Here is a 72,089-nt window from a genome sequence, read left to right on the forward strand (position 1 = left end):
TTTATATGCTTATATAATTTCAAAAATATGTTAGAAAGTAATAATTTTTCTAATAATCCCAAAAGGATTTTTAATTATTTTTTTTTTAAAAAAAGTTCTTACTTGTTTATAAAATTTAAGAAATTTGAAAATCACAAAAATTTGATGCGATAATATTTGATAAAAATAAAATAATATTCGGAAGATTTCAAGTTATTGGTGAAATTATTAATTATAGTAGGTTTGATAACTGAATCAAGGTATATACCTAGTCATATAAAAATTTAATAAAATTCTAGTAACTTGTAAAATAACTTTCAATAAAAAATAATATTTATTAATATTATTAAAAGGTCTATAATTTGCTATATTTTAGCAATCATTATGGTTTTCAAAGTTATTTCTGGTCCTTTTTTTTAAATTTCAAAAATTATTTTTAATTGATTTTTTTTTTAATTTTTTGAAAAATTCTATACCCGCATGCGCAAATATTATGTAGAAGCGATTGGCTATTGAACATTATAGTATCTGGAATATTTTTTTTTCAACTTGGATCTTAATAATAAAATTTAAATCAAATAGCTAGAAAATTAGCTTCTGAAATTAAAAATCAAAATTTTGTTATTTTGGTTAAAATTTTAAAAGTAAAGTATAGAAAAAAGAGTAGTAAGTAGACACCCAATAAGAAATATCTATAAGTTTTTTTGGTTAAATTTATTTTAACAAAGCACATAAACTTGTAATTAACATATAAATAAATGTAGATGTATGTACTTTATTCTTAATTTATAGTACAATTAACGATTGCATATGAGTCATTTAAATGAATTTCGTTAAATTATAAAACTAATTAATAGATTTTTATAAGAGAAATCAGGTCTAGCCGCATTATATATTGTGAAACTTGTCAAAACACATGCATAATTGTGCACATATATATTTATTTTAATTTAATTTAAAAACATTTTCTCCAATATTAATTTTACTATTTTTATCATATATGTGTTAATTTGATACCTATTGGGTTGTATCTATTTCTTATAGTGAAAATATATAAAAATAATATCATGTAAATTAGCTATAAAATGTCACATTATCATATATTTGTGATAAAAAAAAATACAGTAAAATAAAATATCACCTTTTTTTTATTTTTCATTGTTGTTAAATTTTAGTAGTTCTTTCGCACATAACATTTTCAAATTGAAATCATATATCATGAATGAATGAATTATAATGTACATGCATCTTATCTTTATAAACCGCAAGCATATAATAATACAATCAAACAAACTAAATAAAGAGAAAGAAAATTGTAGATTAACCACCACCACTACAACCAACCCTATTACCTACCACAATTACAAAGCATTTGTAGATTATCATATGTCCTAAACTCATTCTATGTGCTTAATGTATATCATTTTGTTTTCTATATTTCTTATAGTTATAATCGGAGTTAATTAAAATTCAAGTGGTTATCCATATTTTTAACATGGGGACTTTAACCTAAAGCAATTTTTTTAAGACAGCGTAGTTACACATATGTATACATACATATTATTCTATTATATTAGAAGCGTATAATAGATACTTACACATAAACTTAAATAAAATGTGCATGGTACGGGCAGAATTAAACCGAGCATTAGAGCATTAAGAGAAAAGAAGGAAGATTTATGAATGTTGTGAAATTAGCAAAAAAGTGTTTCCTTTTTAAAAAGGTAACGTTTAATGTAAAATTATCATATTTACAATTTATATAAAAGATGGAACTATGGGTAGGTTTTTGTAATTTTGCTTACATTTATGACAGTTATAATAAACACACATACATATATGTAAAGAAACATGTGTAATCTGTATGGAAGTTGAACCGGAAAAGCTTTCTTTAAAAATATGTTTAAGCTTCGCTCAATTTGAATAGTAACCGAAATTTAAGTATCCAATAAGGGATTTTTTCTTGCTATTTGTTTCTTTTGTTTTTATGTTATATTGATGTGTTACATTTAGATTATGTTGCAAAGAAAAGAAAGTAACCTATGGTTATGTTTTATATATCTATATTGGTTATGTCTGATATGTTTGTGTATGTATGAAGAGAACGAATTAGTATCTATGTAAGTACCTACCTTTATATGTATGTATATAATATGAATGTTCAGTTCAGGCATAGATGTAGGTATTTTAAATTTAAAAGTAATTTGAATCTTATTTCTTCTGTAATATGAGAAGGTAAAATGTGTAATTAACATATTAAGTTAAGGAACATTTACAATATTTTTTTCGTGTATTTGAAAGAAAAGTGTTAGTGTAATGTTTCACAATTTCGTATAGCCATATTTTTATTTTTATGAATTAACTTAACAAAATATTTGTTATGGGTGTTATTGATACGAGTATGATGTCTTAAAATATTCTCTGAATAAAACATGTTTGGAATGCATTAAACATGGTTTATATATTTTTAGTTTTTGATTTCTTATAAATAATTATAGTCAAATAATTATAAGTTATTATAAGCTTTGTTTGATAAATCAAATTCCAATTACATATGTATTCTGTTTTAAAAAGAAATTGAAACAACTACGTTTTAATTTGACTTCATAAAATTGTTTTTTACTTTCAAATTTACTTTAAATTTATTAAAATAAGACATATTGTTTTTTGCACTTTTCCAAAAACGTTGTGATAAACTAAGTGCTTATTAGTTTCTCTCTGTCCGTCCGTTCGTTCGTCCGTTTCTGGACTTCTACACCGTTGAAGGTAAAAGAATGAAATTCCATACGTACATAGATCTTTACTAGAAGTTTATTTTCGTAGAAGAAAATTTTTACCTATATCCCCCTCTAAAACTTGTAGCCCCTCGAATTCCTAAAAATGCCATTTTTAAGTAATTATTGTAGCAAAACGACAAACATCTTTTAAATTTTGCAAATGCGAAAAAGTGGTGGCTTGCTTCTTCTACCACTGCATACCATACTTGAACTTTACGAAAATAAAATGATCGTTGAAATTTACCGTTATCTGAAATCGGTTTTTTGCAAGTTTTCGATATCGCTTTTTTTCTAGACCTCAGGCTGTGGGAATTTGAAATTTTAGTAGTTCTTAGATATTTATGAGCTTTTCCAAATTTGAATAAATGCAGAAAGCTAACGGTAAATGCCATGCCATTAAAAAATATAATTATACTTCATAATTCACACAAATAACCCTTAAATTCGAGTATTATGTTAACATCTGTTTCAGTTTTTTTTCGTTTTATTTCAAAGATTACATGCAGAGTACAGCTTAAAGGTATATAATCTTTGAAATATATTCGAATGGAAGTAATTTTAATAATGTAGTATATAGCTAAGCTAGATTGTTTTTAAAAGCAGTATTTTCACTTCTTGAAAGGAAATAGCGTCGAAAAGTTCTGCACATTTAACCATTGTTTTATCATATTTGTCAATTTAATAGCGATAATGTAAATGCATCTTTAAATTATCTTATTTTACAAGTAATATATATGTACGTTTTGAATAGAAACTCATTACAATCTTAGTACTACACTTAAGTGTACCATTTCCACATTTTATTTTTTTTTTATTTTTATTTCGTCGTATAGTTTGTGTTGTTTCCTTACATTTCATACTTCTCGGGTGAAAATTTTATCAATTCCCTATTTCGACCAAATAAGTTTATTTTGTAGTATTAATAAAATTGGTACGAACAATGACATACAATAATTTTCGTTATTATTTTGAATTTATCTTTTTTTGTGTTGGTTTAATTTGTATTTTAAATTTACAAAAACCTTTCTCCACTTGGACTAAAGTTTTCGGATCATTTAAAAATCTTTGAAAGCATGAAATTCAAAAGAAAAAAGAAGTTAAAATGAAAGATGAATTTTAAAAAAAAGCACTCAAACAACAACAAAATCAAAATTACCTTTTTTTTAAACATTTTCCTATTGCTTCGTGGTTACGTTACTAACGTGCTAGGTTATTTTAGTTTGCGTTGTTGTTTCTTTTACCGTTTTTTCCCTAAAAAATTTGTTTTATGAAATAAAAATTAAAGTTGCCAGTCATGCTTACAAAACATGTTAAGAAAAAAAAATCATTCAATTCATGCGTTTATTTCGTGGTGTAGTCGTGATCTGGATTTTCTCGTCAATAACACACTATGGGCTTGTTCTCTATGTGACTATGCGGTATATAAAATTCAAGAAAGCGTGTTGCTTTAAAATATATTTCTTATTTTATCTAACCAAAAATTATGGGCATATTAAGTGGAATTTTTTTAAAGAATTATTTTTTCCAGATCGATTGATTGATTTGTAATTAAAAAAATTAAATAAAAAATGAAATAAAATAATATTAAGAATAATATACGTTATTACAGTAGTATTCTATTATATTGCAGGAAATTAGAGAAAGCTATATTAATTAATTTCACATAATTGCACATTCATATTTTCATTTGGTTAATTTTTAAGCTAAAGTGTTTTAATTGTATTTTAATTTGCGATTTTAATATAAACCGGTAGGGAAATTGTAAAAATTTAATGATTTTTATCTTAATTTTATTTGTAATTAAGGCTACTTAAGTTTTGAAAATTAATTTTACAATTTTATGCTGAATACCGTTCGTTGAGTTTTTTTGATTTTGAAAAATTTACATTATAACATTTTATAATCAAGCTAAAATTTTTACTTTAAGTTATTTTGGGAATTAAAGTTTAATTGTAAAAGCCATATTAGGCGGCTTTGTATTTTTATCCAAAGTTATAATTAGGGAGCGCTAAGTTCATTGCTGTTTTTACTGCAATTTTTTGCAATGATATATGATTTATGTGAAAATTACATTTAGTTCAATAAACAACGTAATCGTCGGGAGGATCCTACGTGCATAAGTCCATATTTTTGTCAAATTTTGTAATTACTATTTAAATATGTAAGAAAAGTTTTAATTGTAAGTTATTTCAAATATAAATTAAATAAAAAAGCTTGGAAGGGCTTAAGTTCCTTCGAGTTCTTGTACTTTGGGTGACCAAAGTATTGTTTTAGAGTATCAAGAGAAAGATTTTAATGTGCATGAGAAGTTTGTTTAATTATTGGCATAGATAAATAAAAAAAATTTGCAAAATTAATAAAAATTGATAATTTTAAATACATACGCTATTGTAGAATCCTAAATGACATGTTCAAAATTTTCTAGCATTGGGCGTAAATTTATCTTTAATTTGATCAATAGTACAAAACTGAAAAACTTTTTGCAAAGCTTTTTTTTTTAATAACTGAAAATTATTTATTTTTACATACATTTAAAACTATAAGTATAATTTTTTTTTCAATAAAAATATACAAATAATAATCCGTTGCTTTTAATATCTCAATTACAGCAATTAAGAATTAAAGCAAAAATATATGTTAAAATTAAAAGGAAAAATATTATTATGCAAAACAAGAATAATAAAGTAAAGAAATAAAAACGATTACGGAACATTCTGATAAATATGTAGAAATACAAACTTATTACTTGTTATTTATATCACATCTTAAAAATATCTGCAGCTAAAAATCACATATAAACATAGTACATGTGTATGATTGTGTTGTATATAATCAACTCAAATAATGTGTATGTGTGTATAAATGTACACTAAATCTAACAATACGTATATGAAAAATTATGGGAAACACGAAACAATCTCCATAACCTCCTAAAAAAGAAATACTTACATATCCCTATCTACTACTTCTTCCAAATGTCGTAATAGAGTAAAATTTTTTTACAAATTTTGTTATAAAAGAAAAGTTTTTTTCTTGCTTTTTACTTATTTATTTATTTTTTGTATAAATAGCAGAGTCATTTTGTTTTACTTTACTTATAATTTTCTTTCTGCTGATTTTGGTGTGTTCTTTTAAGAAAATGTTTGGAGTAAAAATCTTACGAGATTTGTCCTTTTTTAGGTTCCATGTAAAATACGACATATGTAAGTATATTTGAATAGAGATACATCTAAAGCAGGGTGAGCACAATTAAATATAATATAATAAGGTGTCCTTAATGGAACTGCTGTAAAAATCAGATTTCAGTCGAAATATGAATGAACAGCAAAAATTTGCCTAAAATTAATTTTTAAAAAATTAATTATTGTTTTATTAAAAATTAATTAAATTATTACATGCTTAAAATTGCGATATATGTTACATTCAAAATTTTATGAAGAGACTTTTAAGAACTATATGTGTACGATAATAAGCTAGATTTTCTTAAATTTTTTTCTTAAAGATAGGGGACAACTTTTTCTGTAACATTTTATTTTTTTTACACTTTATAAGGATTTGTGTGAAACAATATTTTATTTATACATTTGTACGTTTCTGGATAATGTAAAAAATTTTTATATAGCAGAGAAAAGAAACAGAACAAAAAAACGGCAACGACAATTCAAAATATGAAGTATATTAGGGCGGCGGATGGTCTGTTCGTATAAGCATATTTCTTTATGTTTCTATTCTATAAGTTTTCATATACACAATTTAAACTGTATATAAAGCAAGTATTATTATTTTTATGTATATTATTATCTTGAAAGCATGGTGTAAGTCTCGTATTGTATTTGTGAATGGATGTTTTTTTTGCAAAGTTACAAAAATATTATTACTGATCTGTTTTACACAAAAAAAGCAAGAAAAGGAAGAAAGAAATAAGCTGAAAAAAATCTGCTTTTCTTTACACTCAACGCATTTCCTGGAATTATTATCGTATGTATATGTCGGTATGTAGGGCGTCTAACATATATCGTTGTGTGTGTCTGATGATGAATTTCTATTTTGTTCTTATATACAGTTTTTTTCTATCAAAATTTAGTTCAATATAATAACTATCTAACTCATTTTTTTTTCATTTTTTCAAAAAAATAATAAAACAATTAGAACAAGGAATCATGAAAAGAAAAAAATTTATTACATACGAGTATAAGTAGTAGACGATGAATATTTGCAGTTAATAGAAGATGTTTAAAACGTTAGAAGTAAAACTCAATTTTATATTATAGTTTCGTAAAATTGCCTATAATTAGTATAAAGTGCTTGAGAAAAATAGCTTATTAGTTTCACTCTGTCCGTCCGTCCGAGGATATCTTTACAAAACTTCTACACCGTTGAGGATAGAAAGCTGAAATTTTATATGTACATATATCTATGTTAGAAACTTATTTCCGTACCCTCCTTAGAAATGGAATTTTTTAACTTTTGATGTCGTTTTTCTTTTCTGGAACACAAGTTGTAAAAGTCTGAAATTTTAACAGCTGTTAGACACTAATAAATAGTTCATTTCTCAAATTGTTGCCTTTCGGAAGTTGTAAAATTTGAATTTTTGAATATTTCCGCAAGTTTTTCCAAATTTCTATAAACGTAGAAAGCTAACGGTAAATTCCATGCCATTAAAAAATATATTTTTTTTTCTTAACTCACGAAATTAACCCTTTAAATGGAGTATTATGTTAACACCTGTTTAAATCTGTTTTTGCTTTATTTCAAAGCCTGCATAAATCGTTCATCCTGAATGTATGCAATTCTTGAAATATTTTCGTATATGAATGAATGTAATTTCAATAGTGTAGTAGGTGTAAGCAGAAATAAAATAAAATAGTTTTTTTCGTATACGTCCATAGATTGTTTTTAAAAGCAATTTTTTGTTTTACCTAACTTTATTCTTTTTCAAATAAATGAATTCATTAACTCTTCTTGATTTTATCAGAAATTTTTTCAGTATATAAACTTAAAAATTGATTTTTAAATTGTTTTATTGTTTAATGTAAAATGTTTAATGTAAAAATATGGCTTAGTAGTCGGTAATTAGAAACTAATGATTACAAAATATTTAAAATAACGTAAAATCAGTTTCAAAATTAAATCAATATGAAATCAATATGGAATTCGATACACTCGAATAAAAATTTCGTGCATTTTTCAAATTAAAGTTATTTTAATGTGCCAAATTCAAAAATGCTTCAATGATTTTCTTTGGGCTTAGGTAAGTTTTTAAAAAAATTATCACTTATTATTAAATCAATTATATTTCTTAATATACACTATTTTTAAAAATTATTTTGCAAAAATTTATAATTTTATTATAAATCTCTTTATTTTTATATTTGAAGGAATTATAATTGAATAGTCTATTTTAAGAAAGAAGTATCCTCTAAGGGTAGAAAAGAAACAAAAAATTTAAATGTTTTCATATTAAACAAAACAGACAGTGTTTTTAAGTTTTAGATTATATAAAATTTTATTAGTATTTATTAATACTATATTACATATTAGTATTTATTTTGTTCTTTGCATTATTTCTAAAATGCCCCACAAAATATTATTTTAAAATTCTCATAACAAAAAGATTCACAATACCTACACATTATTACTTTGCTCTTTAAAATATATCCTCTCTTTAATATATGTATATATGTGTATACTAAAAAAAAATTTTCTTAGGTAGGCAACGAATAATAAAAGATGGGACATAGAAGTGTTGGAATTCGAATCATGAAATTTTTCGTTTTTTTCCTTTCTTCATTTCTTCCTTTCTTAAAATTTATTTGAGATTCCTTTATACATATATTCAATTTATTCAAATATACACATCTATATGTGAACACATAAATTTTGTACCTAAATATTTGAAAAATTTGACATTACCATCAAGAGAGAAGAAAAATCAAAAGAAAACAAACAAAAAGAAAGAAAATCTTTCTTTTCTTAAAGATTTGCTTCTTTTGTCAGTTCTTTTACTCTTCCGTTTCTTATTTTTCTTTACGTGCAGTCGTACTGATCCTTGAATTTTTTTAGTTGTTTTTGTTTCTGTTTTTTTGTATTTTTTTCTGTGTACGTCCTCAAATTCCGAGTGTTATGCTGAATTATTTAATATAAATTTGTTATACAAACGTTATGATGAACTTTTTTTCCTTACTTATAGAAAGTTTAAAAGGTATAAAAGGGATAAGTAAAGGGAAGAAAGGTTCAATTATTTGGTATTGGTGCAAGGATAAAATTTTCATTTTTTTTGTTCTTTAGATCTTGGAATATGAATTTTTTTTCGTTATAAAAAATATTGCATATGTTGATGTACCTTTCTTTTAAAAAATAAAATAATTTGCTTTTGGGTATTCCGTACGAACGTGTGTTCGAAGTGTATATTAAATTTGCCTTAACGTCCGTCCGTCCCGGCAAAAACTCAAAAACTAATTGAGCTAAGTTAACAAAGTTTTCCCAAATGATTTATTATACTAAATGCCAAAACTCTATTTAAATTGGATATGATCGGCGTACTGGTTGGGATAGCTGCCACATAACTTCAAAATTTATTTGGGTATATATCAGAAACTATAAAAGCTGCGATATTGAAATTTTAAACAAATGAATATATTAGTAGGGCAAATGTATTTGTAAAAGTAGTTGAAATTGCTTGTCTCTTTCTGGCAGCATCCATTCAACTTCAATAGTAGTTTGGACATTTCTTAGACAGTATTAAAAATACAGTACTGAAATTTTGTATACATTAATAAGGTAATACGACAACTTAAAGTCATAGTCTATGCCGTAGTCAGCTAAGGAATATTTATTCGCACATGGGATAACAAATTCGTACGGGTACCACAGAGTTGACAAAGTCAACTCTATTTTTTTCGTTTTTTATACAATTCGTTTTTTCTGTTTGGTTTTCATTTTTTTTATATATTTGATGAGTTTATTACCTTAAAATATTTTAGAGTGTAAGAAAATATTGTTCCTTACGATTATCCTCAAAATATATTATGTATACATGTATATATTTTAATATAATGTTTTCATAAGTGTGAAATTATTTATATATGTACATACTGCAGTGTTTATTTTGTATTTATAAAGTTGGATCCAACCGATGGCTTGTAAAGTAACACTTTTCCGTTAGACATGTAAAAATACATATTTTAAAATCTACTACATTACTTAAATTACTTTCATTCGAATACCGAAGTACAATTGAAATAATTGCATTCATTTGGAATGCAAAAAAAACTTAAACAAGTGTTAACATTGAATTACCGAATGAGATGTTTAAATAAGTGAGTAAGATAAAAAATTATATTTTCTGATCGCATGGCATTTAGCTTCACCTTTTTTACTTTTATAGAAATTTGGAAAAGTTTGTAGTATAGGGAAGGTGTGACGTTGTTCAAGATACAAATTTTACAAAATTTGGAGAAAAAGTAATTCGAGAGAGGAATGAGTAGAAAACATTTTTCTTCTAATAAAATAAACTATTTATTAGTTTTTTTAGCTTTTAGCAGCTTTACTGCTTAAAGCTAAAAAAAGTCTATAAGAATCCGCTATAAGAATCTGTTCAAATTTTCAAAAAAATTTTATGAACTCAATCACATATAATATCACATAGGTACATAAAATTCTATACAAATTTATTATTTGTCAAAACAAAACAATCCAACAAAAAAATGGCATGTTTATAATAAGTAGACAAAAATGGCACATGGACGGACGTAGTGAAACTAAGAACCCCTTTTTAGCAAATACTTTTGGGAAAGTGCTAAAAATACGTCATTTCTGAGTAATTTTTAACTTTTTGTGTTATTTATACCAGTTTTTTTTCGCATTATTTATTTATGTACATATGTATTCTATTATTTTTTTATTTACACACACACATACATAAGCACTCATATTAATATATACTCATACAGTGTTGTAATTATAGATACTGCATTTAATACAAAAATGTGTATCATGATATGTGCCTTTAAGGATGATGTTCTTCTACATTACGCGTATTATGCCTATAACAGGAGAAATTGTGCACCAGTATATTTATACTTGTATATTTTTCTTCGTTTTGGTACACATATGTGTATTTATATATATGTATTACATATTTAATTTCTTATGGCTTAATATTTCTCATACTTTATTTTTGTGTATAGTAATTTCTTACCAAATACCATAGTTAGAGGCTTTGTATATATAATTTTTTTGTACCTATAGTAGAGTAGATGGATGTTAAGAAAGAAGTAAATAAGGTGAAGAAAAAAAATGAATATAGTTTTTTATAGCTGTATATGCATATGATATATTTGTAGATATTATTTTAAATACAGTACATAATAATGAATAAAACAACAAAAATAAGAATATAAAATAACAAGAATTCACAAAATTTAAATAATTTTCATCTTCCTTTATGATATTTCAAGTGTATTTTAAATGATTATGTTATTGTTTTATTATTCATTTTAATTTGTTCTTAACATTCATCCTTTTCTCTATTCTTTCTGGTTCTCCCTAATTTTAAAAAGGGGCCACCGACGAAAGTGCAAAAAGGGATTAAAGAGAGGAAAAGTTAATGACCTAAATTTAAAAAACAGTATAAAGAAATGCTTTTTTCTTTTTATGAAAGAGTGAACTTGAAAATAATATGCTAAAAATATGTGAGAAAAAATATTAATAACAAGCACTGTAAAAAGGACGATATAAGGAAAGTGTATGAGAAAAGGGATGAGTCGAATAGAAGGAAATTAATGTTTATTATATTGTTAAATGAAAATATTTTTCAATGTATATGAATAATATATTTTTCATACATATATTCGTGTTTCTTTATTATGCACATACCTACATACGTATAATAGCATTCATGTAATTTATTTTAATATGTTAAATGTGTTTTTAAAAAGTTTTAATTTCATAATTGTTTTTTAAATTGTTCTTAAGTTATGACATACTTTTTCTTCTTAATTTAGTTGGAAACCTTATTGATAATTCAAAGAAAATTATATTGTTAATTCACTAAAGAATTTTTATTTTCATTGAAAACATTTCAAATAAGTTGTTGAAATTAAAAGGTTAATTCTAAAACATATAGTATAAAAATAAAAAAGATTTTTTATGTTAAACTATTTATTAAATTAATAAAGTTCTAAATTTTAATTATCATTTTATGATTACCTAAAGGATTTAGGTAATACATCATAGAATTAAGTTGGGTCAAACCAATGGTTTGTAATGTAGCACTTTCCCTTTCAAAAGTGCTTTTAATAAAACAGTCTAGCTATATACAACATTGTTAAAATTATTTCATTCATATGCGCTTATATTACAAAGATTGCACAAATTTAGGATGAGCAATGTATCAAATTTATTTCAAAGATTGGAACAAAACAAAGAAAATTGAAAGAGGGCTTGAAAGATTGTTGAATTTAAGGGTTGATTGCGTGAGTTAAGAAAAATAATTATATTTTTAGCACTTTTCCAAAAATTTTTTGAAAAAAGTGCTTATTAGTTTCACTCCGTCCGTCCGTGGACACCTTTTTTGTTTACAAAACTTCTACACCCTTGAAGATAGAAAGCTGAAAATTAATACGGACATAGATCTTTACTAGAAACTTATTTCCGTAGAACACAATTTTTCCCTATCTCCCCCCCCCCCCCCCTCTAGAAGATGTTCTCCCACATCCCAAACCCCCCCCCCCCCACACACTCAAACAACAAACTCTAATAATGCAATTTTTTAACTATTTATATAAATTTGGAAAAGCTTGTAGGTTTGAAAATGTAAGGTTTTGGTAAAAATTTTGAGAGGCGGTGGAGGTGGAAAAAAATTTTCTTCTAAGGAAATTAACAATTTATTAGTTTTAGAAAGCTGATTTCAAAAGCTAAGCGTCTAAAAGCTAAAGTTTTGCACTACTACAGTTGACCTAGCAGAAAAACGATATAAAAAATGTGGAAACAATGGATTTCAGATTTTAGAGTTTAAATATAGTATGCTATGGTAGAAGAAGCAAGCCACTTCTTTTTTGACTTCTGAAATTTGAAAAATGCTTATGGTTTACCTGCAATAAATAGTTAAGAAATGGAATTTTTAGGGTTTTAACAGGCAATAACTTTTAGAGAGGGGAATTGAGTTAAAATTTCCTTCTACGAAGTTGAATTTTTAGTAAAAATCTATGTATATATAAAATTTCAGCATTCTATCTTTAAGGTTGTGGAAATTTTGTCAAAAATGTTGGAATTATTTAAATAATGAAGGCATTAGAATCTTACAGTATTGTAATTTAAAGATTTAGAGTAATTTTTTCGAGTTTAGAAAGATTCTAATGAAAGCGAATACTTTGAATTTAGTTCAGTATTCTTGTTCAACCAATTAATTTTTGAAAGTCTGTTTCAGAACTTACAAAAATTTAAAAACCTTAATCAGTTTTTATGAACATGTTTTATTTTCTAATTAATCAAAGTTATATTTTTAAACTATGCCAGAGTGTTTTTTAAAAAAACTCTATTCTAGTAGTTGTACCGTACACAAATTGAAATTGAACCACTAATTGAAAGTGCATATGTCAGAATTATCACGTGCTCTCTTTCTATAAAACTTTTCATACGACGCGATAGTCACTCTTACGCACTTCCATATTTCAGGCTTTTTAGTTTAAATGTATAAATAAAATGGAAAAATCGATAAAGTTAGTAACTACAAAAATTATTTAATTAATTATATACTACAAATTTTACTCTTAATTGATTATTTTTGATAGAAGTTTTGAAAATGTAACTGTAGAACTATATTGCATTATATGAATAAAATTTCATAACTTAAACACTCTAACGTTCAATTAAAAATCCTATTAAGAATACAATAAAATTTGTTAAATTTCATAAATCTTTCATAGGTATATTTCATAAAAAAGCTTATGAAGTTTCACTTGCAAATTTTTATTTATTACTTACATATACGAAAATTTTCTTAATAACTTTATTGATTTCACAATAACTAATAACTCTTATATAATATCATTAACTTTTTTGAGGCAGTTTTTTCTAAAAAATATCTTAAATTTAACTTATTTAAAATTGCTAAGTTTTGACAATTTATTTATCATAACTAAATTTAATTGTAATAAATTATTTTTGCTTTCACATTTCCCCTTATTCAAATACATACATATATAAAAAAACAACATGGCGTCCAGTTTATCTGATGGTTAATTAAGCATGAGTTTTATTAATTATTTTTGTAGAAAATTTAAGCGAAAAAAAAGAATTTTCTTAATGATATTCCAAAATTAATCTTTTTCAATTTAATTCTTGTTTGATGGAAGTTTAAATGGAATTTTAAAACTTAACATAATTATAATTATATTTAATAATATTAATTGCCTAGAAAGAAAATTATTTTTGTTTTAAAAATTTTTTTGTAGAGGTAACATTTTTTTTTGTTTACGTATTATACATATTTTTTTTTCAAGCAATCATTATTAAAGAGTGTAGTTTATAAACCAGACATAACTAGAGACGGCGCCTCTCTTAACCAACCTTTGAGTTTGTAATCTACAATAAAGAGTTTTCTTTTATAATTTCTCTTTTTTTTTGCTGTTATATATTTCTATGTTCTTCGTCCTCAACCTCATCTCATTCTTCCTAATACATTTCAATCATTAAAGTCAGTTTGCCAACCTAATTTCTCCATTCAATTGAGAAAAAAAATTAAGCTTTTTTATTTTATTTTGGTTGGGTATTTATAATGTTTTTTTTTCTAACATCAACAATGAGAAAAAGCCAAAAGAGAGGAGAAAGAGAGAAAAAAGAATTCGACTTTAAGGGGGAAAAAATGATAATTCTATACAATTTCAAGAATAGTCAAGGAGTTTAGAACACTAGTTTTGTTTATTTTGAGTGTCTAATCTAAATAGAATAACGATATTATTTAGGACATACATATGTTTTATTTTTATGCAAAGGTAAATAAATATATACATATATGCATACATATATGCATAGTTTACGCAAGCCTTTATATATACGTTACGTGTTTTTCAATTGAAAATTATTTAATTTTATTAATCTTTCAATTTAGTTTTTGGGCAGATGTTAAATTTAGATTTTAATTATTAATAAATTTCGTTAAAATTATGTGATTTTAGGTCATAATAATACGTTTTTATTTGTGTACTACAGTAAAACCGTAAGAGTTGTACTACACTAAAACCGTAAGAGTTTTGATTTTATTTACTATAAGTATTGCCATATATAAATCTCAGACTACCAAGCTCAGAGAATAAATCAAAAATAAATTCCAAATTTATATAAAGTTTAAATGGAAGAGTTGTCGGAAATTATTTGTGTGAAGAAATTGAGTAAAATTTTAAAGTGTACTGATTCTAAATTTGTTTTTTAAATTAAAATTAAAATTTCAATAAAATGGGTAAATTCTGTCTGGAAAATATACTTAAAGTAAAAAAAAATAACAATTTTTAACGCAGTCAACCCTTTCCGTCATCCGAATGGAAGGGTACTGAATAACAAAGTTAAATTTTTGAATAAGAAATTGAATTAAAAAAAAATGACAAAAGAAAAGCCAAAAACAAATGATCATAATCTAGATTGCTTTTAAAACCATATGAAATAAAAGTGAGGACAAAAAATTCTCAAACTTTTCACAAAAAAAAAAATACAAAAAAAAATTTCAATCGGAATACTTCGAAAACATAAAACATTAAGAACTATTTCTGCAAAATTCTCCGATTGTAACATTTCGGAAAATAGCTGTAGTTTGATTGCCTGATAGATATATATGGCATTAATATAAGCTTAGATTAGTTTGCATATAATTAATACAGAATACGTGTTAAATTTCAATTATAACTGCCATATATTTACTACATATACTACACATACTGATAGCATGGTGTTGTGATATATTTACGATTTCCTTTAGCGCATTTTAAAATGACCCCCCTCTATTCATAATTACAAACATAAATATAAGCAAATCCTTTTGTTTTTTTATTGTAAAGCAATTAAAAGTTTTTACAACGAAAAACTCCAGTTACTAAAGAAAACTTCGTTTATATTTCATTGTTCCTGGTAAGAACCCGTTTATTAATATTATTACATGAATTCTTATTTGTATTGATTACTTACAATTTAATGTATAAAGTATAAAGATGTCATATAAATAATTTTTAATATTTTACAAAGAGAACTTGGAGAAAATTTTGTTTAAGTTTTAATTTTTGCATTTTAAAATTTGGTTTTAGTGGTGCATTGCACTCCCCTGTCTTTTTCTATCTTTTTTTTGTTTTTTTTTTTTAAATTATTTCAAGTAATAAATTTTTTTCTCTGAATACATATGTACATAGATAAATCAGAAATTCTTTGCAAATTTTCACGTAAATCTTGAACTAATAAAATAAATATAAAAAAAATAAGTACAAGAAATTATCATCCGTGAAAAGAATGAAAAAAGAAAAAAATATATATATTTAAATTAAATGTATGTATATATTAATACGTGTTATATACACTGAAATATAGAAAAAAAGGACTGAAAACTGGGCAAGTTCCTTTCTTTTAAAATATGGTTTGATATACTTATAGGAAAAAAGAAGTAATGATAAGAAAGAAGGATTTTTTTTCGAGCTTTACTGTAAATATACAATCTAACGTACATAAATAATATGTGCACATTGTAAAAAAAAATAAAAAAAAAAATGGAAGAAAAAAAAGGACCTTAGCAGATTTTTTTTATTGCTTCTACTCTTATTCTCTCTTTCTCTCTTTATTACTTTTAACTCTCTGATGAGGGTTGTGGTAATTATTGATTTTGTGTCGTTGGCTTTTGTTTGTTGTTGCTTTGTTATTATTTTCATCTGCATTTAATTTTATTTTTTTTTATGTTTCCATATATTGTTAATTTTACTGGATACAATATTGATTGTGAGTTGAGTTGAAATATAACTTAAGTATGCAATTTATTTTGCATTTGTAAATTTACGGTTAATTTTACTATTTAAATTTAAATTTTGTTAGAGTTCTTAAAAAATTTTTATAATTTTACGATCTTGAGCAATCTTAATTTTTTCATTATATTCGGGTAAATCAAAAAGCTTTTTAAATTGAACTTAAATTTGATCTTGCAGGGTTAACTTTGAAAGAAAGTACAATGTGCCATATAAAGTGTACGATTTCATAACATCAATGCGTGTAAATAAAATTTTAAGTATAAGTTGAACCGAAATTTGCAGTAAAGTAAATTTTTGTTTTAGTTTTTTGTTATAAACAAAACACGTTATACTTACGTGTTATACTATATGCAAAGTAAGCTCGTGTAAATATTATCATAAATGTCAAATTATAAGTCAATGATTTAAGATGTGTGTTTTTTCAGATTTGTAATTATTAAAACATTGGCCAATAAAACTCAATTGTTTTCCTTTATTACAAATATTTTGTAGAATAACTGTAAGATTAAAATAACCATCGAATTTTTATCCAAAGTTTTTAAATGTAAACGTATTTTGATTTTAATTCTACCAATCATATTATATAAAATTCCCTTAAAATGAATTGAAAATTAAGCAAAAATAAAAAAAAGAAAAATTTAGATTTTTTTCACACTACAAGAATATGATATACATACATATATACGAACATTTATATATATATATATGTCCGTATATATTTACATGTGTACAAATTTAAGTGTGGATTTATGTATATTGTTTTTTTTTCACATGTATATGTAAAGCAAAAAAATCTTAATTTTGGATTTTTTTTTAATTCAAGCACTGGACGTTGATACTTTGAGTGTGTAAGTGCATATATAAGAGGAATACTAAGTAAATATAAATAAATCTATTCACATTCATACATATTAATTCAACTACACCTATATATATAATTGTAGGGAATTGGGTCCCTACCATTTCTTTGGATATAGAATTTCAAACTAACACCCTCATATTTTTTTCCTTAGAAGCAATTTTGTTTTTTTGTTCAAACATCCTTTCGTATCCTTATGGAGCGGCAGAAAAAAAAAAATACACGGAATATTTTATATTAGTTTTTTTTTCTTTAAATGAATAAAAGTTGGTCGTGATGTGTCCACTTGAAATTTTTTCCTTTTGCTTTTTTTTTGAATTTGTTTTTTTACTTTATAGAATTTTCTTGTTGTAATTTGCTTTAATGAAGAAGGAAAAAGATTATCAGAAGAAAAGTTTAATATAGGAAGTCGTTGTTATTGTTTTTATTTTTTTAATTTTGTTTTGATTATTTTTGTTTTCATTTAAAGTATAGAAGGGTTGGGGATGTGGATTAGTTAGAGATGATACGACAATGTCTTGTTTTATTTTTGGTGCCTTACAACAAATGAAATTCAATTCCCATCGTCTCTCATCTTTAGAGGAGTATTAAAACAAAAAATAACAACAATAAAATAAAATTAAAAAGCTAAACTATGTATGTATATATTATACAAGATTTTTTATTTATTTTTTTAACTTGCTGTTGTTTTGTATTAAAAACTAATACTATGATAATAATGGAGGTAAATGTAAACGTTGAAAAAATCGGTTATATTAAAAAAAAAAAAACTTTTGCATGAACACTCTCTTGCATGAATTTCTAAAATCTGGCTATATTTTTGTTAAATACTTGAATGTTAGTGTAAAAGAAATTATTCCAAGTGAAATTTTAATAATTACGTGTTTAGTACTTAAAAAAACTGAAATTAATAATTTTGAATCACACTAGGCAAACCATTTAAAAAATATACAAAATTTATTCTTTTTTGTTCCAACTGATTTTAAAAATTTACTTTAACTAAAAATAATCAAATTTAAAAGTTCTTATCAGTTTGATTTAATTTGCCAATAAATACATATTAACGTTTTGATAGAACTGTTTAAGTAAAGTTAACAAAAATTTTTAGATGCAAACTTTGTTTGTTTTATTCTTGATCAAGTTTGATCTTGATCATATGGTGAATAATTCTCGGTTGCAGTTTGGATCACATGAGGTTGTAAAGTTTGCGTTTTACTTGCAATTAAGATGTCAGAGAAATTAATTTTTTTAGAAGATAACAGATTTATTTGTTATTTAAGGATTTCCAACTGATGAAAGAAACTGATTACTTTTGTGTAATCCAATTAAATTATTCGATTTTTATTCAACACCTCTTTTTAGCAAGATTCCAACAAAATTGTAAGAGCTTGTTAGTAAAAGTGCTTATTAGTTTTATTCTGTCCATATACCTTTAAGATATAATGCTGAATTTTTATATACAGATAGATATTTACTAGCAATTTCTTTCTCTTCTAGCAGATTCTAGAAGATTTTTAACTTTGAAATTTATATAAAGCAAAAGTTAATGTCAAAATATCAATGCAAAAATTTATGAATACTTCTTTAAATTTTTTCTCATTTTAAATTTATGCAATGATTTGATATTTTTTGTTGTATTACTTTTTTAATTTATTTTATTTATTAATTTACATTAAAAAATGTTTATTTTTTAAAGCAATTTCATTTCTTCATGGGAAACGTGTACATTACAAACCTGTGGTTTGATTCGAATTTATTTAAAAATGCGAATGCCATGTTATTATTGGAATAATTATGTCATTACACCATTAAATTATAGGTCTTAATATTCATTTACGACTTAGTAACAGTTTTTTCTTAAATATATGCAGCGTATAATGAAACGAAAATTTGTTAGGTTAAAACGTAATCATTGCTTTTTGTACGAATAAAAAAAATTGAAAATCCATTTTGTAAGTTTTGTTGAAAGCGTCAAGATTCTATGGCGTGGACCCCATGTATAAAATCATAACTTCCTTAGGGTGTTATTTAGGTTCCCTTATAGGGTGTTATATATATAATCATTTCTACCCTTGGTTAGAAAAGAAGAAAATGTTTTTCAACCTGTTTTTCAATAGAATTTTGTTAAAAAAGTATTACTGCGAGCTCTAGTGTACTCGTAATACTTTGGACTTGTCATTAAAACAAGAAGCAAGGCATCTACATAAATGAATGCGTGGTGCCTTGTTCTTGTTTCAAAGAGTTCTTATACTCGTATATTGTCAATTTGCATGAGTTAAGCACAAAATTAAAGTTTAACTAAATAAAATTTTTTTTTGCAGACAAATTTTAAATTTTTTTGTAATTTTACGGAATTATATTCAAAACAATTTTCAATAAACATAAATCTTTAATGTACCCGTTTTCAAAACTTCGCTCTTATACCTCATATTAAAAATGACAATCGCGAGTTTTCAGTAATTTTGATATCTCAGTAAGGTTTTAATAACTAGCCCTAAATTTAATAAGTTAATAATAAGACCTTTAATTTAATTTTTTGTCTTACTAGTGGTTTTTGTAGTTACAATCCAAATGACATTTTCATAACAATACAAATGACATTTACATAAAAAAATTAGAATACTAATGACATTTTTCAAAATTAATGCAAAAAATAGTGTAGTATAGAATATAAAAATGTAGTAAAAAAGTACAATTATAGTAAAAATAACAACACTGAAGAAAATAAGATAATCAATTCTCTATTAAAAATAAGTTCTCTCTTAAAAGTAGTTTTTTAAGATTTCTCTCAAAAATAATTTTTTAAGTTCTCTCTCAAAAATTATTTTTTAAAATCTCTAATTCATTAATCTCTCAAGTAGGGCTGCCATGCCACAAACACTAACTTTTAATAATATTTGGTTTCTTAAACGTATTGCAGTACATACTCTATATTAAGCTTTGAAGAAAAAATAAATGAGGAAATTTAACCGAATAAATGAAAATTTAAATCAATGTATTTTACTTCAAGATTCAAATTTTGTAAATAAAATTAGAATTTTTTTATACACGACATTTTCTATTTTGTGTAATGTGTATGGTTAATTCAAATTAAACTTTAATTATTTGGTAGAAGTAAATTTCCTGTAAATTTCAAATTTTGTTAAATAGCACGTTGTTACTATTGGGAAGTCCAAAATATACGGGAGTGGTAAAAAAAAAAAATTCTTCAACTTTGATTTTATATTTATTTTTTTATTTTTTCTTGTTTTTGCGCACTTTAAAAAAAATTTTTTTTCTTATTATTTTGTATTTTTTTTAATGCAGAGTTTTTTCCCTTATATTCCTCCTTGAAATTTCTTATTGTTTGTTTTTTTTTTTTTGTTTTTTTTTAGAAACGGATTTTAAGATTTAGATTAAAAGAATTTTAATATTTGGAAGGGTTCATAAATCATGTTGTAATATACCGAACGAATATACATACAAATATTAGATATGTATGTGTAAATGTATTATGGACATTACGTTTAGTTTTGTTTACGACGGCAAGAAGCGAAACGAAGGGAAAATTCTACACAAACAAATAAATTAAGTTATATTATAGCCATCCAGCTTTCAAATTTACTTCAAATATTCTTAGCTTTATAATTTTACATACATACACAGGTTTGTATATATCGTGCGTATCTTAAAAAATATTTAGATAAATAATGTTATATGAATTTTTATGTGTGTGTAGGGATACAATAAGTTTTATTCTGCTGACGACAAAATGAGAAAAAAAGCTTCGAAGTTTGTGTGTAATTTTTTTACGAAAGAAAAGTTGACAATTTTTTCCCTTAGTTTTTAATAAATTTTTTTTTTCGCGTTCATAGGTCAATATACCGTTATAATATATTTTTTGGATATACATAATTTGATATTTTGGTTGTTTGTTTCTTCTACTTGTTTCGTTTTTTTTTTTTTTTAATTTTTTATACTTTTTCTGATTCATATGTGTGTAGCCATTTCTGGTTCTTGTTATGTAAGTACATACTCGTAACATCGTTCAATAACTATACGGCTCTATTATTGGGTTTCTTGGCAAACTTTTGTGCATGAAATAATTCAACATTCAATTTTGCACATGATTTTAAAGCTATTTTAGATCTATGTCACTTTTTTCAAAATTCTTTCGGAAATAAAAATTTATTTACTTTTTGTACGAATGTATAATTTAGCAAATTTACAGAAACTATTTTTAGTTTCATTCTATAACTTGCCTTTTCTTGAAAGTGAAATTTGATGTTTAATACATAAATTATCTACACTCATTTTACAAATATTGTCGAAAAATACTTAACTAACGAATTCTGCCATTATGTAAACGCTTTGTTAAGCGTTTCGTCGGCTAATCCTTAATGTATGCAGTAATGTTGTTTGTTGAACGTTGAATATATGTATGTATGTGTACAAATTTTCTTAGTAGTGTCAATTTTGTGATAGGGTAGTAGGCACTAATATATATAATATTTTGACGGACTGATCTTTAGTGAAACTCTCAGCAAGATCTTTACAGAAATGTTACGAGTATTACATTCATGATTGATATTTAATTCTTCGATTTGAAAAAAAAATCAAGTTACTCGTATCATATGACAATCATTGTGTTAAATGACTATTAAATAAAATTTATTTTGATTCAATTACTAAAATTACTAAACAACAAATATTGTATTCAACTAAAATACTTTTCCTTTCAACAAGTCAAAATACTGCTTCGAAAATCAATCTCCTACATAATTGAAATTAGTTTCATTCATATATCTACACACTATATAAAACTATTGTTTACATTTAGGATTAGCAAAAAAAAATTGAAAGAAGCATTAGTACTTGAATTAGGCAGTTAAGCAAGTGAGTTAAAGAAAATTATTATATTTTTTAATGACACGACATTTACTTCGTAATTTTTGGGTGTCGAAAATTTGGAAAAATCGATTTTAGATAACGGTAAAATTTGCTGGCCTTTTTTTTTTTTAAGTTTAAATATGGTGTGCCGCGAGAAAAGAAGACCATCATTACTTTTCTGCGTTCGCAAAATTTAAAAAATGTCACAATAAATAATCAAAAAACGAGAAAATAGAGTTGACTTTGTCAACTCTGTGATACCTGTTAGAATTTGTTATCCTATGTGCGAATAAATATGCCATAACTGACTATGGAATAAAATAGACTATGTCTTTAAGTTGCTGTATTACCATATTAATTTATGCAAAATTTCAATACTGTGGCAGCTACCAGAACGAGCCAAGAAATTTTAACGAATTTTAGCAAGCACTTAGGCCCTACTAATGTATCCGCTTGTATTTCATTGCCATAGCTTTTATAATTTCTGAGATATAGCCAAATAACTTTTGAAGTTGTATCGCAGATACCAGAAGGAGCTAAGTAATTTCAACGACTTTTATGAGACACATTGGCCCTACTAATATATTCGTTTGTGTGGAATTGCAATACCACAGCTTTTATAGTTTCTGAGATATAACCAACTAAATTTTGAAGTTGTATGGCACCTACACGAATCAGTACCCCGATCATGTCCAATTTAAAAATGGTTCTGGCACTTGCTACAATAAATCATTTGTGAAAATTTGGTGAACTGAACTCAATTAGTTTTTGAGTTATCGCTGGGATGGACGGACGGACGGACAAAGTTAAATCAACTCAGAATTCGACGCTGATCAAAAACACACATTTGAGTCTATATCTAAGACCGTTATTTCTTAGCGTTACAAACGATAAGGCAAATTTAGTATACCCTTCGAACATACGTTCGTACGGGTATAAAGACATTTTTAGGTCTTTGAGGGGCTATAACTTTTAGAGGAGGGAAGATGTGTTTTAATATTTTAATAATTTATTTATTTTTTTTTATTTTTTGGGAAAAGTGATAATAAGGAGAAAAAATTATTTTCAAACTCAATAGTTTTTAAATCATAACAAGCAAAATGTTTTTATTTTATTTATATATCGAATAATTTTTCATTTCTGTGTAATTGAATTTATTTTTAATAACTAAATATCAACTCTGCTTAAGAAAATAATGTTATAATTAATATAAATATGGTGTTAACTATTAATTGTAATTTGAGAGTAGGATTTAAAAAGCGTTGATAGTTCATTACTTGAGAGTTATATTTAAAAACAAAATAAAAAGTATTTTAAATAAAATCTAAAATTAAATTATTATGGAAAATTTTGATAAAAATCTAATTGTTTCTCTAAATTCTTTATGAACGGAACTGGATTAAATAAAATTTTGAAATGCAACAAAATATTGTAATTAAAATTAATTTAAGAAGTCTAAAAATGTTTTGATTTTCTTTTACTTGTAAGAATAATGTTTCTTAAAAACGAAGTAGCGGAAAAAAAATAATCATTTCATGTCGTCTTCATACAGGTTCAATTAATTTTTTTTTTACAATATTCCTCATAACCAAAATTTCACTGTATTTTTAAGAATTCACATAAAAAAAAGTATGATTTAATTTCATTAGAATCCAATGAAATGAAATTGATCCGGAAATCAAATTTAGTCTGTTTGATTATATACCGTATCAGCAATTTTCACTTCTGCGTCTTTTTGATATACAAAATAAATTTGTTTAATGATTAGAGTTTTCGTATTTATATCATTCAATTTCAAATATTGTACTTACATTTTGAAAAATCGTAAATTCTAGCCAAAAAAAAATAATCAAATAGCAGTATATAGAAAGCAAAAACTGATAAAATGAACAGGAAACTCATTATAAGGATTCAAATGAACGAATTTTTGTACATTAAAAATTGCGTTTTATTAATATTTTTTCGTTTTTTATACCCGTACGAACGTATTTTTGGAGTGTATACTAAATTTTCCTTCCCGTTTGTAACGCTAAGAAATAATGGTCTGAGATATAGACTCAAGCATATGTTTTTGATCAGCGTTGAATTCTGAGTCGAATTAGTTTTGTCTGCTCGTCTGTACGTTTGTCCGTCCGTCCGTCCGCCCATCCGTCCGTTATAACGATAACTCAAACATTAAGTGAGTTAAGTGCACCAAATTTTGACAAATGATTTATTATAGTAAATGCCAGCAGTCTTTTTTAATTGGTTATTATCGAGGTACTGTGATATTGAAATTTCGCACAGGCGAATATATTAGTAAGCCCTATCTGGTAGCAGTCACACAACTTAAATAATAGTTTGGATAGTTTAGTTTAGTTTCACAATGCTAAAATTCTTTATAAATTAATATGATAATACGGCTACTTAAAACCATAGTCTGTCCCATAGTCAGCTACGGGATATTTACTCGCAGACAGGATAATAAATTCGTACGGGTATCACAGAGTTGACATGGTGAAATCTTTTTTTTCGTTTTATTTTAAGTTCCTCTTTTTTTTACGTATGTATGTAATGTGTTCAATGTACATAACACATGTAAGTATGTACATTGTACAAATTTTAAACAAAGTAACAATAAAAAATACTTATTTTTTGTTTTTAAACAAAGTCAGTAAAGAGAGTAATCAGGAAAAAAAGAAAAGGCATAGCAATAATGACAGCATAAAATCGAAAGAAAAAAGAAAATGAAAAATAAGGAAGGACCATCAAGGAGATTTCGCCACTTGACTTTCTACTTCATTTGAATGGTTATTGTCGAAATTATTTGAAACATTTTTCGACTCAACTTCTTGTTTTACTGTTTTATTCGCTTTCTGTTTTTGGATTTTTATATTTCACATTTTTTTTTGACAAATATTCAATTTATTCAGCAAGGATAAGGTGTTGTTCCTTTATTATTATTTCATTTTCATTTCATATAATTTTGTTTTTGTTTTTTTAATTTTTATTCTGTTCTATTTTATTTCGTCATATTATGGTGATATTTTCAGCGTTTTGGAATTTTTTTATTCAAGTTCATTTTTTTTCGCTGGTGCTTTGTTTTGTTGTTATTTTTATTTACTGTGGGTCTTATGCTATGATGCTTTAATATGTAGTCCTTTTTTCTCATTCAAGTATTAAAGTGGAAAAAAAAATAACAAGGAAGAAAGCGTAATAAAAAAGAAAAGTAGAAAAACTACTAACTGAACGAACTGTTTTGTCCTTTATTATTCATATCAAATGGAATGGAATGGATATAACTTCTTGCGAGAATTATCTTAAAAGAAAAGAAAAACAAAAATATAAGAAGAAGAAAGAATATTTTTTTAACATGAAAATATCTGTCCTTTTCAGAAAAGAAGCGCATATTGTAAAGTGAGAAAAACGCTTTTTTTTGGAAAAAAAACGAAAAGAAAAGCAAAGGATAACTTAAAATGGAACTAAAAAATTTACGCAGAAATTCTTTAAATGTTGGAAAATTCTTATTTTTCTTACTTTTTTTTATTTTTGTTTATTTATTTTGTTTTATTTTGTGTTCTATTATGCTTGCTGTTCATTTAATTTTTCATTAGACGCATCATTTAGAGTCCTTAAAAATAAAAACAAGACAAAGAAGGAAAATAAAAAAGAAAGAAATTGAATTTTATCTTGTTTAAACTTAACATTATATGAGTATAAAATGAAAACATTTTTCGCGTATTATTACCCGCCACCCAGTTTGATATCTACTATCAAATAAAACATAACATTAGTAGAATATTAAATTAAACGTCTGCTAAAAAATGAAATTTTTGTCTATGAGGAAGTTTACGACATTAATATTATTTTATATCGTTTTAATAATAATTATATGATAAAAATATTTTTATTGTATTTGTTGGAAATATAGAAATAATATAGAAATATTCAATTACTTATATTAATAAATGAAAAACCAAAATTTTATGATTAAATATCAATCAAAATAGTTGCAAGTAACATTCGACGTTTAAAATACGACGGAATTAATACAAGTTTCTAATTTTAGTTTGGTTTTTTTTTATAATAATTAGAATTTAAATGATAAATAACTATTATTGTTTTGTCGAAAAATTTGGATATTTTTTGTTTTCATCTCTCGCCCTTAAGAACGTCTTTTTTTTTTAAGTGTGGTTAGCTGTTATGGATATGTCCCGACATGATAAAAAAAATAAATTTGGACGGGATCAGTACAAAAGGGTATTAGTTAAAAACTGGTTCTCTTTATATACATATATGTATGTAGCTATTTGTTAATTTGCGAATAAAAAATAGAAAAAAACTGAAAAATGTTATAACTTATTTCACAATGAATGTCTTATGACTTTACTGAATGTAATTTTTGGAAATTTGTTTTAAACACTTCTTTACAATTTTAAGGACACTAATAAGGTTTTAGTTAATATACATAAAAAAATGCGAATTTGGCTCTTAGTAGAGCTTCATTTTGTGCCGTCAGAATTATATGAAAAGTTCGTCAGCAACTTCTGGTAATAACAAGAGCTCAAATTTTAAAATTCAAGAAATTTCATCAATTCGTTCCGTAGATATGGCAAAAACTATAAAATCGGTCCCCAGATCAATTTCCGGGCCCTGATATTTCCAAAACATTTAAGATTCATTATTTTAACTGAAATTGGTTGATTATTTTTCGTTACATACACGAAAATGTATATTTGGTCCGTAGTAAACGTTCAGTTGACACTTGATTTCTTCTAAAAGTTAAGACTTTCCGCGTACGGTTGAATGAAGCTTATATATGAAATTTCAAGAAAATCTGTTGAATATTTTCTTCATAATCAATACTATGTTGTATATTTTCTTCATAATTTTACGCTTCTCTACCATCTAGAAGTGGGTTCCTACCGAAAACTCGATGTACAAAATATTTTGCCATCACATGACCTACCTTGTTGTATACACAATGCTAATAATCAATACTATGTTGTATATTTTCTTCATAATTTTACGCTTCCCTACCATGGAGAAGTGGGTTCCTACCGAAAACTCGATGTACAAAATATTTTGCCATCACATGACCTACCTTGTTGTATACACAATGCGGTCGGTAAAAATATATGGCGGTCAACCATAATTTTCTAATTCATCTCGAAAATTTTCCATCGGTCCTTCACTTAATTACTTTCATTTTCCATTCTTAAATTTATACGTCAAGCTGTGAAAATTTTTAATAAATTATGAAAAGTTCATCAATATCGAGAACTAAAATTTAAAAAAAAAAAATAGCCGAAATAATAAAAAATTTAGGTAACAAAAGTTATCATCATTCAATTTTTCAGGCAAAATAAAAACAAAGAAAAAAGGGAAAAATAATGAAGTAAAGTGGGATACGATTCCTCATTATAAAGAAGTATTGTGTATGTAAGTACCACCAAAAGTGTAAAACAAAAATAAAAAATAAACATAAACAAGGAAAGAATAAAGGAAAAGCACAATGAAATAATTTAAATAAAACATAAACTAACTTCCTTTTTCTTTTAGAATACCGAAGAGAACGATTAATATGTTCATTCAAAATTATAATATTCGCACACATACATATATGAATGTGTACGCTGAACTAGCGTTACCATATTGGTTTCACAGAAAATCTGAAAAATTTCGTTAAAAAATCTGGCAGCGTAGAAAAAACAAGCTGGCATAAAATCTGATAAATAAACAAACTTAAATATAACAAATTTAACCACATTTTTTGTTGATTATTATAGAGGTGTTGATTTATTTTATATAAATATTACTTTATATTTATATGAGAAATCAATTTATTTCCAAAAATGCCTAATATAATGTTCTCGTCTAATATAATGCCTAATTTTCGAATTGAATTTATTTTACATATTTTTTATTAAATATGAAATTATAACAGGTATATTGTTGTTTTAAATCTTTACATAATAATATTACATTTAGTATGTCTGTTTATATTTTTGGTTTTTTTGCTATTTAAAACAGAAAAAGTTCGTTTTGCATTTGCTTTCCAATTCCCAAAACATGAAATTTTTGTGTAATGAATGATATGAAAATCGTGAGTAAACTTAAAGTTTTTTATTTTTTAATGCCTGATGATGCGAAAAATCTGGCATTTTGGTAAGAAATGTGGTCCTCTTTAAAAAATCTGAAAAATCAGATAAACCTGGCTATATGGGAACGCTTCGTGAAGTATATATGTATATTAACGAACTGTTTATGCATATACTTATGTGAATGTATATAAATATGTATTGGTTTATAATACATAAAATTAATACATTGGTTTATAATAATGTAATTTTTGAATGTAACGTTGATTGCATATATTTAGGCGATTTTTTTTATTTGGAATTATAAAAAGAAAAAGAAACGAAAGGAACCCCCAGAAAACGGCTCTTCAAAATTGTTGCTCCTCAATTTTTATATTTCTGTTTATCTTTTTTCCTTTCTTGCTTTTTTTTGCCATAATTTTTTGTTTTTTATACTTTTTTTCAAACATGAATATGTAGAAATAAAAAAAAACAAAGATTCGTATTAAATTGTACATAAATACATATATGTATATTATTGAATATGCGTGTTTATATTATATATATTATGTACATAGACACAAGCATAAGCTTTCAATAAGAGGATTTTCATATTCTTATGCAGATAAGAATGAATTTCAGTTTCTTATTATCTATTATGTATTAAGGTTGAGTTGTTTATATATAACTATGTAGGTATGTGTATTAATATACCAAAATGTATAATAGTGTTCATATTGATATATATGTATATATAAATATATTCATACACTTTTATTTTTTCAGTACAAAAAGAGCAATTCACATGCATACTTACTTATAAAGAATAGAAAATAAACACGCATTTCGCAAGGTTAAAAAGGCAACTGACGAGTAAACTATATTTGTGCATATGATATATATATATATATACGTAATTATGTGTTAAGAAAAGCATCTAAACTTTTATGTTAATATGGCAGTATGTAATGTAAAATATGTGTATTTATAGATATTCAAGAAATTGGGAAGTTAAAATGCTTTTACATACAATTTGAGATTATTTGAAGCTTGAGAATTTAAGATGAGCTGATGGGACGCGAATTTTTATTTTTATTATTTTCTTTTTTAGTGTTTTTATTTTGTTATTTTTATTACCATTCTATATATGTGTATATTTCTTTAAGTTTCAGTGTTATTTATTTAGGGGGTTGGATGGGCGATGTTGATGTTGTTGGTGATGATAAAAATGAGGATGATGCTGATGATGATGATAACATTGAAGTCATACGCGGCAATTCACAATGAGAGAAATGAAAATTTTTAAATAAAAATTGTTTTTCATCTTTTTTTACTTTTATTTTGTTTGATTTCAATTATATTTAGGTTTAGTAGGTAACCAAGAGATAAGGTTTCCACCTATAGTGAAAAATTAAGAACAAAATTTTTTTTTTTTTTTTTGTAATCAAGTTCCGATGTAATTTTAGACTTGCGATGTCATTTTTAAAATAATAACAAACTCATTTAAGGAAAAGTAAGTTTTTTGTTTTATGCAGTAAGTTTTTGTTTTATGCAGTATAGTTAAAAGATTTAGCATTATGAATTCAATTCTGTTTTTAAATTTGCTAAGTAAATACTGTAGCAGATTGAAAAGGGGAAGCTAGAATTTTTGGAAAAATCTTTCAGTAAACTCTTGTATTTTAAAAGCTCATTTAAGAGGCAAATTAACATTTTAACTTCCTATAATTCTTATAGCCCTAAATCATTTATGTGTGATTTACTTAAAATATCGAGTTTATCAGTTTCATCCATTTAGAAATTAAAGTTTTCATCGCCAAAAATACTTGAGTAAAAGTTTCATATTATAGACTATGTAATATTATAAAGTACGAATTAATTGTTTGTTTCACGTTTTCATGACAAAGGCTTAATTCTGTTATTATATATGTAATTGACTATTGATAGATTTTGAATCAAAAGGATGAGTTATTATTTTGGAGTAAAATTTATTGAAATTAAATTTTAATAATGCATAAAATAGATAGGTGGCAACCTCTTTGCATGTAATATGCGATATACGATAAGTTTTGGCTGGTACATTTTGTTAAGCTGTTCTATTTAAAATTGCGTGTACATTGGCACTTTTCACTTCTGCTTATTTTTAGACTCTTATTGTAATAAGTATATGCTCTTTTATATATGAATAATTTTTTCGCTTTCTTTTAGAGCTATTCTTTTTCATTTTATGTTGATGAAGCCACTATACGAGATATTTTAACAACTCTAGAGTGTAATAGAAATAAAACCAGATAAAACGAACATATTTTTTATATACAGTCACAGAATAAAAATAATAAAAATAATAAAGAGAATCAACAAAGCAAAGAGAAAATAAAAAAAAAAAACATGAAAACTTTTCTTATTAAATCCCATGCGTTTTTTTTTACAGTTACTTTTTCAAATGGTTAAAATTGTTGGTTGGCTTTTTTTATTTACTATGTATATGTATATATTTTTTTTTTGTGAAAAAGTAAAATTGTATTTAAATAATTTTTTTACTTACTTAAACATCTTTTTTTTTTTTTTGTATAATACTTAGTTGTATATATTAATATAAATAAACACTATGCCCCAAAATATGCAATATAATTTTAAATGAAATTTTCAAATAATGAAAATTATTTAGCGAGAAAAACGCAAAAAAAAAAAAAAAAATAAAAAACTGTTTGACTTTAAACATGATTTCCTTTTATATTCTATTTGGGAACATTGGTTTTTTTTTATTTTTAATAAAAAAATTCCTTAAATTTTAAAAGGTTTGAGCTGGGAATTTCTCTTATTTTGAGAATTTTTCTATATAGAATTAACATTAAAGTTACTTAAGATCACGCAGATAGCATTTTAAAAAGTTTTTTCTTTGCTATATTATAATTTTAAATACAATATTATTTATATATGATAATGTAAATTTTTTATTGTATCGTATATTTGGAAAATATATACTTAATAGTAACATTCATTGTTATTTATTAATATTATCAACTAGATAATATGAAAATTTTTATATTACCATGAGATAAATAAAAATTCCTCGTTTGTGATTAAGAATTTTGAACAAAAATTAAATTTAAAAGTATAAAATAATTCAACTGATTTAACAAAATAAGTAAAATAACCAAATAAATAACGAGTTTATATTAAAGAAATTTTAATACCTTTCAAAATTTTATTATTTATTAGTGGTTTTTATTTAAAGAAGATAACGGTACTCAGGTCTAAGTTTCAATTTCAATTTGAGCTTTAATTTCACTTGGTATGTGTAATTTTTTGATTATATACAATTTTAAGAATATGTAAAAATAAGAAAAGTTTATCTTTGTTTTGCAACCATGCCAATCTATTTTAACAAATATGAGCGAAACCAATATAAAATTATAATTATAGATAATAAAAATAGAAATTAAAACATTTAAAGTAAATTTATTTAATTATAACAGAAATAAAAAAAAACAGGCTGGTTAATAAATTACTTCGAATGTCTGAAAGAAACGTAAAAGCATAAAATAAATTTGTTTTCAACCTTAATTCATTTTATTTTATACAAAAGAAATAAACAGCAAAATTTATATTCGCCTTGTATTGTAAAAATAAACAAAATGCCGCTAATATAAAATTTAATTTCAAAAAAATTCCATTTTATATTTTTCAATGCGAAACTGAGAGTTGTATAATAGCAACCTCTTATTATGTATCTCCTTGCACATGTAAGTACTCGTATCATGTACAAGAGGAATCCTTGAATTTCAAAAGCTCTTTAACAACAAATAATTGACTTTTGGATGTAGAGTGAAGGAAGAGTCTAGTTGTCTTTTATATCTATAAAATTGTATGTCAATGAAACAGAAGGAGTGAGCTTTGTGCGTTCCTCGAATTGGCTTTGTAAAATATAAACAAGCCTATATAAATGTTAATCTTAGAAATTTTTTGATTAAATAACAAACCAATAACTTCAAAATTATATAAAAATAATCCGTATAACAAAAATCTTGCTGTAGTATTAAGCACTTCTGATAAAAACTTAAAATTACAAAAATTTTCTGATAAATGTATTAACTTTGCCAATAAGTGGTTTAATTGGAATTTTAACATTCAATCAAATAAGATATGAATGAGACGTTTAACAATAAGACACATTTACATAAAAATTTTCATTAAAGTTATTTAAGAATTTTTTAAAAAATTTGATTTTCTTTAAATTTTAGGAAATATATTTTTAATAAAATTTATTTTGAATGTAATCTTCCTTCTTTTGGCAAATTTGTTTTGCAGACCTCAAATAAAACTCAAAAATTTATTTATATAAAAATATTTTTAGGTATTTTTAGATGCAAATAACTTAAAACATATTAGGACGGTGATTTCTGTTTCTTCATATAAACGCTATATATTTTTTTAAAAATCATAATAAGAGGAAAATGAGAGATGCTTTTTCTACGCGGTGGCCTTATATTTACCAGGGCAGTGTTATGACAATTACTTTATTTTTGTTGTTTTTTATAATTTCTTTTTAAATCCAATTTCTTATTCAAAAATTTTCCTCTGTACTTCAATACCCACTACACTTCTATTTGGAAGGCAGGAAAGGATGATTGCGTTAAAATAGAATTTTTTTAAATGCCTTTTTCAAACGAATGTACCAACCGATTTTTTTTAAGCTTGATATATTAAATTTAAACGAGAGTTGAAATATTAAATTTAAATAGAGTTGACCGTGTCAACTCTGTGATACCCGTGCGAATTTGTTATCCTATGTGCGAGTAAATATGACATTGATGAATACGGGACTTTAACTAACCGTTTGAGTGCGGTTATATGCTAAAACTGCAGGAAGCGCGATAGCGCTCTTTTTGCTTTATGCCAAAATTGCAGTGATAGCGCTCCTATTTATTGTATCATTTTGGTTACATTAGCGGTATGTACAGTTTTTTCGTACAATATAATATTTTTTTTGTTTTTTTAATCGTACAACCATTATTTATACAGTCACCGCAATTTATACAGTATTATTGACAACATCGAAAAGGAATGGTTGATGCATAGAAATAATGCATATAGGCCACCTATAGAACCTACTTCAAGCAACAAATTTGCTCTTGAAAAGCTACCGGGACGAAATTTAAGGCGGTGTGTAGAATATAGTAACAAACAGGGTAGAGGAGTTAGCAGATCAAACCTAATTTGCTCTATTTGTAAAAGAGGGCTTCATGCGCTTTGTGCAGCAAACCATTCTTGCAAGGAAAATTTGTAAATTTCAATTTTCTTATTGTTTTCAAAGAAGTAAATAAAAGACAATTTAAATGTATAAACGCTATTTCTTATGTTTTTTATTTAAAAATACAATATTTATGATCTAATTATTTAACTACGTTTGTGAATTTTTTTTATATATACCCAAGTACTACTGCGTTTTTGGCATATATCCACAAAATTTGTGCCGCACTCAAACGGTTAAGTTATCGTATTACCATAATAATTTATGCAAAATTTCAGTACTGTGTTTATCTAACTAATATCGAACTTGTTTTGGCTGCTACCAGAAATAGCCAAGCAATTTCAACGACTTTTATCAAACAAATTGGCTGTACCAATATATTTGCTTGTGTGAATTTTCAATATCACAGCTTGTATAGTTTCTGAGATATAACCAAATAAATTTTGAAGTTGTATGGCAGCTACCCTAACTAGTACGTCGATCATATCCAATTTAAATAGGGTTCTGGCATTTACTATAATCAATCATTTGACAAACCGACGGGCGGACAGATAAAGCTACGGGCGGACCATACACTTGTGTCTATATCTCAGACCATTATTTCTTGGCGTTACAAACGTAAGGGCAAATTTAGTATACTATTCGAACATATGTTCATACGGTTATAAAAAATATGTAGAATTAGCAGAGCTTAAAATATTAATTAACTTCCTTCACAAAAATAATTTCCGACTATATCAAGTCTATACACTCGATAGAAATTCGGAATTTATTTTCGATTATATATGGCATTAGTCCTACATTATAATTTGATTTTTTGAATTACGTTTTACGAAAAAATTTGCAAAATGAAATTTCTAAAATGAAAAACTTTTTATTGATTTAAAATTTATATTTCCGTATATTTTTAAGTAGTTCATGTTAATTGAAAATTAAAAAATATTTTAAATTTACAAATTGTTTTAAATTTAAATTTTATTTTAATTATATTTTTTTTTTAATTGCAGGTGAGATAATTTAGATTGCTTTATTGATGTTAATTGAATTTAAGTTTTGATTTGGAAGTGGTAAGTCTTATGTTTAACCAATAATATTCTTCAGCTTGCTATGCAAGGTTTTTTGAAATGTTTTCATTAACAAAGTTCTAGAGACTGTTATTCTGAATCAGCTTGTTATGTATATCATTCATAGCAAAATCAGTTATCATTTTAGGTAGAAAGTTCCTAATATCAAATATTTTTTTTGGTCATTTAGTTCCCAACAAATTGATTTCTTTTTTAAATTCTCGATTTTTGATAATTGATATTCATTATTCTTATATTCATAAAAATTTGATTTTAAAACTTTTTGAATTTTAATCGAGCGTTTTGTAATACAAAGGTCTTTAATACAAAGTCAGGTCTTTAATACAAAGTCAGACGTTAAATCTAAGTAATAATTTAAATTAATTGTATTTAAATTGGATGCGATCGAAGTAGTTGTTCCAGTAGCTGCCCTACAACTTCAAAAGTTATTAAGCTACATCTCAGAAATTGAATATTTATTGAATTCAGAAATTAGTGAATATAATATTAAAATTTCACTTTAGCAAATATATATATATGGAAGCTACCATAAAATTTCAATAGTTATTTGGTCATATCTTAGAAACTACTTAAAGTAAAGTACTGAAATTTAATATTATAGATATGGTAATATTTTCGGTAAAAGCTGTTTAGATATCATGAGCACTTATCATAGCTCATATAACTTCGAAAGTTATTCCCAGCTAAGAAATTGTAGAAGCTATAACTAAGAAATTTCTTGCAAATAAGTATGTTATTGGAGCTCTTATGTGTGATAAAAGTCGTTGAAATTTATTGATTCCTTGAAAAAACCGCTATACAGCTTAAATAGTTCAGTAACTGTTGGGATAACAGAAATTTTGTATAAATTAATACAGTAATACGGCAAGTATTCTCTTTATACATAATGTTATTTCATAAAAAAGTACTACAAAATTTGAACAAAAATTTGAAGTTATTGTGAACTACAATTGTTATTGAGAAACATGTTTGAGGACCCAAATTCCAAGGTAGTTTCTAAGGGCTCTAAAAAATAAAAAATCAATTTTTTGTGTTTAGATTCTTCAATAAATTTGATATTGATTTTGACTTCAGATATGTTGTCTTTTGAATAGATGTTTCAAAATCTTAATTGTTTAAGCAATCTAGTAATTTGCTTTAATTACCTATCATACATTATTCAATTTTCACTTAATTCACTTTTCCTGCAACATTTCAACAAAATATTTTTACAACACCAAAAATGAAATTTACAAGACAATTTTGAGTTCGGTAATGTAAAATGATAAAAATATTCTGGCACAATAAACTATACATACGTTACTAGATAGAAGATAAACAGAAAAAAACAATCAATAAAAAGAGAGAAAAGAAAAGGACCAGAAAAGTGAATGTGTTTCTGGTTAGTCATAAGTTTGCTATTACAAATCTTCGCTAACATCACCGTAATAATTTGTGTTATGTTGTTGATTTTCAATGACAATTGTAATGATCATCATCAATATCACGAAGCTTACTTAAATAGTACGTTATTTCTTTTATTTTGTTTTCTCTTGAAGGGAACCTCTTAACACAATTTAAACATTAATAAGAAAAGCATAGTAACAATAATATTTTTTTATTTTTCTCTATTATTTTGCATTTTTCGTCATTTTTGTTTTTGGTCGTTTCACACGGTTTTAAACGTTTATTGTACGAATAAGGACCATTAAAGTATATACATACAAATAGATTTATCTATAAATATGTTTGTAATTTATTTACGTGTAGGTTTACAAATATACTGTTTAACATTGTTCGTACTTTTCTCTTTAGTAGATGATTTGTCTACGTAGGAAACCTTAAAATAATAACAGAGCAGAACAAGAAAAAGAAAAGTTGAATGAAAATTTCTGGATTAGCAATATTATAATGCCTGATTTGCTATTGGTGAAATCATTCCTTTTTGATGAATACACGGCTATTTATATGACCATGGAGAGATGAAATGAAAGAATTTTATAGATTCAAATAATTTTCATAATAATTCTAATAATATTTTGTTTGCGTGTATTTGATGTTAAAGAAAAGTGTTTTTTTTTTGGTTTTTAAGCAAAAGGTTTTTCAATAAAAAAATATTGAATATGTATAGGTTTCGCAACCGTAATATTTTTGAGTTCCTAGTGAAATTAAAAAATTTAAGTTTTTATCTTATAATTAAGAGAGAGGAAAATATATTCATCAAACATTAGAATAGAATATTGAGTTATAAATAACAATAATTGAAAATATATTTTTTTAATAATTTAAATATTTTAATAATTGAAAATCGGTTGTAACCGATTTTAAGCACTTATTTGAGTGGCGTGTTAAAAATTATGTTTAGGTACCGCAAACTTAAAAAAGGCTTAGAATCACTGTTCCGACACTCGTAAATAGTTTATTTCGACACAGAAAATTTCTTCACCTTCCTCCACTTCTTTGTTATCACCCTCCAAGTTGATAATAAATAATTTTTCAGTCCCTTATAAGTTTTCGAAACTGGCAGGTTCTTCGAATTTTTATAAAAGTAAGAGGCAAAAAGTCTTGTCATCAAGAAAGAGAATTACTCGTATTTATTTAATTCAATCTTATAAGCAGTCACTTTCGAGGATTGTGCTAATGTTTCTTTTACAAATTTTCGTCTCATGCTGACCGATTGCATGAAAATATTTTGGTATAATACGTCAATCAAAAGTTTTTTTGTTAGTATAGTAGTTTCATTAGTTCAAGGTTCTTCTTTAAAAATCGTTAGTTTAAGTCGAATTTATTAAAATAAAACTTTATGTCATTTTCCAAAGTTAAAATTGGAAATGTATACATATTGGAAAACTCTTCAGAAGTTCCAATTTGTTTAAATCTAACATTTCAAGCTTAGAGAATGGTGAAAACATTTTTCTTAAATAAGTTTTCTGTTAATGTCACTATTGTTCTGAATAATTTTGAATGTGTTTTTTCTATCATACAAAAAAATATGAAAGCAAAAGTAACTGCTGTGTCAAATTGTGATATTCCCATAATTTTTGTGCTGTAACAGCAAATTTTTAAGAATAAAATAATAATAACAATCATATCAGGATAAAATTATATTTCTATTCATTTTTATGTTGTTGTTTTTCCGGAAATATTGGGTATCAAATTGTATTTTGGATTTTTTCGTTCTTGTGGTATTCAATTTTGAAGAATTTTTGCTAAGTTGCTTTTTGGTTTCTATATTTTATCTCTAATAAAAATTTCAAATCAAACAATCACAGTTTTATTGTTATTTATTGACACTAAATGAAATAAAAATAGAAATTTTTGAAAAATGATAAAGCAAACGTAGAGTTCGACTGAAATTCTCCTTATTAAGGTAAAAATTAATTGACTTTTCTTTACAATCAGATAAAAAACTGTAATTAAAAAATCTAATTAACGAGAAAACTTAAATACAATATATACGATACTGGCATTATTGAATTAAATCCAATTTGGTAGGGATTTTTTCTTGAAATACCCTATCTATGAAATTCTTACCTACATATATATTATATCGTAATCTTTATCGTAAAAAATATTACTTCTGCCTCTGACCTGGTTTTTATAAGATCTCCACAAATCACATTTATAAATTTTTACGAAGTACTTCGATCGGGTCAACTTCGTTATAATTCGTATGATTTTTTAAATTTAATTTCCATTGAAATAATTTCTTTAGTTTTATAAAAACTTCAATAAATAGGAGGTCCTTTTTACTTGCTTATTTTTTTTTTGTTGTTTATTTTCATATATAATACGGGAAATGGGCAATTAAAGGCACTTACAGGTATTATGTTATAGGTATTATAGTTTATTAAATACATTTGCAGATATTAAATGTACTTAAACCGGCCTATATAACGAGTAGTCGATCAATTCAACAATCATTGCTTTGGATAACTACACCGAAAGTTTTACGTTTGTTTTCTATTGTGTGAAATATTTGTCTTAAAAATATATGCAAAAAGGAAAAAAATAAAATTACAAAATCAGCAAACATAAAAGGACAGTGAAAATGTTATTTTCATTATTTCTATACAAACCATAAAAAGAAAATGAGAAATTTTGCTCGCTCTACTTGAAGGCTCGCAGTGATTCTATCATAATTTCTCATTATAGTTTTCCGTTTTTTCCAATAGATTTTTCCATACTTTTAAATATTTTAGAATTTTCGTTTTGAAATTATATATATGTATATTTTATATATATCTAATATATAAATAATATATATTGGATTTTTATACAGCTATATGGGACAGATTTGTACTGCATGTTTGGGAAATTTTGTATAATAGTTTTTGTGTGTTGTATAGTTTTTATAAGTTTTTGCTCTTCCCATAGTACAAACTACATAATGTATCTATTATTAAAGAAGTCTTACATTTATAGTCACCTATATTTCGTTAGTCGTGTTACTTGACGTGATATGGGTTGTTATTAAAAAATTTTGTAATTTCCTGAATAAAGCCAATTCAGACATTTGAAACCCCATACTGAAAACCAATATACTTTTCAATGATACCCTCACCTAGAATAACGTGGCCAACGGAATATGGCTGAATCTTTCGATGTGTTTCATATTCTGATATATTCACTTTGCAAATTTTTCATATTTTTTTTTTGAACAAATCGTTTTGTGAATTTTATTATAAGAACAAATTTATTAATAAAATGTAAAAATTAAACTTAGTTTTGCATTTTTATATGAAAAAACGATTTGTGGTTGATGGCGGTTAACCGTGAATTCATAAATGTTATATCATGAAACGGACACTTAAGTTATTGTAGTGTTGTGTTCATATTTCATATGTATGAAATTATTTATCTGTATTTACATTGTATTTGCATACATATATTATATGAATATTTCATAGTTTTTTCTAATTTTCTCAATGAAATATGTGTATATATTGGAATGACTAAATATTGACAATGAAATATGTGTAAGAAGGAATGACTAAATATTGCATACTTTCAGGATGAACAATATTTTTATAGGAGAATTTTTTTTCCTTATCAAGTTTGTTTGTTACGAGTATTTTCATAATAGAGTAATAAAAAAGTAAAACTCATTTAGATTTTCATTCTTCTGTAATCAGTAAAGAGAGAAAAAAATAAAAAAAAACTTTAAGTAATAAATTGGAAAATTTTGTACCGGACTATCCACGCACTAACACAAAAAAAAAGAGTAAAAAAAACAAAGAAAAAAAAGAAAAAAAAAAAAAAAAAAAACAAATATTAAAATTTTTTTTTGTCATAATTTTTTTTTAGATCTTAAAAAAAATCCCATTTAAAAAAGTTTTATTTTTTCAATCCCTCAGGGATTCGGTAATTTTATTCTTTTTAAATATTATTTCAAAATTAAGAGGAAAAAATACAAGCGAAAAAAAAAATAGAAAAAAATGGCGATTCACTCGCCATTGGAGAAAAAAAAGTGTATTAATTTTATATTTTTTTTTTTACTTTGTTTGAAAAAAAAATATAAAAACAAAACAAAAAATAAAAGGAAAGTTCGTCCTTTTTATGTCCTTTTCGTTTTTTTTGTGTTTATTATTTGGTTGGTATTCATTCAATCCGTCATTTCTATACCGTCCTTGAAAAGTCCTTTTTGTTTTTTTTTTAAGTTAAAATTATTATTTGATTTTTTTTCTTATTTTCTTTGATGGAATAGAAAAACCATAAGAACAAAATGAACGAATATATAAAACAAAAAAGAGCAAAAAAAATTATCTTTATTGTTATTATGTCAATTTGTATAGGTAAAATTTTATTATTTCTCTGAAGAAATGGGGAAAAACGGCTGCCGTATTACAGAATATTTTTAATAAATTTCAAAATATTTATTTATATAACTTATTTTTCATTTTATATACCTATTACATGTAATAACAATGTTACTCTATTTAGTTGTTTTGATATTTTCTAATGGATATTTAAGATGTACTCGTAAAAGTAAATAATCGCTAATATAGTCGGAGCAAAAAAATTTGAAAAATTGATGCGTTTTTTTTGTTTGTTTTTTTACTTTTATATAAATTTAACATTACATTTTTCAGGTATTTTAATTATTGACTCTCGTATCAGTTAGAATAAAGTTTTTATTATGAGACAAATTTTTTAAATATCCTTTTGCTTACTGTTTATTTTAAGGAAAGTACATAATATTCAAATTTACATACAAGACAATTTCATAAGAGATAAGACAATTTCGCGATATATAGTGCTACTTATACTATATTTGTAGCGCAGTTAAATTATATATGAACTGTTTTTACAGAATAGTCAAAAATGTATTGTGTACTTTTCTGGTTATGTTTTTACAGTGTTGCGTTTTGCAGTTATCGTTTTGTAGTATTGCGTTTTTAAAATCTCTATTATATTAATATAATAGAGCTGAGCGGCTCATTTGCAAAAAAAGATCTTGTATATATTTATTTGTATATATTGCTCTGTCTACTAAAAAAACGAAGAATATAATTAAATGATAATAACTTCTTAAGGAAATTGTTGTTCTCACACTTTGTGCAATCTTTTTTTATATTTAAATCGTCTAAGATTTTTAAAAAAACCTATAAGTTAGAAAAAGAAAAAAAATACAAATATCGTGCGGAGTACACTCTTGATACTCTTAAACGGTATTTTTCATAAAACTTTTCAATACAGGATTATAAATTTGAGCAGCCAATCGTATACCAAAATTTATCAAATGTTAAATAAAAACAATAAAAATTAAATTTGTTTGCATAAATACCAAAAAGTGCAATTATTGACGCCCAGGCACAACTCTTGACATGGCTCAACAATACGATTATTGACACCTAAATATAGCTATTGACATTATAGAAATGTACAAATATTGACATATCTTTATGAAAAAATAATAGAAAATGCAATTTAAATAAAAATAATAGCTTTATCGCAATAGTTGCAATACACTTAAGGTATCTGTTATAGGAATTAAAGTTTATCATTAAGTTCATCAAGTATAAACTAAAATAAGTAAACTATAAATTAAATTAATAAAGCAATAGAAATTTGTTGGAAAAAATATACATATTTGAAAAGCAATTTGTAAATTTTAAGCTATTTTATACAACCAGGACAAGTAGATAGAAGAAGGTGTGCTGGGTTAGTTTAATCTTAAGATTTATTTCCAGGCTATTATAAGATTTATTTTCAGGTTTCACAAATCTCAATCTGGAAAAAGGAAAATGCATTTTCAATGCACTAATTCAACAGTTGCTATATTGTTACCGAAATTGGATCAAACACCCTCTTATAAGCTTACATAGTACATAATGATTAAATAATGACTACATGCATAAAAAGTAATTCTTTCATAAATTCTTGCAACATTTTTTTACGTAATAGTAAAATGTTCTGGAAAGTGAAAAAACGAATATATATGCACTCAAATCTAATCTCAAAAATCGGGTATATTGCAAATTTTGACAATTATTTCAAAAGTTATATAAAACAAAGTTTCTTAGTAGCTCTTCCATTGGTTAAGTTATTTGCAAAATGTGCTTTTTTTAGCTGGTGCCAATAATTGTTTCTTTATAGTAAGCACCCATGCCAATAATAGGAATTCAGCAAAAATTCGATCAATCGTTGATACCGACAGGGTTCCTAGAAATAGTTTATTTACACTTTCTTACAATGGAGAAATGCGTTCCCACAGAATCTCATTGTATACCGACCGCATTGTATATGGAATGTTAAAATTATGGAAATTAAACTACATTTAATGAGATATTCGAATTTATCTAATATTAGAAAGATTAGTGAATTTAGAAGCTATAAATACATACATATGTATGTATTTATTATTTTGTCTTTAACCAATAATTGGTTTTGTAATTGCATAATTACAGTTTCTTTTATTTGCTTTAAATATTTGTTTATTGTTTTATTGAACTGCGTACAGATACTAAATTAATGAAATTGCTGCGAAAAAATTTCAGTAAAAACTGCAATTGATAAAGGGAGTTCTTCAATATTAAATCGGATATTAATTTAATGCGTCTGCGCATATAACACATTAAGAAAAATTTTGAGGTTAATTTAAAATAAAAAAATGTTTGTTTTTTTTACATATTTTTATTACAAAATTTTCTAAATTGCAATGGACAGTTTTTTTTTCTGATTATTGAAATTCAAATGTATTTTAATAAAATACAATAATTTATGTGATAACATTTGATTATTATTTTGAATTTTAATCACAACAGGAAATGCGAACTTTAATAAAATAGGCGTATTACAAAATACTAAATACATATAGGTGATCGGATAAAATATTTATAATAAATAAAATGAAAATCAACTTCCATTTTATGTTTTCTTCCTGGTTGATTATGAAATGAAGACAAGAAAAAATACTTTGTTTTTTTCTTATATATGTACATACATATATATAAAAACTTTTGGTGATTACAAGGAATATTCAGAAGTTTTTTTGTATAATAGAAACTTACCTTTAGTTGTGTGAACATTTTATGTATTACGTTTTGTTTTGTTGGGCTTTAGATTTTTATAAAATAAGAAGAAAAGATACGATTTAAACGCAAACAAGGGACTAATATGAATTAGATATATAAACACATATCTACAACTTCATATTTTTGTAATATGCTATAGAAATTCACATTATTGTTGAAATTATAACAACAAAGCAAAAAAAAAATAACAACAGAAAAAACAAAAAAGTCAGGAAAAAAGGTAGCCGAAGGATATTTTACCGTTATCTTCCATTTTTTCAAATACTATGTGTACTCCAAAGTTCAAATGAGAAAAGAAATTTGAAGAAAAAAAAAGGGAAAAAAAGTTTACTTAAAAAATTAAGTGAATTTCTCATTTGTAATTTTATTTCTTTTCTTAAAAAAAAAAATGGAATTTTTTTTCACTTAATGTGGGCAACCATTTGTGTTCATTTATTTCTGAACTGCAATAACGCGAATTTTTGATATAAAAAGCTTTGGTGTAGTTAACCGAAGAGCGTAAGCTTAATTTTCTTCATATCCAGAATTATGTAAGTTAATGTAATACTTGGTATGAATTAGAAAAATGAGGTATGCACGTATACTTGCTTAATTGACTGAAAATATTTTAAATTCTATTAACAAAATATTTTGTTAAAATTTTCGAACGGCACTGTAAATAACAACCCATACACAAAAATATTATTCTTCCACACGTAAAATTATCCGTTAAAATATTTATAATAAAAATTTCATAAATCTTTCAATTTTCAACATCTCTTTCCGAATTACGTAGTTTTTCGTTTTTAGTTTGTACACAGGCCTTACTATGTAAATCAATTTTCGTGAAACGTTTTTCAAATTCATAAAAATGGTAGTGTTGCTAAAATGAATTTGCATGGTAAGTACTAGCTTTTCATTTCTGCAAATACGAAAATCGAATAATATAGTAAGGCCCCAGAATTAAATATACTCAAATGTTTATATTTTTCACTGTACTCAATTTTTCATCTTTACTTAAAATGAACGTCAAATATCACGTTAATTTTTAAGTTTTGCTTCTTATAGCCTGATTTATTAACTAGACATGATGAAGCTATCATTGTTTCACTTATATTTTTCGTTTCCCTCTTTATACCTATAAACTACCATATTTGTATTGAGTTCAATGTCAAATTTTATATATTATATATTATACAAAGTATTGTGTCCTGATCGCCAAAAGTACCAGTGGTGAATTATACCGATTGTCAGAGTAAAATGCTTCGCTAAGAATTAGAAGGATTGCCCAATATGTGACTTATTAAAGTTGAATATTATCTATGTATATCCTTAAAAAGTAGGGTCAGGTGATTCGAAAGTATTCGCTCGCACTTCGCATTCCGTATTTTTATTTATTTATATTCTTCTTTTTGTGCTTGCATTTTTTTTTAGATCTGCAAAGCGCGAAAAAAGTTTTGTAATTTACAAAAATAAAATTAAAAAAATATATATATTTTCTTTTTTAAAACGAATAAAAAACTAATTTCGTAAAAAAATAATATCCAATAAAAAAAAAGTATAAGGTAGGAGAAAGAAATCTTTCTTAGTCTTTTTTTTAACAAAAACTTTAATAATTTTTTTTTAATTTTCTACTCATAATTAAATCGCACATACTTTGTAAGAAATAAGTAATAAACGAACGAACCATAACAAAAATAAACAGGTTGCAAGGAAAAGAGGAAACAGCGAATTTCACCTTAAGAGTTTCATTTTTTTAACATGGTTTTTGTTTCTCCCAAATAAGAAAACTTCAAGAGCTTTAAGTGGAAAACTTTGTTTTTCTTTTTTATGTTATTTTTTTCTTTTTGTTACATCTTCGCGTTTTGGTTTTACTTTTAAGATTATTTCTGATGGCATTCTTTTTAATAACTTAAAAATATTTCTTAAGATCTTGTCCAAGAAATTCAATAAAGCTGGGAAATTCAAACATCTTTTCATTTTATCCAAAGTATGTACAAAAATATGAAAACAAAAAGGTGATTATATGCAAATTCAATTTTTCAGAATTCTTTCAAATCTTTATTTAGCTCTTGTATTGGTTTTTGTTATTTTTTTTTATTAAGTTCATTTACATATTTTATTTTTTAATTAAAAATTAAATTCTAAACTACAAAAACAAAAGTTAAATAATGCACATATTTTTTTTATTAATCTTTACTCATAGGGATTGTTGAGAACAGCAGAACAATTGAAAATCAAAGGCTTATGTGAAACAGCTGAAACAACCGATGAAAACTCAACTGATACAACAACAAATACAACCATAACGGTGCCACAAGAAACTTTATTACACACACAATCTCAAATCCTAACTGGCAATCTAGTATCCCAAAATTCCTTACAAACAAATTCTTCCCAATCGACGTTAAATAGTGTCATAAATCATAGTCAAAGTCAACAAATATTAAGTGCAACAACAACAACTGGACAACCAACATTATTTTCCATAGCATCATCAATACCAACTACAACTACAACACAGTCATTAACTACAACACAAACGACAGCGCAACGTAAAGCGCGTGTTAGAAAACGATCTAAATCACCGGTTATTCTAACAACAACTGATTCAACTTCAACTACATCAACAGCACAGCAACAAGCTACAGCAGCTGCAATACAACAAGCAGTACAACAGCAGGCAATTGTTATTGCAACAGCAACAGGAACTCAAGCATTTAGTAATTCATCATCAATTGTAACATTAAATCCAAATACAGGTACAATAACAACGATACCAAGTGGTACCGGTAGTATAATAACAGTACCAGCAAGTAGTAGCTGTAATACATTAGCGGTAACAGGTCAAACAAATCAAAATTCTGATACGTCATCAGGCGGTAGTACGCAACAACAAACGCAGCAGCCCCAACAAATTGTTGTAGCTACATCTAGTGGTAATACTATAGGAACAATTGTAACTGGTGGATCAAGTGCATCAACGGTATCTGGAACAGCGACTGTAGTTAATGCAAAAGCGACAAAAGTTTGTAAAACTGAGTTAGCAACAAGTAATGGAAGTGGCGTTGTTACGCCAGGTACAATAGTAACACAAATAGTTGTAGCACGTGACAGTAAAGATAGTAAAAGTATGACCAGTTTAGGAATGGGAATGGTAAGTTTTTAATTTTGTAAACGATTTAAAGGATTTGAATTTTTATTTGATTTTTTTTGTTTAATTAAAGAATGGAGGAATTTTGGGAGTACCGATGGGATTTTTAGATTTTGCCCCTGAACCACCGGCACCATCGGCAACACCCGTCACTGAACATGTTGACATGAATTGCGCACCAAGTTCAGATACAAGAGACTTATCTAGTAAGTAAAGTATTACCCATTTTTTATTACTAACTTTAGTTTTAAGTTAGCATGTGATAAAAAAAATGAGAATGTGTTAAACAACTAATCTGAAAACAATAAAACTATCAAAATATTGGAAATTTAGATATTTTAATTGCTCCTCTTTGAATTACAAGTATCTAAAAAATCTGAGGGTCAGCATATAACCAATCGCAATGTATGTTGCCTAGTGTACTGAAAGTGATGCGGAACATTATGAAAATGCGTTTTAAACACTTTAGAATTTTAAGGACATGTAAGTTCTTAGTAGAATTTCGCTTTTTGTCACCCCACTTCCCTGAAAAGTTCAAAAGTTAGCTTCGGTAAGAACTAAAACTCAAATATCAAATTTCATGAAATTCCACCAATCCGTTCCGTAGATATGGTAAAAAATGTACGAAAAGGTCCAGTTCGCGATGTCTGATATGTCCCAAAAGTTGATCAATCCGTGTCATAGCCAAAATAAACTCACATATAAAAATTCATCAAAATTGGTTCACATGATCTTGAGATACACACGTGCACACACAAACCGACGGACAGAAAGACCGACATCTCTCTAAAAATAGTCTATTTACGCTTCCCTGCTATAGAGAAGTGCGTTTCCACTGAAAACTCGATATGCAAAATTTGTTTCGATCACATAATTTCCCTTATAGGTCGTAAAAATTTTCAAAATTATTCTTGAATTTATCAATTAGCTTGCAATATGCTGCGCTTTTTTGGTATCTTACGATCATTTCATATTTTAAGATTTTTAAACCAAAATACCTTTAGAGTTTAGAAATTCCGCAAATCTTTAAAGGACTTCATTTCAAAACCAATCACGTAAACGAATATTTTGAAGTTTATAAAACTTTTTCTCATTTTTTGTGTTAGTTATAGTTACATACACATTTATGCTTTCTTAATTTTCTTATTTTGTTTAAAAATATTTTTTAACCCATTTAAAAGTTTACAGATTACCTACAACAAAAAAAAATTTTTGTTTCAATGGTTTTAACTGACGACATTATTTTATTAATAAAGCTTTTAAATTTGCAGATTCAACACCAGCAAATGGTGGTGAAGTTCGTATTAAATTCGAGACTCTTCGTTCTTTAGATCCCACCGAAACCCTTGACATTGACAATCATTTAGCCCAACATATTATTCAACGTTTAGATCAAACACCAATCCAACAAATTCAACATCACCAAGATCAACACCAGCAACAACAGCAGCAGCAACAACAACAACATCATCCACATCATCATCAACAGCAACAACATCAGCAACAGCAGCAACATCAACAAAATACCACCAATAATAGTAACAATATTGCCAATGAAACAAATTCAAATTTAATACAAAATATTAAAAGCGAAATAATTGAAGTCAAGCAACATCAATTACACGCTCAAGCCCATCATCAGCAAACCCAACAATCCCAACAGCAAGCACAACAGCAGGGACAATCTCATCATCAGGTTATAACAAATGCTACCGTTATGGAAATTGATCCGAATAATATTAAACATGAACCACAAATGATTATAACGCCAGAAATAGCAACTATAATGAATACTGGACATATGGGTAAGCAGAGGTTTGGTCGTTTAGTGAATGAGTCATTTTAAAAATATTTTATTTTATCATTTTATGTTATTCGGATGCAATACTTTATTGTAAAATGTATCAAAAAAATATTCAAACGCAAACTTTACAAAGTTTTACAATCCAGATTGTAAAATAAAAAAATTTTACAATGTCAACTAATCCAAAATGTTAAGTACCAAACAAAATAAAAGCAAAAATGAAGCAAACCGTGCGTAACTTTACTTAACTTTCAAAACATTATAGTATGTATCTAAAACTTAAATCGTGCGGCTGAACATTTTTATACATATGAATTTTAAAAATTTTTCAAACTTCATTTCTTAGCACTTTTCCAAAAAAAAAAATGGAAAAAGTGCTTATTAGTTTCGCTCTTTCTGTCCGTCCATCTGTCTGTTTGTGCGTCTGTTTATAAAACTTCTACATCGTTCAAGATAGAAAGCTTTAATGATTCGTACATAGATCTTTACTAGAAAACTATTCCCGTAGAAGAAAATTTTTACTTATCTCCCCTTCTCTAAAAGTTATAATCCTTCAAAAACCAAAGCATTTTTTGAATTTTATAAACTCAGAGAAATGGTGGCTGGATTATACTACCGCGGCATACCATAGTTGAACTTAAAAAAAAAATAAAATGGTCGTTAAAATTTACGGCTATCTAAAATTTTTCAAACTTTTGATATAATTTTTCTTCTAAAGCTTCAGGTTATAGGAGTCTGAAATTTTGTCACTCTAATAATTAGTTCATTTCGTTAGAAGCAATTTTTTTCCACGTCCACTCCCTCTCAACTTATCGCCTCTTGAAATTCGTAAAATTTGAATTTTTTCTTTACTCACGCAATTCACCGTTGAATTTAAATATTTTGTTAGAGCCTCTTTCAATTTTGTTTTCGTTCTGTTTCTATTTCAAAAACTGAATACATAGCTCATCCTAAGTGTATGCAATCTTTGACATATATTAATATACGAAAGTAATTTTAATAATATAGTACATTGCCTTTAATATAGTACAACTTTATTTTTTATAAAATAACGGCAAATTTTTTTTACAATGTATTGCTTAGGGTAACATAAATTTATTTTAGTGCGGTATATAAATAATAAAAAAACTTTGTTTTGTGAGAATTTGGATGTCACAGTTCTTCATGAGTTCTTTCTAAAAATTCTTTTTTAGTTTTAATGTATTTATTCATATTTATTAATATATGTACGTGTATTGAAATTTCTGTTGATATTTTACGAATCTTATATACTTTTGTTGAAAGAAATACCTTATTTAGTTTCTATAGAGCAAAGTAGACTCAGTGAGAGGTCTTTCATTCATATTATTTTTCCATTTCATATTTTATATTTTAATAGATAAAGTAAAGAAAAGTGTTTTTCGAAAACAAATTTCACTACATTTGTTATGTTTCATTCCCTTTTAATTTAAATTGTATTTATATAGATATTTACAATTCGGACACAAGTGAAGACAGCCTGATGATTGCTAATGGTTCCCCGAATGACAACAATGCGGAGCCGCATTATACTAATTTGGATCAACCACATGATAGTAAGTTAAATGGCCCGAAAACTTGGACACAAGATGATATGAATTCAGCTTTAGATGCCCTGAAGAATCACAATATGAGCTTGACGAAGGCGTCGGTTACATATGGCATACCGTCAACAACGTTATGGCAACGAGCACATCGGATGGGTATTGAGACACCAAAAAAAGAAGGAAGTACCAAATCATGGAACGAAGACGCCCTGAACAGTGCTTTAGAAGCTTTAAGAACTGGTCAAATATCAGCAAATAAAGCATCAAAAGCCTATGGTATTCCGTCCTCAACACTATACAAGATAGCAAGACGAGAAGGCATAAGATTGGCGGCACCTTTCAACGCAGCACCTACAACATGGACACCAGAGGATTTAGAGAGAGCATTAGAGGCAATACGTGCTGGTCACACATCCGTCCAAAAAGCTAGTATGGAATTTAATATCCCAACAGGTATTCTTATATTCAATATTGCCTGATATCGATAAGATTTATAAATATTGCTAAAATACTAAAAGGTACACTATACGGACGCTGTAAAAGGGAAGGAATTGAACTTTCACGATCGAATCCAACTCCATGGTCTGAGGATGCTATGAATGAAGCATTAGTCGCTGTTAGGTGAGTGGTAAAATATTGTTTCCAAAACAAAACTGAATAAAAAAATTTGCTGAATTCGGGGATAAGGCAAATCATTTAGTAAAATATTTTTTCTATTACCAATTTATAATTTTTTTGGTTTTTTATTATTGTTTAGTTTTGTTGATATAACGTTTTATTTAAAACCCTAATTTTCGCATATTAATGCCAAAAATTTTGAACGATTAAAGTCTAATACTTTCAAATAATTTTGACGTTTCCCCAGCTAAAGTGGAAATGAAAAATTTATTTTTTGTCAAGTTAAAGCAATTTTCACAAGCTAAAACAATTTTAATTTGAATTTTTTTAAGTATAAACCTTTAATTGTCTTAATGAAAGATATTTACATACATGCATATGTTTAAAATTAAGAGAAAGAAATAACTTTTCCAATGAAATAGATCACTTGTTTGTCTTTAATCACATAAATAAAAGGACGATTAACAAAATACTGAACAAGATTTGGAGATTCGGAACAAACAGCCAAATGTCCTAAAATAAAAATAAGCACATTTATTTGCAATTTATTTATACCCTTCATTATTCATTAAATACTAATTTTGCTTAGATCTCAAATTTTACTTTTATACAAATTAAACTTTTTCAATAAATAAGTGTAAACTGATTGAATCAGTTTTTGTAGTTGCATCAAATCTGTTTTTTTTTTGTGATGAATTTTAAAAAGTGAGCTGAAAACTAACATATTTGTAACATTTGAAGTCTTTACAAAATCAGTACTGAATTATTTTTTAAAACTTACTGGGTAGATCTCTATCATCTGTTCCGATTTCATTTGATTCAACTTCAGCTTTATGAATAATTTTACTGATTTTTAATTTAGTTTCCCTTTCTATTAAATTTGAAAAATCAATTATGTTATTAAATGAACTTGTTTCATTAATTTTTTTTAAAAGTTTAAGAATATCTAACTTGGATTCCATTTTGAACTTCGGAAATTTTATCCACATTGTGGTTTCTTGCAGTTTGTTACAAATATCAAAAAAATCTATTTCTGTCAGTTGAATTAATAACTCATTAATATTCTGATTTTCTTCAATAGGTAATATCACCAACATTGCTAATTCATTTTCGTAATAACCAGCATATCTGAATTCAGCTATTTTTATGTTGTGCTCATCAAATTCACCGTATTTAAAATGTGGAATCGTATTTTCCATCATCGCAATTTCAACACTTTCGTTATTATTATTAAAAAAATTTTCCTTGCTTCTTGCACCATAAAATGATGCATCCCATGAAGCACTCAAACTAGCAGCATTTATTATTGTCATTACTGTATTAAATGTTTCGTCAAAATCATTTGCTGTTACTATTTGGCTTATTCTCTCATTTGTATTTTTGCAACATTCCTTGTTTATTTTCTCAACGTTATTTTGTTTATTAGTGTTATTGAAATCAATATTATTTACTTCACTCTTGATTTCATGAAAAAAATTTTTAATGAAATCATTGTTCAAAATTTTACCATTTTGAATATAAAATTTGTTAAAAATGTGGTAAGTAAAAAAATCCGATTTTGATTGAAATAAAGCAGAAAAAATATCTTTTAACTCAATTATACTTGTATTTTTTGAAAGTTGCAATAACTTCAACATTTCTTTGGAATTCAAATCTTCTGAACATGATATATAAATGCTAGCCAAACATATTTGTAAAGCCAATGGTGAAATCACAATATTTCTACTTGATAATTCATCACATGCCGCCACGAATAATTTAAATGCAATTTTTGAATGATTTCGAAAATAATCCGCCATTTTTTTTAACAAAAATACGATCTACTCCTATAATAATTGTTATTAATATATAGGTAACTTATGTATGTAAAATAAATTTTATTTATAACTTTACTATAATTTGCTCGCTGCAGAAGTTTCTAACTAACTAATCTGAAATTAAATTTAAATAGTCATGGGGAGAAAAATATTACAACTACAATTATAAATAATTTATGACGTATTAATATGAAAAAGCTTTTAAATGTTTATCTTTTCGCGTCGTTTTTTTTGTTTTGTTCACTTATTTAAGGTCAGCGCGTAGGTAACGAACGAACAATAGCAAAAAACATTTTGTATAGTTTTACATTAGATCATTAATATAGGAATATCTGCGTGCCCCCCCCCCCCCGTCCCCCACATACAATTTTTTGCTGGAAAAAACCATCCCTGACATTACTTACACTTTATGCGAAATACCCTGGAATTATGACTTTTGTTTATATTTTGCAAATGTTCTTTTAAATTCTGCGCTTTCTCAAAAAATTTGTTTTATCGAGTTTTTGAGTTTTTGGATTACTTAATGAAAATTGGCATTGTTGCACTTTGCATGATGGAAGCATTTCCTTTTCCATAGTAAAAATATCTGAAATATAAAATGTACAAATTTTGTATTCTGTTTTTCTTCTGCCTAAGTAATTTAAATATTCGAATAATAATTAAATATCGACATTAAATAAACTGAATTTTAAATATTTAGGTGTGTTACACCTAGCTACACCATCAAAATTTCGTTATAGCTTTACAGCACTTCAGATACATACATATATATATGTATAATTATAATAATCATGTATAAATTTTAAAATTAAACTCATAAAGCTGAATTTTTTTGAAATTAAGATTGTGAAGCAGATTTATGATGGTCAAGTGTGAAAATGGGTTACTTCATTTCATGATTATAATTTTAGTTTTGTTTTTTAAATTTAAAATTTGTTTTTTTTTATTATTATTATTTTTTTAATATTTCCAAACAAATGCAACAATTTATTAATGTTTTCCCATCGAAAATGTGGTTTTTTTCTCCTCTTTTTTTGTTTCCATCGCACTTTTTTCGCAGAGTCGGGCATATGTCAATAAATCAAGCAGCCATACATTATAATTTGCCTTATAGTTCACTATATGGGCGTTTCAAAAGGGCTAAATACGATACAAATACTACTTCAGCTGCAAATACAAGTACAGCGTCAAATGCAAGTGCAAATAATTCAACAGGAAATATTGAAATCATTGAAAATAGTCCAGAGAATTCGGTAACAAATAATATTGAAATTTATAATTTTTTGCTTTTATTGTATACCTATTTTTATTTTGTAGATGCATATGCTTCATCAATTTCAATATAGTCCTGGACCATCAACTACTCCACAACCAACTCAACAGCAACAACAACAGCATATTCAACAAAATCAGCAACCCCAACAACAACATCATCAGCAACAACATCATACAATTCAAATACAACATCATGCAACACAGCCACAACATCATCAGCATATTCAACAACAGCAGCAAGATGTAGTTACATCATCCAGTCAAATTATTCATCAACAAACTGGACAAATACAACAGATTTATCACCATCACAGTACACCAGAGAGAAGTTGAAAAATGCTTAAGCCTCCAGATAATACAAAAATTATCAGCAGGATTATTATTAAACAAGAATAAGATTTCAAAAGAAAGTTGATGATAAGACAAAATGTTTAAAACAGAAAAAGAAAAGTAATTACAAACAAACTTAACAAATTTTAAAACAAAAATAAATTTTTTTATGACAATTTATAATTTTATGCTGAAAAATAAAAGGAACTTTTTTGGAATAAAGGTTAACAAATTAATTTGAATCAAGCAACAATCTTAATCTATTTACTAATGTTAACATGGATTTATACATTAGCATTACCAATACACGATTCATTACATAATTATGTTTATTTATATTAAAATTATATTAAAAAAATAGATTCATGAAATAATTATTGGAATACTTGTAATTAATTATAGCTAATTCAAATCAAAAGTAAATAATAAGATCAGGAAAGTAGATATAAAACATACATCTTAACTATAAATTTAAGTAGTAAATTTCAAGATCAAATATATTGTAATCAAAATTGAAATTACTGTATATATATATATATATATATATATATATACCAGTATAAATAAATAGTAGGTGTGTGTAGAATAATTGCTACATATTTCAAGACATATTAAAATTTAAGTACATTTTGTGTAACGGTTAAAAAATGAAACCATAATTAATAAAAACTAAATAAAATATAATAATGGTAATATAAAACAAAAAAAAAACTAAAAAGATGAACAAAGTCTCCACAAATCTATATGAACATATAGATATAAATATATATATAAAAAATTAATAAACAAATGTAAGAATAATAACTATTATATTATATAAATATAAAACAAGACAAGAAACAAAAAAAGTAGAACACTATAATATAATTATATAATTAAAAAAAACATATATTAACATTATTAAATTATTAAAACACAGAAATATGAGTATTTGATAGTTTTATTTTAATGTATACGCGCATATACATAAATATAAGATATTATGTGTTATTCATTTATAAATATACATAATTATTATATAAATATTATATAACTATACTCGTATGCATAATATATACGTACTCTAATGGATTTATTTATACAAATTTTTAATTTTAACTTTATATAAATATATAACATAAATATAAAATAAGACTTAATTTCAGATTTTAAGCTGAAATGCCGTTTAAATGTTCTGTATTTTTTTTATTAGTATAGAAAAAAACATTTGAATATAAACAAAGATTACTCAAAATTTAATTTATAATACAATAATAATTACGATCTTTACGAGAAATATTTTACAATGGAAAATAAAAAACAATATTAAATAACACAAAATATAAAGTGTTCCCTTTATTTGTTTTGGAATCTCTTTCATTTTATATTCCTTTTATTTTCAGTAAGACTGCTTTCCTTTATATATTAATTAATAGTAAAATTAATTTATAAAATATAGAAAAAAAAATAAAATAATCAAAAACTTAATAATAAATGTATAGCAAATGATAAGAATCATATAACTGTAGCGTATTTTGTAAATGTTAAGAACATAAAAAAATCATAAATAGAGAAAAAAATTGTTGAAATTTAAACATACATAACATAAATAACTACTGTAAAAATATATATTATTAAGGTATAATTGTAAAACGGTTAAAAGCTGAAGGTATTCATTTGTTATTCAATGGTATATTTTTTTCCCAAAATTAAGCTATAAAAAATATTTTATGTACACACATTAAATTTTATGAAAATTTTGAAAGAAAAGAAGAAAAATCAAAATAACTAAAAAGGAGGTGAACTTAAATTTATTTAGTTGTGTGTACATGTATTGATTCGCATCTAAATGTGTCTACTCTTATCATCTGTGTATTTTAGAATGTCCAATTTTTAAGCAAAAATATGTTACACCATTTCCACCAATTTTAAAAATTATGTTTGGCAAATATGAAATTTTAGTAAAAATAATTTAATTTTTATAAAATATTCTTTTTCTCAAATCATTGCTAATTCATAACCACTACTTTAAACATTGTTAATGACTGCTTTTCTATTATATTTAAGTATTCAATTATTTCTTTTAACTTCGGAGAGTGCAAAAAATCATTAATCAAATTTGCTTCCAACTATGATTCTTAAATATATATTTATAATATTTTAATTCGAACTAGTTCACATAGTTTAAACAATGTAATAAAAATATACACTTAATATTTATAATAATCACAATCTGTGCTAAAAAAAAGCATCAATTTTTTTGTATAACACGTCCAAACTCGAAATTACAGAGAGAAAAAAGAACTTCTTTTTACTAACTATTTTAATAAAGGAAAATTTTTAAAAATTTATTTAAAAAAAAAAAAAATATATAGAAATTCTTTCTGGCCTTTTCTAACTGAATAAACATATAAAAAATTGTAGAAAATTTTTTTAAACAAAATATTCAATAAGGTTACACAACAATTATTATGTAAATGTATAGTCTCATATACGTAAAATAAAAAAAACTACTAGTGTTATTCTTAAGATATAATAATTATTAACATTATAAGTGAAATAATATTTAAAAAAAAAAATATTAGATATAAATAAAATCAAAAAAGAGACGACATTTCAACTTAAAGTCTTTGAAAAAAAAGTAAAAAAATTTCTAAAGAAAAACAAAATAACAAAAAATGGAAAAAACCACATTATTAATATTTTAAGTAAAATAAATTTCTTCCTAATAGAAATAATTTAAATTTTATTTAAGCTAGAAATGAAAAAAATAAAATAAATAAAGTAAAATAATTAAAAAATTAAAAATAAATTATTTATACTAACTCTGAAAAAAAATATGCAGCTGGAGTCTTATTTATAGATAAAAATTTTTACCAATCACCCTTGTTATAATCAATTTTCACAAATTCAAGTAAAACTGGTTTTTTTTATTTATTTTCACTCATATATTGTTTTTTAATTTTGTGTTCTTTGCCGTTTAAATGAAAAAAAATATATATTGTAATGTATAATGTTATTTAAAATCTCTTTTCATTATGATATCCTTTATGAAAAAATATAATTTATATTATATAAATTTTATGAAATAAAAAATCAAATTACAATTTTTATTTTAAAAATGCAATTAAAATTTTCATTTTATTCAATTATAATTAAAGATAAAATGCAAAAGTGTTTATCTGTAAATAAAACTCCAGCTCATAAAACAAGAAAGCTATAAACAGATAAATAGATTATTCCAAATTTGACTTATAGTTTGTATAAGAAGAGCATATATAAATTCCTTTAACTTAGTTGTATAAAAGTTATTTAAAATTACTTCAATATATAGTTTTCATAATAATTTATGTGTTAACATTAATGTATACTATAGAATACCATTAATTTTTTCATAATTTTATGTCTGAAATATTTTGTTTTGCATTTTTACTTTAGTTAAGAATCTTTTTTTTTGTTAACTTCCATTATTGTTTTTTGGTCAGTTATATATAAATTTTGTTATTCATAACATGCTATATTTACCAGAAATTTTGTTAAAACTGTTCCAAGTTTCATTGATCGAATCTACTAATGTTTCAAAATTTATACGCGTACATACTTTGATAAGATTTATGGATATGTATAGACATATATGTATATATATATATATATATATGTGGATAGATATATAAATATATGTATACAATATATCTATATATATATATAATCTTATATATTCACACATATGTGAATATGTAAAATTCTTATTTAATGCTATTTGCAAATTATAACTAATAATTTCGATCTGAAAATTAATATTGCTACGCAGCAAGATATATTCGATTTCACATCGATTGATTAATTTGGTTAAAAAATTCAGAAAACATTACAATTGAAATTTCAATATTTCTTATCAAAATATTTTTTAAATTTTGTGAAATTTACTTTACAGGACATTGCATTTTACAATTATTCACTATAATTCATTTAGTATATTTAAGTAAAGTAAGAAAATCAAATTTAATCTACGTTTTGGTAATATCTTAATTTTGCTATAATTTTTAACATAAAATTTATACAAATATCAGTTAAAATAATTCGATTAAATTCTAATACATTATTTTCCTTAATTCCTCTACAATATTTAAAATTATTATTAAGGGAAATATTTTTATATGTATAGAAGTATATGTATGTTTATGTTAAAATAATTTTATATCTGGTTAAAAACAAACATTTAATAAAATTATTTTTTTTCCTTATTTTTATTTTATTATGTTTTATCATTTTTTAGGATTTTATTGATATTTTTTTTAAATTTACGTTTTAGATTATAATCGTAGTTTATGAAATAAGTTTTTATTACATAAGTTTAATTAAAAGAAAAAAGATTGAAATTATTATAATATACATTTTTAATTATGAGCATCTTATTAATACTATTATTAATATTATTATTATTATTATTATTAATATTTCATTGTTATTTCTGGAAAAAATCAAATTTAAAATAAAAAGTAAATAAATACACATAGTATTTAAACATATTCATAATAACTATATATAAATACTCATATATATATATATATATATATATATATATATATATATATATAAACTCATATCTTTATATATATATGTATATTTATATACATTGTACTCTTATATATATATGTATATTTATATATATATATATATATATATATATATATATATATTAACATATTTATATATATAAAACCCAGAGTTAAAGTAAATAAATTTATATCAGAAAAATTAAAAAATAACAACAAGAAATTATTTAATAGTTGAAAAGTAAAACAAAAAACAAATAAGTAAACTAAATATAATTATAATTAATACCGAAAAAAAATAAATTAAAAATATATGAAGAAATTTATGTAATAAAATTAAAAATATATTATATTATAAAATGAATATTAAAAAATAAAACAAAATAATTTTGCGCGTTGCGTAAAATTCATTAATAATTTAAATGAGCTTTGTTTTCAATTTGGCCTCGTTTTAATTTTTGTTTGCTGCAAAAAACATTTCGTTTTTTTTTTGGTAATACTGCAAAATATCTTCTGTCGTATAAATTGACAGCATAAATTTATTTGCTTTTGTGTTATAGAATATTTAAAGGTAATAGGTAAAAAACTAAAAAGGACTAAAGTATTAAAGGACATAAAATTTCTCATATCAGCTATTAATGTCATTAACATTTCAATATATTTTCTTGACACGAAAGTTTTTGTTGAAAATTCTGCTTTTATAGTTTTACTCGTAATGCTGTGTACTTTTTCTATATAACAGAAAAAGTTTGATGCGTTACAATTTTCAAATAAGTTTTTTTCCCCAAACGCATTTTTCTAGCGAATTTACCACGCGTTTAAAATTTGTATCTGCTAACATATACATTAGCAGAGTTTAAAATAATAATTAATTTTTTTAAAGCATAAATTATTTCCAACAACAGTTGTGATTTTCATACAAATTTGGAAATTATTTTTCATTTTCTGAAGCAATATGTAACATTTCTAATTAATCTATTGATTAATTTGGAAAAAGGTGTTAAACCATACACTTTTCCTTTTTTGAAAAAACTTAAAACTAATAATATGAATAAATAATTAAGTATATAAATATACAAATAATAAATATACAAAAATAATCTATTATTTATTATAATTGAAAAATTTTGCTCAAAAATATTTAATAGTAACACCTCGCATAAACAACCCTATCATGAAATCCACTCGTAGAATCCTACGAATTCCTGTCGTAGAGATTATTACCCTTATTATGATTGGCGAAGCGAATGACTAGGCGAGTCGAATGGACTAGGTGAATCGAATGACATTTTAAATTATGATCGGTGAATGCTTTCATTCGTCAGATGCAAAATGTTGCTGCCGCAAGATATCAGAAAACCTATCGAAAATAATGAGTTTGACATAACACACATGTACTTTGTTTTTGTGTTTTTGCAAAAACAATTATTGACTTTTCCTATTAGGAATGTCGGGTTGTTGCCCATTAGTTTATTTAAATGCTCGAATTGTTTTTTTAATATTAATTTAATATTAAAAAATCAATATTTTTTACAATAATTTGTAGAATTTTACGAACTTATTTTACATATAGGTTATTCAATAAAAAAAACACTTACATATGTATTATTTTGAATTTTGGTTTTATTCGCTAAGCTTGTTACACAAAATTTCTATTCGACAGATTTGAATACTCATTCGCCTAAAATTTAGGCGAATTCGCTAATCATAATACCAAAGATTTATATTCGCCAAAAATTTAATTCGCTTCACCGATCATAATAAGGACCTATGAATCATCAATAGCAGTACTAATTTTGGGGGTATAAAAATCAACATTTAATTTCAATTGTCAAACGTGTAAATTTATATTTTGTGGTTGCTATTTGAGCCAACAACTTTCATATAACTTTCATATAATTTATGAATATCCATAACGAATATTTGGAGCAGAATTTTTGTAAATCTTAGAATTTTTGTAAGTCTTAATTGACAATATGATATTCGTAATTTAAGAGCTACGAACGAAATTCATAATAGGGCTTAAAGTCTTTTTTGGAACCGAAAATTTAAGACTATATCAACAGAATGACTTAAAACGAGATTCATACCTAATTTTTATTTAAGTAGAACTAACTCTTCAATTTTGAGTTATTTATTAAATATAAAAATTAGTTTTAGCAAAGACTTAAATGACTTAAAGTAAGGAAATTTTTCTATATCGAGGTGATTTTATGGGAGAAATTACTTTATTAGGTTTATGTAGCCACTGTACACCTTGGCAGTCATTTATAAGTTATCGCAACAAAACAGCAAATATCAGTAAATGGACGAATTTTTTGGACGAAAATTTATTCCAACTTAAATATGTCATTAATTAATAAGAATGCTTTTTATTACGCTGAAAAACTGAAAACACAATGCCATTTTCAAAGGAAAAATACAAAAATTTGCTGAAAACAATGTCTATAGAAAATATGAATTTTGGTTTATCAACTCGGTAACCACTAATACAAAAAGTTATGTTGATTTTTAATTTAAAAAAATAAAGAATGTTTACAAAAACAAAAAAAAAATTAAACAAAAATTGCTTGGCATCTGGTGCGACTCGAACGCACATCCTTTTGAGTTCGAAATATTCAAAGGCGCTACCAATTACGCCACAGAGCCTATGAATAAAATTGGTACAAATGATCAAATGTTTTCATATTTCATACTCATTTAAAATTATTTGAACAGAAATCAAAAGAGAAAGAACATGTCGGTAGTTTGGCAAATTCAAACTTGACCAGATAATATTTTAGTAGAGATAAGTAGAGATTCCAAAAAACAAATTTAATTTATACTCAACTAATCGTGTGTGCTTGCATTGCAAGCCTTGCAAATATTATGCCTGTAGTTTTGAAATTGTGTTCCATTCTGTGGCTGAGATATTTTAAGTTTACTTTATTTCTTCAAAAACACACCCGTAATACTCGTATACATATAGATATGTTTTTGCTGATAAATAATAAGATAAAACTTAAAACTTAAAATAAAAAATTTCTGAAAAATAATTAAACAAATAATTAGTTCCTTTGAAATCTAATAGCTTTTGAGTATTTTATTTTAAAACTTCACTTTGAGTTATGCCGCATAAAATCGTAAAATACCTTTTACAATAAACACTTTAAGCCATAAATTATTGTATACGCATGAATTAACTTGCTACTACAATTCATGCACGTATGTATTTGGAGTTTATAATACATGCGAATAAAACGCGTGACTGTAGAATGAGTTAACACCAACACTAACGTATATAAGGTAATACGTATTGCATACGATTTCTATGCGAAAAATCTCAGGTTCGTAGCCTGCAAAATGCGATTTGCCAGATGAACTTTTTTTATTGATAATTTTATTTTTTTTTAAATGAAATTAAAAAACCTTCACCCTTACCAAATCAATATCAGCGAGTTTTCGTTCTAAATATTTTTTTTGAAAATACCCTACTTGTAAAAAGTTTAATGCAATAGAATAACATTTTCTTATAAAATTTTACCCTAAAAATATATTGTCAAGGAGTTTAATGTAAACTTATGTTTTGCTTTCTAATACATATTGCAACAGATCCCGAAAAGAATGCACAACTAAATGCATATGTACACACTTATTATAAAACAATGTAGATTTTATTAAAACATTACAATTTTCTTAAGAAAGTTTTCACTTTTTGTTATAACTCACACTTCCAAAAATGAATTTATATACAATATTAATACTTCCAAAAGTAAGTAAAAAATTACCCCTACAGGATGTAGTACCATTTTGTAAAAAACGGTTACAAAACATCTTGGGAGGGGGTGAATTGGGAGGGCAGATGGAATTCTTGCTTTTTCTGGGACCCTAGATGCAAAACTCTATCTAATGCCTTTTGTCCCATGTCTCTAGCCCTTCTAGAAGTACCCGTACTTTTTACCACCTGAGAAGTAGCTATATATATATAATGTAAAATATGATGGTTTTTGATGAGTTATACGATATATGAATAAAAAATAGAATTATTAAGAGAAATTCAAGGTACTGCGTAGCCTAGTAGTTAGCGTGGTAGTCTCGTAGCCATATTGGATCAATGCTTGCCTGGATGTTGTCGTGTTTTTATTTTTTTGGATTAATTTAAAAATTTTTTTTTTATTTTGTTTAAATTTTGTGTTTTATTTTTTTTTAATATATAACAGATAAATGTTATTATAAAAGTTTAAAGAAAATTTCCAAAAAAATATTCTTATAATAGTTTGGAAAAATTCGCAAAAATTTTAAGTACATAAATATGTATGTATGTATATTTTTTTAAAGCTTCCTGAGTAATTTTTTTAAGCTTTCAATATGAATTTAATAATATTCAAAACTGTAAAATATATAGAAATAAATTTTAAACGCATAATTATTATATGATGGGGTTAAACATACAAAAATTAATTTCTCAAATAAAGAAAAGGTTTAGTCAAAAACAAAATAATAATTTTATTAAAATATATGTATGTACATATGTATATATGAATGTTTTAGAATTGAAGATTTTAAAATTTTTCGTTCCAACATATGAACGTATGTATGTACATATGAATGTATTAGAATCGAAAATTTTGAAATTTTGCTGTTGGAACAATTAAAAATAAAATTATAAATGCAAACATACATAATTATGAATGGATACCTGTTTTTTTAAAACAGGTTTGTGGGTGAACATATAGGATTGAATTTTCCAAATAAAGAAAAAGTTTAGTCAAAAACAAAATAATAATTTATGTATGTAAAAATATATATATGTATGTATGTATATATGAATATATGTATGTATGTATATATGAATGGATTGGAATTTAGCATTTTACAGGTTTTCGCTCGAACAATAAAAATAAAATTTTAGGTAGATACATACGTACATAAATTGTGTATGTATGTTTTTTTTAAGCTTGCTGACGAAACATAATATTCAAAACAATAACAAATGAAGCATTAATATTCAGTTGCCACAAAACATCTGATGTCTTTTATAAAATCTGACATTTATTTAAGTTTTCTAGTAATATAAAGTATAAAAGAAAAAGGCGCTTTTGTTATACAAAAATTTTTTCAGAAAATCTTAAAATAGAGCTATTTCGGGGCTAAAATGTTCCAATGTCAGATTTTTCTGGGACCCTAGAGGCAAAACTTTACCTAATGCCTTTTGTCCCATGTCTCTAACCCTTCTAGAAGTACCCGTACTTTTTACCACCTGAGAAGTAGCTATATATATATAATATTTAACTTCGACCACAAGGAAATTTTATGCTAAAAGTTTTTTTGAAGTATGTACATATATACATACATATATTGTAAAATTTTGAGTTCTATAGTTTTTCAATAAAATTAAAAAAAAGGTTAAGTTATTTCGAAATTGCTAGTAACCGGGTTGGGTGGACGAAATCAATAATTTTATTTATAGTTTTATCGACCACGAAAAAATACCTAACTTTGTGAAAGATACCAAAAAGTGAAATATCACATCTAGTTTTGCACTTCTGTATTTTTTTAAGCTCACAGTATTTTTAAAACAATTTATATCCAAGTTTCTTTGTTGATGCGATAAATTGATTAATAAATTTGTCTTAATGGAAATTTCTTCATGCAACAGATGGATGACGTAATCAAAGGAACGAGTTAAAGGCAGAAAAATTCTAGAATCCGGATGTCTAGAATTCTAAATTCTAGACATCCGCCTAGAAAGCGGTAGGTCACTGGTTCGAGTCCAGTTCGAGGAGAAAAATTTTTTTAATGAATTTTTCTGCCTTTAACTCGTTCCTTTGAGTACGTCATCCATCTGTTCTGCAGTTGCATGAAGAAATTTCCATTAAGATAAATTAGTAGTGTAATAAGCACATTATTATTAATTCCGCAACTATGATGTTGTATTAGTAAAATTCATAATTTAGTTAGTGCAATAGGCACAATCCTATAAATATATATGTTCTTGTTATTGTGTGTTTCAATAGTAGATTGTATGTAGCAATCAATGTAAACAAAACAAATACTTAGTAATCATGTGAATTACAGTATAAGCAATGTAGAGAACATTTTGTCGGCAATTTCTTCATGCCTCTGTAGCTCAGTTGGTAAAGCGTCCGCCTAGAAAGCGATAGATCGCTGGTTCGAGTCCAGTTCGAGGAGAAAAATTTTTTTAATGAATTTTTCTGCCTTTAACTCGTTCCTTTGATTACGTCATCTATCTGTTCTGCAGTTGCATGAAGAAATTTCCATTAAGATAAATTAGTAGTGTAATAAGCACATTCTTATTAATTCCGCAACTATGATGTTGTATTAGTAAAATTCATAATTTGATTAATAAATTTTGACTGATTAAGTATTTTCAGGGCCATTAAAATGACTTGAATGAAATGACTTAATAAATATTTCTTTTAAATCTGCTTTTGGAAACAAAATAAATTAAGTTTATATTTTTAGAGAAACACATGTATATATTGACTTTTGACAATAAGAATAAATGTAAAAATATGAAAAGAACCTTCAGTATGATTTTCAATCCCGAAGGAATATATTCAATAAAATATTATTAATTTCCATAAGTTTTCCAAATCTTTTAATGAAGTTCATAAAAAATTGAATTTTTTTAATCGCACTTATCCAGGCATCAATAATTTTAATAAAAATTAATTACTGTAAAGAATTGATGAAATTTTTTTCCGGTATCAAGGATAACAATAGTGAATTATTCATGAAACCTTGATGCTAAATAAAGCAAATATACGAATATGTTCTACTTTTATTGTTTTATTTAGATACGTAGATATAATTAACATTGACGCATTTGAATGATCAATTTTACAAGTTTACATAAAATTATACAAAACTTAAATTCTTTAATAAAATTTAATTCATTATTAAATTTTTAAAGATATACTAAACTAATTGTTTGTGAAAATTTTTCTTGAGAAAATTTCAATAGCTTCTAAAACAAAAATTTAAAATTTGCATAATTTGAATGTAATATACGTGTGTACGTGTATATCTACAAAAATTAGTGAGTTTTCTAAGGAATTAAATTTTTTGGAAAATTATCTAAAAGGATTTAATTCAACGAACCTTAGAAATACAGCTTTGTAGTTCCACATTTTATAATCGCTAAGTTACTTTAAGTTTTTCTCGTAACCATCTTGTAAGTCTTCGGATCTCAGACGTTTGAGTACTTAGTACAATGCAGAAACCTTTAAATAATGCTCAACTTAAGAGTTTTAAATCTATTTGAATTTAGGTATGCTGTCCCAAAAGGTTGTGTGTTCGATGCTGCAAGTCAATTAAAAAAGGTTATGTTTTTATTTTTAGCCGTTCTGATCAGTTTATTTATTTATAACCAAAGACATTAAAAACACAAAGATGTGCCAACAAGATATATTTCTGTTTAAAAAATCAATTCTGGGATACCAAACATTGGCAGAACATAAGTACATTTTTAGTCTTTTGTGTTTATTTTCTTATTCTTACTATCTTTTTTTAAATTTGTCTCATTTTTTAACAATTTTTTTTGCTTCTGTTTGTTTGTTTTTTTCTTTTTTTTTGGTGTCATTAAATTATTCACATATTTAGGCCATGTAAAGGATACACATATGTACGTTGCCACAGCCATCTTTATATAAGACTGCGTAATACCACAGGCATCTTTATATAACACTTTGCAATACACAATTTACCAAACAATACATAAGGTGTATTGAACATTGATCATCGTACTTTTTGTTAAGAAATATATTTTACATTAGGTATTTTCGAATGAATTAGAAATGTTCATGGTGATTTGGGATGTTTGGAAAATACAAAACGATTAAATACAAAATATATTATACAGAAATTATTTTATTTCATTTTTAAATAACAAAATTAAATTTCATGTTCTTACAAACTACAATAATGAATTATAGGTAACAAAACAGGTTTTAGGTAATTTATCTTGTTTTTTAAGTAAAACACTAATAGTAAGTACATACATAATAAGATTTCTTTTTGAAAAAAAAAAAATTTGAATTCATTTTTTTTATTAACTACATAACATATTTACATAAAAAAATAAAGTTTTGAATCCATTTTTCTTAAAGCTAATAATATGCTTTATTATTACCTCGTTCTTTGGAAAAATAAACGTAGGTAAAGCATTTACGTTCTCCTTTTCTCGTAGACTACTGCTTCTTATAGGAATACAACCTTCGATGCTCGTACATCTTCGGGGCATTTCTTTTTATATAAAAGTAATCAAATATATTATTATATTTTATTTTAGTATGCATACAATAAAAACTTTAAAAAATACACCAAACCTTACTAATTTATTAAGCTAGCTATGTACATACTGCATTTTCTTAAAACTAGTTTTATTTGATGAGAAAAGCAATTAATTTTATGACATAAATGTACCTATGTATTCAACTAAATTCACAAATTTTTTTAATTTTCTTTTATTGGAGATTAAATTACATACTTATTTAAATTATTCAAATCTTAACATTAGTAGGTAATTGCTTAAATCATATTTGTCACAAGCAACAAAATAAAATTTAAAGCTCTTACAAATTAAAAATACTTCGTTGGTGTCAAATTGCTTTTTCCTAATGCTTGTATCCATTTGTTCCTGATGTTCTTTGGCAAAGTAAATGTTGGTATAGCATTTACGTTCTCCTTTTCTCGTAGACTATTGCTTCTGCATCCTTCGACGCAACACTTTCAGGGCATTTCTATTTATATAAAGGTAATCAAATATACTATTATATTTTATTTAATTATGATTACAATTAAAACTTTAAAAAGTATACTAAATCTTACTAAAATTTATTAAGTGATTTTTCTTTTTAAATAAATTTTAGTACTATTTTTTCCCACTTTGTTTCATACCAAATATGACGAGCAAAAGAAAAAATTTATTTACGAGTATACATATTAGAAATCTTCACTATATTTAATAACACAAAAAATGATATAATTATTCACTAAATTTAAATTAAAATTTAATTTTTAACAGCAAATACCGCTGAGCGATTCAGCCTTCCCGTACGAAATTTATATATAGACTAAAGAATGCTATAGTCAAAGCAAAGTATATCTACTAATAAGTAGTTCGACCTTTCGTTTACATCACACTAATGCAATCACTCACCAATATTTGTATACAAAAAATTCCCTTAATTGAAAGAGTTAAGCAGTATACAGTGTTCCCACTCAATAAAAACAAAATGTATCCAATTTCGAGAAAAAAATGTATCCAAAATGTATCCAGCCTCCTAAAGTAGAATTATTATACTAAATCGTCTTATTTTATACCAATAAACTCATAAATAATATTAATTTGCTTTATTCAACAATGTGAGTTTCGTTATTTATAGTAAATTCTTTTAGAAATCACACGCCATTTCTATTACATTTTAAAATTTAAGGTCAGAAAATATATGTTCTGTAGCTGTTGAACTATGCGGTAAAAACGATTCGGCATGAAAACGGGCAAATTTTATTTAGTCAGCAAATAACATTTTTTGGAAGATAAAGCACTTAAAAGTTACAGCACTTTAAAAGTTTTCTAACATTTATTTAGTGTTCGAGAAAGAAATGTATCCATATTTCAGCAAAATTTTAAAATGTAGCCAATTTCGACATTTTAGCAGATTTGAGTATCTTTGTATCCAAAATAAATTTTAAAGCAAAAATGTATCCAAATGGATACAATTGTATCCATGAGGGAACGCTGGTAGTATACCTTCTTATTTTCATTTTTATACACTTAAGAATTTTTGGGAGAGGGAAAGAGAATTTTTGGGAGAGCAATAGATGTCTACCTGTTTTTTTATAATGCATTTTTAAAAGCGGGAGTTATTTATTTTTGCCTATATAAAGTATAGGAAAAAATATTAAGAATTTAAAAGGCGGCAGTTTTATTTTTGTAACTTATTCCAGTACAAGGTGGCAAAAAATGTGTATTATATTATAAAATCGAAGAAGAAAAAAAGTGTTTAAAAAAATTATTATAATTTATATAATAAAATTTTGAAAAATAATAAAAATAAATTTTGAAAAGAAAAAAAGCCTACGCAAATTTATTACTACCTACTTCTAAAAAAAAAATGGAATACTCGTATATTAAGAATTTGGAAGTAAGATGCAAATGAAAACTAACGGAATGGAATGAGTCGAATTACTTATTAATAGATATACTTTGACTCAAAATTTTGTTTCTTTCTTGCTTACACAACTCTTATTACCATCTATTTCTAAAAAAAATGGAATATTTTAAGAATTTGGAAGCAAGATGCAAATGAAAACTAACGGAATGAAACGAGTCGAATTACTTATTAGTAGATATACTTTGATTTTTTCCTATACTTTATATACGAAAAAATAAGTAACTCCCGCTTTTAAAAATACATTATAAAAACTCTTCCCTCTCCCAAAAATTCTTAAGTGTATAAAAATGAAAATAAGAAGGTATACTCTTTTAACTAAGGGAATTTTTTGTATACAAATATTGGTGAGTGACTGCAGTGATGTAAACGGAGAGTCGAATTACTTATTAATAGATATACTTTGGCTATAATCTCATTTTTTGTACAACCTTATTCAATAGACACAAATACAAAAATATTAACATGACTTGTAGATTATAGGAGTTTATGGTATGTAGATATGTGTATCTTTTACATGTCCTAAATATGCGAATAATTTAATGCATACAGACATACCAAAATAAAATAAAAAAAGCCAAACAAACAGAAGCAAAGAAAAATTGTTAAAAGATTAGAAAAATTAAAGAAAGAGAGTAAGTATAAGAAAACAAACACAAGAGATTAAAAATGTACTCATATTCTGCCAATGTTTGGTATCTCAGAATTCAGTTTTGAAGCAGAAATTTATCTTGTTGGTACATCTTTGTATTTTGAAACTCTTTGAATGAATAAATATATATTATGTGTTTATTGATTTGGTAACCCTATTTTTTGCGTTGCTGTTTATGTTGTTATGATTTTGTTCTAGCAAAAAACGGAATTGCAAGTTGTAAAGCGCGTAAATAAAAATATTTGTGCTCTTATGTTTTTCTTTTCAGCTGAATTCAAAAGTATCTAAGGATAAAAGGTCAACGGCACAGTATGTACATAATAGAATTTATAATGAAAGTGCATAAAAACATTTATGGTCGTTTTATTGAATGTTATACAAATGTATCTGTACATACATATATACGGAAAATATTTTACTCTATAAGTGCTTGTTGTCCTAGGACTTTTGATTCTATTATAACGTTAATATAATATCCAAATAGGTATACCTATTTGTATACAGTACATGTTAGCATACATGTGTATACCGTATATGTATGTGTAATATTCAGTGACCCCATTTAAAAGCAGGGGAAACTTTCCATTGTGTAGGTATCATAAACTCTTATATACCTATTTAAATATTGTAATATATTTTTTAAAACGGTACTTCAATAGTGGGGTGTTTGAGGAAAATCATGTAAATTAAATAGTACTATTCTCAGAATACAGAATAAATAAAAAAAGAGTTTAACCATTTTAAAAAACATCTTTTGCAATATAATAAATTAAATATCGTATAATATTTATACAAATTTTGAGAACATTAATATCGATATAAAATATAGAAGCTGGAAATATTAACACTTATATTTATTACAATATTAAAATATTATATTTATTATTATAAATACATAAGTACATATGTATATAATAATTTTCAAATTAAGTAATAGTGTACAAGTACACACTTTTTAAACAAATTTAACACTGATATATTTTTCAACCTTTAAAGTAATATACAATTACAAATTATGTATACTTCTTTCTATTTGGTTAGCATTTTCAGACAAAAATTTCAGGATTGGTTTTTTTACAAACAAAAAATATCTCGTTCGTATGTATGTGTATGCATAAATATTTACAGATATTTTCTCCAAGAAAAAAACAATTCGATGTGTATAATTAACGTTTAGGGAGCATTCAGCGCTGCCGTTTGATTTATTCGAGGAGGGGTTTTTTCAACTGTAAAACCTTTGGTTGTAATGTAGCACTTTTTTTTCTTACAAGTGAAAATCCTGCTTTTACAAACAATCTGGTAGCTATGTATATACTGCATTATTAAAGTTATTCTCATTCATATACGAATATATTTCAAAGATTGCACACAATTGTTATCTATGATATATATTCATACATATTTCATAAATAAGCAATGTATGCAACCTGTGAAATGCTCAAATTTAAGGGTCAATTGCATGAGTTAAGAAAAGTAATTATATTTTTAATGCATGGTATTTACCATTGGCTTTCTTCAATTTTAGAAATTTGGAATAGCTTACAGTTTCGGAAATATAAGGTGCCAACAATCCAAATTTTACGAATTTAGAGAGACGATAACTTAAGAAGGGGTGGTAGTAGAAAAATTTTTCTTTCCAACTATTTATTAATGTCTTAAAAGTTTTTAAAATTTTAGAATCCTACAGCTTGTCATTTTCGAGAAACACATGTCAAAAATTAAAAAAAACGGTTTTTAACAAACAATGGTGAAGTATGATATGCTACCGTAGAAGAAGCCAGGCCCTTTATTTTTCTGTGTTTGCAAAATTTGAAAAACGGTTATCGCTGCAATAAATAGCTGAAAAAAATAATTTTTAGGTCATTGTAAGGCGAGATAAGTCACTTGTAGATGTGGCGAGATAGGTAATTTTTTTTACGGAAGGAAGTTTCTTGTAAAGATCTATGTACATATGAAGTTTCAGTTTTCTATCTCCAAGGGTATAGAAGTTTTGTAAACTTGTCAACGGATGGAGGGACTTACAGAGTGACGCTAATAAGCACTTTTTTCCAAATTTTTTTTGGAAAAGTACTAAAATCGGAGCATTTTTGAACGAGTACACTTCGAGAGCCTAATTATATACTCACAAATTTTCAATAAGAAACATTCTTAATAATACACTATAGCTTATGTTCCAAAAAATAATCATCTAACATAAAAAAATTTTGTGAACTTTAATTCAGTCTCATGAGCATAAAACAAAACATAAATTGCTTCAATTTATAAAACATAACATATAATTTTCACTAAAAAATATTAGAAAACAGTTTTGAACAGTCGAATAAGCCAACGTCACAGAAATAATAAATGAAAATGATTTTTCACTAAGTTTAGATTGAAACAAAAAACTAATATAGTTTAGAGGTTGTAATAAAAATTTTTGATTTAGATTTAGTACTTTTCAAAATAAGTTTTGACTAGCACTTAAGAGCTTCATAAAAAGCTGTTTTTATTGATCTCCTGAACTTAGATTTTGTACTGTTAAGCAATTATATAGTTTTTATTACATTTAAATTGCAAAAAATTTGTTCGCTTGCTGTATTAGAAACTTAAAACTCTGTCATATTTAGAAAATTATTTTTTGCCAAAAATATTCTGCAAAACAGGAATTTTTTCCTAAAAAACTTCTATGTCAGTTTTTATTCATCTGATATTAAATTTTGATCAATTTAAACAACAGGGTTCCATTCAATACAAATATGTATATTGAATGAAGTAAAATATTTCATAAATTCACTTCAAGAAATT

The 72,089-nt window shown here is 25.3% G+C and overlaps 2 protein-coding genes across 6 annotated transcripts; one reads left to right on the plus strand and one right to left on the minus strand.

Annotated features, from left to right (window-relative positions):
* The first annotated feature begins 1,649 nt into the window (after positions 1 to 1,649).
* LOC129611159 (myb-like protein Q) lies at positions 1,650 to 54,983 on the plus strand. Of its 4 annotated transcripts, none has more exons than XM_055524129.1 (8): positions 1,650 to 1,703; positions 45,581 to 46,531; positions 46,602 to 46,734; positions 47,785 to 48,333; positions 49,799 to 50,350; positions 50,416 to 50,518; positions 53,393 to 53,585; positions 53,650 to 54,980. In XM_055524129.1, the coding sequence occupies exons 1-8, from the start codon at positions 1,659 to 1,661 to the stop codon at positions 53,938 to 53,940; spliced, it is 2,817 nt and encodes a 938-aa protein (XP_055380104.1). In that variant the 5' UTR covers positions 1,650 to 1,658; the 3' UTR covers positions 53,941 to 54,980. The 4 variants fall into 4 exon arrangements, with proteins under 4 accessions (XP_055380104.1, XP_055380105.1, XP_055380106.1 ...); XM_055524130.1 differs by having other exon boundaries at positions 47,800 to 48,333; positions 53,650 to 54,979; XM_055524131.1 differs by lacking the exon at positions 1,650 to 1,703 and having other exon boundaries at positions 49,799 to 49,906; positions 49,955 to 50,350; positions 53,650 to 54,983.
* On the minus strand, positions 50,525 to 53,384 carry LOC129611161 (neuroserpin-like). Of its 2 annotated transcripts, none has more exons than XM_055524133.1 (2): positions 51,297 to 53,384; positions 50,525 to 51,028 (listed from the first exon to the last, which is right to left on the minus strand). In XM_055524133.1, exons 1-2 carry the CDS (start codon positions 52,312 to 52,314, stop codon positions 50,904 to 50,906), a joined length of 1,143 nt encoding a protein of 380 aa, XP_055380108.1. In that variant the 5' UTR covers positions 52,315 to 53,384; the 3' UTR covers positions 50,525 to 50,903. The 2 variants fall into 2 exon arrangements, with proteins under 2 accessions (XP_055380108.1, XP_055380110.1); XM_055524135.1 differs by lacking the exon at positions 50,525 to 51,028 and having other exon boundaries at positions 51,299 to 51,386; positions 51,467 to 53,384.
* Positions 54,984 to 72,089: the final 17,106 nt, after the last annotated feature.

This window comes from Condylostylus longicornis, unplaced genomic scaffold (assembly GCF_029603195.1).
Source record: "Condylostylus longicornis isolate FDR11 unplaced genomic scaffold, ASM2960319v2 ptg000048l, whole genome shotgun sequence".
Classification (NCBI taxonomy): Eukaryota; Metazoa; Arthropoda; class Insecta; order Diptera; family Dolichopodidae; genus Condylostylus; species Condylostylus longicornis.

Bases quoted from the DNA above. Each gene is read 5' to 3' on its own strand.
- LOC129611159 (XM_055524129.1), top strand. From the start codon at position 1,659: ATGAATGTTGTGAAATTAGCAAAAAAGTGTTTCCTTTTTAAAAAG. The intron at 1,704-45,580 runs GTAACGTTTAAT...CTTTACTCATAG, and splicing joins AGTGTTTCCTTTTTAAAAAG to GGATTGTTGAGAACAGCAGA. The intron at 46,532-46,601 runs GTAAGTTTTTAA...GTTTAATTAAAG, and splicing joins CCAGTTTAGGAATGGGAATG to AATGGAGGAATTTTGGGAGT.
- LOC129611161 (XM_055524133.1), bottom strand. From the start codon at position 52,314: ATGGCGGATTATTTTCGAAATCATTCAAAAATTGCATTTAAATTATTC. The intron at 51,029-51,296 runs GTAAGTTTTAAA...TTTTTATTTTAG, and splicing joins AGATGATAGAGATCTACCCA to GACATTTGGCTGTTTGTTCC.